The sequence below is a fragment of the Passer montanus genome, unplaced genomic scaffold, assembly GCF_014805655.1.
Source record: "Passer montanus isolate IOZ18808 unplaced genomic scaffold, ASM1480565v1 scaffold152, whole genome shotgun sequence".
Taxonomy (NCBI): Eukaryota; Metazoa; Chordata; class Aves; order Passeriformes; family Passeridae; genus Passer; species Passer montanus.
The window spans coordinates 789684-861772 of record NW_024362274.1 but is presented as its reverse complement, the minus strand read 5'-3'; the positions used below and the strand labels follow the sequence as shown (position 1 = coordinate 861772).

At 38.7% G+C, this 72089-nt stretch overlaps 1 long non-coding RNA gene across 1 annotated transcript; it reads left to right on the top strand.

The window, feature by feature from the left end:
- Positions 1 to 26036: 26036 nt before the first annotated feature.
- On the top strand, positions 26037 to 59101 carry LOC120498846. The gene is made up of 3 exons (XR_005626766.1): positions 26037 to 26436; positions 51893 to 51981; positions 58649 to 59101. It is a non-coding gene; the product is annotated as an uncharacterized LOC120498846 (long non-coding RNA).
- Positions 59102 to 72089: the final 12988 nt, after the last annotated feature.

Sequence of the window (72089 nt, the reverse complement as noted above, 5' to 3'; positions counted from 1 at the left end):
GCCCAGCACTCATTTTCAAGGAGCTTAATGACATTCCCCCTGCCTGTTCCTCTTTTTGGCTTGGGTGGTGGAAGGATAGACAGCAGCACAAGGCAGCTTCACTGGTCACATACTCACTGCTCAAGCTCCTGCATTCAGAAACAACTTTATTGATAATAATGAGTAATATAATGAGTATTATATAGTATATAATATAATATATATATATATATAAATATTATATATAGTATAATACTCATACCAATAATGAGTATTATAAAACCCATGGGGTTCCTAGGGGAATATACCTGTACCCAGCAGGAGATTCTCCACTTCTCTCCATTCTCAGGTGGTTGTTCTCACACTGAGCTGCTGTTGCTGCTGAGCCTTTGCTGGAAGAAGAGGCACAAAAGTTATTTAGTTCCCCTCAAAATAGGATCATATGACAAAGCCTGGATGGAAGTAGGTCTATAAACAATATGTAATTCTAAGCAGCCAGTTAGAAAAAGTAATTAAGGAGGACATCTAAATCACAATAAAGTGCACAGAATTTTAAATAGCCTAAATGTATTCCTGCCCTCCAGCTAAGTAATCTGCAATCAACTTGTTGATTGTTTTAACTACACATTAAAACCTACCTCTTCTACAAAATAAGCTTTGACACAAACACAGAGATCAAGTCCATTCTCCCTAAACCGTTTGGTTTAAAATTTTTGATGGGAGCAGTCTGCAAATAGCCAAGCTGCAGCTTGACTTTCCATCCCAATAGACATATTGTGAGGCACAGAGTCTTCAGGATCTGCAGGGATGAAGGGTAATAAATTCCTACTGTGTAAGAGCTGTCTCTGAAATAATTTCTGTCCTCCAGGCTCTGCCTCTCATCCTCTACCTGGCCATGAGGGTAATAAATTCCTACTGTGTAAGAGCTGTCTCTGAAATAATTTCTAAGTCCTCCAGGCTCTGCCTCCCATCCTCTACCTGGCTATACAGATTACATGCAAAAAACCTGTGGGCTAAGTAATGAAGGCTGTCAGTGGTGTATGGAATTTTTTGGTGTCCATGGGAACTGCCTGTTCAGCTGTTCTGTTCTCAGAAGGGATGAGTTTTACCTCAAGAACTGCCACAGTGATGTGCCCAGGGCAGCTGGACTATCAGCAGGGTTATGTTCAAATGATAAATTTCCCTCTCATTTAACAAAACCACACTGTCCCATGGCCTCATAGAATCACAGAATAATTGAGGTTAGAAAAGCCCTTCTAAGGTCATCAAGTCCAGCCATTAACCCAGCACTGCCAAGATCACCACTAACACAAGTGGAACATCCACGTGGTTTTTAATTCCCTCCAGGGATAGGGACTCCACCACACACCCAGGCTTCCTGTTCCAATACTTTACGGACCTCTCTGTGAAAAATTTCTGCATAAAATCCAATCTAAAAGTCCCCTGGCACAACTTGAGGCTGTTCCCTCTCCTCCTGTCCCTGTTCCCTGGGAGCAGAGCCCGACCCCCCCGGCTGTCCCCTCCTGGCAGGAGCTGTGCAGAGCCACAAGGTCCCTCCTGAGCGCCCTTTTCTCCAGGCTCAGCCCCTTCCCAGCTCCCTCAGCTGCTCCCTCAGATGCTCCAGACCACTCAGGAGGAGTTAACTAATGTGTTGGATTGAGCTACTGTGATTAACAAAGCTCACTTTTGTGAGCATCCATTGCTCTGAAGAGGTCCAAGAAGACAAATTGTTGGCAATTCCTCTCCTTCATACACTTGTCCTTGCTTTGCTTTTATTTACACTTTTGACTGAGCTGTTGTCCTGGCAGCCTTAATTTGGCATTAATTGACTCTATGCCTCATACCCATGTATTGGCACCATTTTAACCTAGTGATGTTTTCCCTCCTTTGGCCACTTAAGGGTTAAGCTGGGATGTTTTGGTTGGGTAGTAATTGCCTCAAAGCCTTTCCCAAACTTTGCAGACATGGAACTGATATTTTTACTGTCAGCACTGAGTCTCTGCTGGTCATAATCCACAGGAATGCACCTGGATGCAATTGTGCTTGGATAACTAAACCCGAGTGATGTGTTTCATTTAGTGGGGACTCCGCTGGCTTCATTGTAAAGATTAGAGAGTGATTCAGCATTCATGGGGAAATGTGGCAAAAAATGGTTAGCTGAACTGTGCTAGAAGTGGAGCCATATTGGGAGCAATTGAAGGAGGAAATGGTCTGGATTTATTGTCTGCATTAAAGATATTGTGGGTCCCATGGATACCAGGAGTGTCATGGAGACGCAGCTAATAGGATTTTTATTGGATTATTGTCCGGCTGCTGCACCTGCTTCTGAAGGGGACAGTGCAGTGGGTTTTCTGGCACAGGACTTGAGCAAGGGATCAGAAAGGAGCTGTGGGAACTGGAAGCTCCAATATAAATTTTTAAGGGAACTTTTACAGTTGCCTCAAAGCTATTTCCAGGAAGTCAGCAGCCAGTGAGCACCATACCCCTTCTCTCTCTTTACAGAATGTTCAAGTATAGAAAATATGTTGCTGGAGTAAAGACACCAAGGACCTAGTTTACACACTTCTACTGTTTGCTGTCCAGATGCAGGTTATTTTTTATTAGAATTTACTCAAGGGAAGATTACTTCTAAAGTTTCAATATTTTTTAAATAGCAATTTTGATTACTGTTAGTTTTTGTGGTTTTCTTTTGTTTTGATTTTGGTTTGGGTTTTTGTTTGTGTTTGGGAGTTTTTGTGGGGTTTTTTTTGTTTGTTTGTTTGCTTTTTTGGTTTTGTTTTTGATTTTGATTTTTTTGGGGTTTTTTTTTTTGTTTGTTTGTTTGCTTTTTTGGTTTTGTTTTTGATTTTGATTTTTTTGGGGTTTTTTTTTTTGTTTGTTTGTTTGCTTTTTTGGTTTTGTTTTTGATTTTGATTTTTTTGGGGTTTTTTTTTTTGTTTGTTTGTTTTTTTCACAGTAACATAGAATTGTGGCATCATTAAGGTTTAAAAAGATGTCTAAGGTCTTTGAGTCCAACCACTAGCCTAATCACATCTCCAAATGCCACACCTACTAGTTTTTTCAACACTGCCAGGGATGTTGACTCCACCCCTCTCCTGGGCAACCTCTTCTACTGCTTGACCACCACATCAGTGAAGAATTTTTTCTTGACATCCAATCTAAATCTTCCCTGGCACAACTTGAGGCCATTTCCTCTCATTTTACTGGTCTCCCATTTTCCCTATCTCCTGTGCATTAGGTTGCAGTAAATTCCTCCTCTGTAGCCCAAATCAAAGCTTCTTCACTTTCATCTAAATTTTGCTAAAGGTTCCAGGTGCAGACCCTCTCTGGTCATTTCCTTGAAGATCTCACACAGGGTTTGCCTCTCTGTTTCATGCTCAACAAAGCATTTCCCAACTCACTTTTAGTTCTTTTGTTATACAACAAAGAAATGTATTGAGGGGAAAAAAAAGAATTGTCATTAACAGTTCATTTTAATTTTTACTCCTATTTCCTGCTGAAGCTGGGCATTAGAGAAACTTGGAAGCCATTGAAATTCAGGTCTCAAGATAAACCCTTCTTGCATTGATTTAAGAGAGTCTTATGAGATTTTAAGTAGGTTTGGATGAGTTATTTGTAACAAGTGATTCCATGAATTGCATCTCATTTCTTTGTTCATTAATTACCTAGAAAGGATGTGAAATTATTCCATCCAGGATCTATTCCAAAACTTTCTGGAGTTAACGGGTGGAAATAAATGCATTCTGCATTAAGATACATAGATATTTTATTTAATTTCTATGATCCTCCAGAGAAGCAGTGCTTTAATATGTGCCTCTAATACACAGTGTAGTTCCTATCAACATATAAAAATGTTGTAATTTTTTTGGTCTCTATTTTCTTGACAAAGACAGCATTTCCCAGAAAAGTCCTACTAGTGTGGTGTGAATATTTTACGTTTTTTCTTCAAAGGTATTGTTTTAGAATGCATTTTTACCAGTTAATGTAGGTAGAAAACTGAGTTCATCAATATACAAAGTCATCTACTTAAACCTCATGATTAAAACCTGATGTCTCATGTTCAAATAAAGTTTTCATCAAGGATTACAGTCAGTGGCTTCTAACAACCAACAAAAACACAGCAGGACACAGTCTCATGGTGCACCAGGGGACATTTAGGTTGGACATTGGGAAAAGTTCTTCACAGGAGAGGTGATTAGATAATGGAAGGGGCTGTCCAGGGAGGTGGAATCACCATCCCTGGAGGTGTTCAAGGAAAGCCTGGATGTGGCAGTCAGTGCTTGGGTCCAGTAGACAAAGTGGTGTTTGGTCACAGGCTGGACTCAGTGATCTCAGAAGCATTTTCCAACCTAATTGTTTCCATGATTTTCCACATGCATTTTTTTCCCTCCTTCTCCTTTCAGTTTTTTCCCTCAGTGATGTTATTTATTTGCCTCTATACTAGTCTCTTATTCCAGCAATTTGGATAACCCTGAGGATGTTTATATCTACTTCTAGTGGTGTTTTATCACGTGTTTATTCACCTGAAATTCCTAATCTTTTAAACTGAATCAGTTACTTTCTCAGCTTTATTTATTTATTTATTAGTCTTTTGGGAAATCACACTCTACTCACTTTCAGTAACCATTTTTCCAGTTCACATAATTTTTGTCTCTTATTTTCTTTTACTTCATGCATTATTAGACCAGCAGTCAACATCATATGGTGTTTTGTCCCTCAATCATGACTAATTTCTGGTTCTGATAATAAATTTAAAGGAAAGTAGTTTGATTAAAAATATATTTTATGTTGAAAGAGGTATGATTTCAATTACAGGTTTTATTATATCTTATCTTTGTGATCAGTTCCTTATCTCTAGGAAGTATACCAGTAACAATAATGCTCTGTTGGAGATGTAATTTAAAAATTTAAATTGATAGTGAAAAGATATAAGAGTAATTTATTAGATAATGCAAATAATTTGAAAATTCTGCTTTCATTTTAACTTTATTTTCTCATAAGTATGTTCCTGGTAATATAGGATAAATCATAGGAAATCTATATTGGCATGCTGCTAGAATTTTCTGTGATTTGGTCTTGGTCATTGTCATTTCCTCTGAGAAACTTGACAATTTCTATGTTATTGAGCAACACTAAAAAGAGAGCTGCTGGTTCTCTCTAGATTTGAGGGTAAATGAGTTTAACAATACATGTGTAGACCCTTCATGACATCCTCCATCCTTGCCAGAGTGAGGTCCTGAGTGTATTTTATTTTACTCTACAGGTGAATCCCATGATATCCCAGTCTTAAGCTGTGCCAAGGGAAATTTATGCTGGAAGTTAGGAAAAAGGTTTTTTTACTGAGAGGGATAAAGAAATGGAATGATCTGCCCAGGGAGGTGGTGGAGTCACCATCCCTGGATGTGTTTTAAAAAAGATTGATGTAGCACCCAGTGCCATGGTTAAATTCTCTTCCGACCCAGTGATTCTGTGTGATATTTATTTTATTGTTATTTATATTGCAATGTCTTCACAGAAGCACAAAAGCCATGTCTTCTACAAGGCAACTGCCAACAGTTCTGTTCCTTTCTTATGGCTAATAACAAAAACAAACAAACAAACAAGCTTCTAGAGCTATCCCACCTACTTTATTACTTGGCTTGGCTTAATCCAAGCAGATAATCCCACTTCAAGATGTATTTCAGGAGTATATTTTTGTATTGAAATAACTGTGTTGGGTAAAATTTAACAGAAATACTTCAGATGGCAAATTGCCTGCTTTGAAATATTGTCAAGGAATATAAACTATCACTTCAGTCACACGCTTGCTTTGATGAGACTTTTATTTACATACAATATAGGTGTGCACTTACATTCTGATGAAGAGAGATTTTTGTAATTAATAAAAGTGATGTAGAATGCATGTCACCAAAAGGCAGGTTGAATAATTGCTCTCTGCAGCTGCTTTATGACTGTAAAGGTGGTCTGAAATTAGTCAGGGGTCTAACTCTGAGACTTTTAAAGCCTGATAAGTCATAACCTTAACATTTCTCTGCTTCAGGTCTTCTACCTGGAAAGTGCAGAGAATCTGAAATCTGTACTCGTTATCTCACTAACATGCTTGAAATATTTAGGGGACAAGCTTGAAAATGTGATGGTAGAAGGCAGTTAAGAGCTAATTAGCCAGGCAAGAAACCTGTTTTCAGTTTATCAGGGGAACAGAGGCTGATTGGGTGAAGTGAAGAGGGCAAGGTACTGAACAATCCTGCAAGTAAACTGTCTGTTTGGACTATGAGATTATTAGGATATGGATTGTACCTTTAAACATGCCCTCTAACTAATGCAGAGGAGAGCAAACACAGAAGTTTTCTTAATTTATATTGAAAATTCTAAAACATATCTGTAATCACTCAATTAGACAGTTCTGGGGCAACTGTCAGAATTATTTTACCCCCAAGGATGTGATTTCTGAGGTTGGCATTGGTGTGGAGGTATCTGAATTTTATTCCAATGATTAGTGTATGAACATATGCACTCTCTGCCTCCAGCCACTCTCAAGGTGGGTAGTACCAGAAAAAACTGAAAAGCTGAGGAGAGAGATATGTGCCACAATCATGGAAACTCGGCTCAAATTATTTGAAGAGAGGGTTGCTGTTACTCTGTGTTCGGACCGAGTTCTGATTGTGTGTGAAGTTACTGCCTGTAAAACCTGCCAGTTTAATATCTCTAGAGAATAATTATTTTTATTTATTGGCCATTCTGTAACTTACTGCAAAAAAAAAATCAAGAAAATCCTGCCAAAGTGCCACCTCTGGTCAGGGCAGAGGTTCATAAACTGAAACAGAGTATTGGAGACACATGTTGTGAACGATGCACCTCCCTATATTGGAAGAAACAAAGCTAAAAAGAAAAGCTTACTTTAGGTTAAAACTTTTCCTCCCAGCTTTCTATTTTCTTAGCTGGTTTTAAAGTTTTGACCATTTCATTTCTGTAATTCCAAATACAAATAGTAAGGCTACTACTAGAAAGCATTGACTCATAATTCTCACTAATATTGCTCCTAGGAGAATAGTAGGGTCATTAACAAAACACAGTCATCACATCTATGGTCCTCGATGGCATCAGCCCAAGCTTTGTAAGAGAGTGTTCCTCCCACAGGGGTTGTGAGCTCATTCAGATTTCTGCCAGTTTCCAGGATCAAACCCACGAGTTCAAAGGACTCGCCTTGACAATTGGCCGCTGGTTCCAGTGCTTCACTTCCTAGGTAAGAAAGGCCAAAAATCTCACTGCTGTCAGACATGATGCAGGATATGCTTCCAGACTCAATACTAATAACAGAAAGAAAATCAAGGGAAAAAGCCATCCTATATGAAAAAGAGATTTATAAAGCAGTTTATTACACCCCAGCAGGATGCCTGGGTGAGTTTTGATGTTTTTCCTCCATGACAGCAGAGGAAACCAAGATGTCAAACTCTGGATTAGACAAATAGATACTGAATCCAAAGTTTGGTGAGATGAATCCTGGTCTCTGATGAATATGTCACATAGCTACTGGGGTGGGACTAGAAGTTTGTTCCAAGCATGTCCTGACCTTCTGTGTTTCTTTGTTTTGAAAAACACTGGGTTTAGGTGTCGAGCTGTTATTTGAAAGAGCAAGACAAAGGTTCTTGATGATCATAACAAGTGTGTTGTATCGTATCTATACAGAACTCTATCTAAATGTGAAAAAATATAAAAAAAATGTGGTCTGCACAATCACTGACCCCCCCAGGAACAGTAAGCTTTGTGATGAGATTAGGTTTGCTGAAAGATTCAAAAATGTTCATGAACATTTTGATAAATATAGGGAAAGTATTCACAGAGCTTGGCTCAAATTTTTAGGTAGACTATGCTGCCTCTTTGGTCATGGAGTCAGATAATGTGTCATGGAGTCATGGATACAGCTAATGTGGGGTGACTTACAAATATGCTTTGCAAAGCATCCATATTTTTTCATATTTTTTTTAAATAGAAGTAAGTCACAACTATTCTTTTAGTTGCTTTAATTTTGGTATCTTTTGCTTGCTTCACCCTTGAATTTTAGACAGTGTGCCTGACTTAGTATGAGAGACATATAGAATGACTTTTTAAGAAGGAAAAACATAAACTCTCTTAGATTTGAGTAAACTTCTGAACTTTCAATCACATAATTTACCTTAAATTATTCAGCAGTTTCTCTGGCATGTATTTTATCCTTTGCACATGATTAAAAGAATTCATGTAACTGTGTACACTACTGTGTATACTAAGATGCTATAATGGATCCAGTGTGTAGTCTTAAAAATAAGAATCACTCAGTGATAGTTTATTCAATTGCTATTAAAAATTAAAATTAATGAATTATTTTTCAGTCATCTTGTTCTGGTCCAAAGGGTCTAAAAAGCACTAGTTTGCATAATGTATAAGGAAAAAAGAATTGGCTGATTTCTGAGGAAATATGTCTGATGATAAAACTCTTGCTTATCTGAAATTGACACTCAGATTCTCTGAATTTGAAAAAGGTCAGTTGTATTTTTTTAAGTAATCACATAAAATATTGGTCTTCAAAATAAGAACAATCTTGTTAAACTGCAGAGCACTATCTGTCATGTAACTTATTTTACTGGAGACATTGCTGCTTCTTGAGTTATTTTTTTGACAAATAGTATGAGGACTATTTAACTTCCTAAACATCCATGACATAATTTTTAGTTCAAATCACTTGAATTTTATCACTGGGTTTATTAATGGAATAGTTTAAGAAAAGCTCTATAGTAAAGTCTTTCTTTTGAGCAGTAAATTAAATGGTTCAAATGAGCAAAGAACTTACCTGGTTTTTGTTTTATATTTTTGTGTGTGTGTGTTTGTTTGTTTATTTGTTTGTTTTTATATCAAGTCAGCATCAAGTCAGTATGTCCATGGAGTGAATTTCAAGTTTTAACAGGTTTGGTTGAATCATCCTTCCTCCTCACCTCACCATTATTTTTTATTTAGTTCTGCTTCTAGGTTGCAGGAAAGAGTATAAACACATGTATAGACAAAGACTCTAAAGGCTTTTCAGACTGCATATTCTCTAAGAAAACAGGATTGTCATCCCTATTTTGAAAAATCAAAAAGCTCAGCTAGATGAGGCTTTTGCTCCATTAAATGCCTTTTGCCAGACATACTACTTTATTCTACCTTGAGCTTGCTTGTAGAAGGAACTACCCCCAGGGTTGTTTCCTTTCCCCATATACTGATTTTTGGTCAGATACTCCTCTCTTTACACATTAAATTGTGAGCAGTGGATTCAAGTTTAGCTCTTCGGCGATGTCTTTATGAGCACACATATTGCAAAATCTGCTTTGACAGCCCCACTAAGGCTTTTCCCAGATTAAGGAATCATAAGCAGCTTTGGACCACTTGACCCTGCTGGTTCATCATTTATGATGTTCAGAAACACGTACATGGCCAATTTGAGTTTATCTAAACATTTAAGAAGAAGCTCATAGATTATTAAAGAACATACTAAGTGACACTGACAGTAACCTTCTAACCAATATGTTGCAGCTAAATCAACACGAGATGCTGGGAAAAGTCATTGTGAAAAAAACAAAAAACAACAAAACTGCAAAACCAGAGAGAATCAAGTTTGAAGCAGCTCTTTCTCAAAAATAATTTTTCACAATCTTGAAAGGAAAAGGTGAACCACTATAAAATTATCCTTAAAGACTTCACCACAGAGTTTTGCTCTGGATGCAATTTTCGAATGTCTGAAAGGAAAGGAAAAAAATAGTCTTATATAAAAAAGAATGGTGTCACATTTTTTTGGCATCAATCACACACAATGATTTATCATTTTAGTAAATGATGCCATATAATCTTTGTGTCACATTAAACAACATAGCAATAAATTCTCTGTGTGGTACTTACAAGGGTATCCAGGTTGAATTGAGCTGTCTTCTAGTCTTTTCCCTAAATTGTCACATTTACTGCCTGCTGTAGAAAGAGGAAGCCACCAATTGATTTCTAATTCTGCAAACCCCAGGGTGTAAATGTGATTAGTGGTAATTGGAGAAGTTCAGCAACTGTTAATTTCTCCTCTCTTTGTTGTTTTTCCTATTTAAAATATTAACGAAATGTGTATGTAGACCAAAACTGACTCTGATGCAGCTGAACAAATGATACATATTTAATCAGAGCTGTGGGACCCCAATGCAGTTGTCTGAAACAAATGTGACATGTGCTTCCTCTCAAAAGAAAGAAGAAAAGAAAAAAAAGTCAGGCAGCTAATAAACAGCACCAGTATTTTGCTGTAGCGTTCATTGTCTACATGATGTCGAGTTTAATGGCATTATGCTATGTAAAAAAGACAGAAGTACACTGCTAAATTTGTCTTTCCCAGTTGGCTGTCCCTGAGGAGATTATAATGCAAGCGGTCTCTTTGTTTGTTGCATGCATAAGTGTGCACAAATTCCCAAGTTTTCAGCTGTAAAGTCAGGTGGCCAGAAGAGATGTTAACCCCTGCATGGCTGAGTGTCTCCTTGGAAAGAAGGAGTTTCACTGGTGCATCTAGGACTGGTAGAAAAAAAAAATATATATATTTTGCTCTCTGACTGCATAATATCTCACTTGTTTTTTTCCTAGTCAAGATTCTCTCTCATCTGTAGCGACCAAGCTAATACTTTTAAGCAAGAAAATGGCTTTTATTTTTCAGCACTTGAAAGGAATCTATATTTACCTTTATTTCCTAGCATTAAATAGTTTTCTCCAGTAACTGAGATCAGGAAGGTCATGATCACAGCAGTGTGTAGTCCTATTTAAAATGGTTTGAATATCTCAGGAAGCCAGCTGGAAGTTACTTAGCTTGGCATCTGCACTTCACTCTGAAAGGCTAAAGCTAACCTAGTTATAATTATTTTAAGCAAGAATCTTAGAATCATAAAATCATGGACTAGACCAAATGGGATAGAATCATGGTTGGACTTGGTCTTATTTCAACCTTAAAAATTCCATGATTCCATGATCCACTCCAAGCATTCCCCCAGCACTGCCAAGGCCACCACTAACCAATGTACCAAGGTGACACTTCCTCACAGATTTTAAATGCCTCCAGGGATGGGGACTCCACCACTGCCTTGGACAGCTGTGCCAGAACTTAACAACCCTTTCAGTGAAGAAATTTTTCCTAATATCCAGTTAAACACTTAAGATATTTGATTGTTGAAATGCAGAAGTATTGATCTCACAGAGAAACTTCCATTTTGGGCATATATTTTCCTCTTGGATTGACTTAGTTATTTATAATTTATTGTAAATTTAAGCCTGTAAATCTGACCTCATAAGTTTTATGTTTGCCTGGTGTCTATTTCTGCTCTGTTCTGTTGAGAGCAAATGAAGTTTTTGAGATAAAGCACAGATGCCACCCTGAGCTCAGGGAGGGTGGCCTCAACAGTATGACGATTCAATTGACAAAGGAAGAGGCACAGAAATTAGACATGCATTTCATTGTGAGATGCAATAGATATCTCTAGACTCCAACTCTGTAACCTCTTGTTAATTTATAAATTGAATTTGTATTTTAATTTATGTTTCTTTCAAACCTTGACTTTTTTTGCAAACAAATGTCAAAAGATTGTCTGTTTTTGCTCACTCGATTGCAAGCAAGGTCAAAAGCATCCCAAATATCATCAGGAGAAGGAATGTTCTGCCTTTCAGTATTTTTAATTGTATTTGGCCTTGTTTGTCTGTTTCTTTTTTTAAATAAATAAAACCAATAAAACCTTGGCTTTAAAATAGACACCAATAGATAAAATATTTTAATGTATTTTGTAATATATACATATACTATTAATATTATTTACTAAACATAAAATGATAAATTGGTTTGGGTTGAAAGGGACACTAAGGATCAACTTGTTCCAAAATCTTCCATGGACAGGAGCACCTCCCTCCAGACCAGGTTGCTGAGGGCCCCATGCGACCTGGTTTTGAGCACTTCCATACAGTAATAGTAGTCATATAATAATACTGTATTTATTATATAGTATCATTATGTGTAGAGTGTGTGTTTATGTAAATTTGAAATTTAATTTAATAAATATGTTATTTCTTTACACACACATAAAATCAGGCATAGACACTCTTTACAGAACAAATGGTGACCTTGGGAACTAAATAATTGCTGGTGGAACTTCTTTTTCTTCTCTAGAAAAATGTAATTCTTGCTGTTGCTTACTTAATGAATAATACTTCTAAGACACCTTTTTAAGTGTATTACAGCATTTTTTTCCTTCTGTTTTCCCTTGATTATATCTCAGATACACAGAGGCACCATCACTCTGAAAGTCAGAAAGTTGAAACATGACCCTTTGTTTCCTTACCTGTGATGAAGCAAGACAGAGTTGTCTGAGAGTTTTGTTTCTTCTTATTTCTGCTGTTAATTTTTTTTTTGAATGGGGAGTTTTTCTCTAATAACATGCTGCTCAAGCTGTAGTCTGCATGTCAGGATCATGTACATGGGCTTCAGGAGAGCATTTCAGACACTGGTGGGCTCTTTCTCCTCTGGTGTGCACAATTCCTTATGCCCCAAATGCTCACACCACCCCCATTTCACAAACACACGTTTCTCTCTGCTGACAACTAGGATGTCTATGTCTAATATGTTTTAACAAATTGAATCATGTCTATGTCTAATACGTTTTAACAAAATGAATCAAAGCTCCTGATCTGCATTTGTTAGAGGAGTAAATATGCTCCTAATCCCCCTCTGGACAACTGTTCCCTACAACTCCCAGGCAGGATGGTGCAGCCAGGTGGGAGTCAGGCTCTTTTCCCAAGTAACAAAAGACAGGACAAGACAAAACAGCCTCAAGTTCCACCACAAAAGGTTTGACATTACGGTAACTTTCTTTATGGAAAAGGTTGTTAATTCCTGGAACAAGCTGTTCAGGGCAGTGGAGGAATCACTGTCCACTGGAAGTGTTGAAAAAGCTGGTAGATGTGACATTTGGGGACATGGTTTAGTGACGGGTTGTAGGTGCTGGGTTAGTGGTTGGGCTTGGTGATGTTAGAGGGCTTTTCCATACTTAATGATTCCATGACTCCATGATTGTGCAGCTACTGTAGATTTACTTCCAGAATTACCTTCCAGAAAAATTGTTACCACTGGCTCCAAAAGCAGAACCATTTATAGCTCCAAAGGCTTAGAACAGTTACTGCAGGACCTCCAAACATGCAGTAAAAGAGATAAGCACCTTCAAATTAAATTATAGGACTCCAAATATCTTTCTAATTTCCCTACACCCATGAGAGAAGCTTATGAAAAGGAGAGGTTGGACTCTGGTTTAGCTCAGATGCCTAAGTAGCCTGTAGGCTTTTTTTTGCACCTGGGTTGAACCCTCTTAGGTTGCACGGATATTTGGAAGAAGACTTGGCAGTATGGTCAATGAAGTAATTATTTATCACATGAAAGACACTGCAAGCTCCACGGACTGCATTTCTGGGATGATTGACTAAGATGTGAACACTTACACTGTAGACAACTGAGGTGAGAGAGGTGTTTGGCAAAATGATGCCAAATTAACTTTTTTGCTAGGTAGAACACTTTTTCATGAATTTTATTTAAATTACACTCTTTTAAATAAAATTTAAAATAACAGTAAAAAAAGGAAAACAAAAATTTCTGCTTCCATTGTTTTGTTTTTTTTTTAGTAGAATGAACCAAGAAAGGGAACTTACAGTAAAAGGGAAATATTTTTTTCCACAGAAAGACTTGGAAGAAACAACAGTCAAACCTCGTCTTTGATCAGGAGGAAAATATAGCTCTTCACTGGATACTGTAGTGATGAAATAAATGAACTCTAATGAAGTGAAATTATAATAAATCCCACTCTTTGTAAAATAGCACCCAGATGGAAAATATATAGACATGCCGAATGAAATGCTGGCCTTGTTACACTCCCAAGAAAAACCCATTGATAAATAGTTTCCAGAGTCAGAGGTTTGGTTCTTTTTTCTGCTGTGTTCTTTTATGTATCCCTCTCTCCTCATCTCCATCTCTGACATTTCACTCCTCCACTCAGTCCTCTGCCTTGTACTGTTGTGCCTCCCTCTCAGGGAGACCCCTGCCAAAACCTTTTTGTTGTGGTAACCTTTAGTTTGTTCAGACATTTCTGTCATAAACTAATTTTCCTTCTCTCTAATGAAAAGACATTTTTCTGGTGTTTTTGTTTTGTTGTTTTTTTTGTTTTGTTTTGGTTTGGTTTTTTGTTGGTTTTTTTTATTATTATTTTTTTTTTTTTTAGAAAGAATAAAGAGTGCAAGAAAATTAAGGAAGATGCTGAGAGGCATTCACACCTGAGTGAGTCATTGATACATCTGTACCTCGGAACAAAAGAAGTAAAGGACCAGTTTATGGCCCAGGGGTTATGAGAGTGGCTGACATCCACTGCTGCTTGGAGATCTCAAACTTGCAAAACTGTCGTGGAGTTAGTTGATTGCCTTGCTCCAAGGCTGAGTCAAAAAATACTTACTGATTTGGTGGCTTTAGTTTTTACACTTTCTTTTTGATTTATTTAATGGTAAAGGTGGACCCTGTGGCTTTTATTCAAATCAGACGTTGAGGATGAAGAATCACAGAATGGGTAAGTTTGGAAGAAATATTTTCCGGTTCAACCTCCCTGCTCAAGCAGGGTCATTCTAGAGTGAAGAATGTAATGGATTTTTAAAATACAGATCAAACGGATGAACATCACTTGATTTCAGGACTCTCCACTGGTCACCATAGTAATTCTGAAAACACCTCCTTCCCCACATATGACCGACATACTGTTATTTCTGCCTTTAGGCAGCTGTTCAGGAACTGTGGATGTAGGTGTTATGTAACCATGTATGCAAATAGTTTTAGAAGATAATTGAGCTTGTGCAAGTATTTGGCTCATTTTTTTTGTTTGACTGCTCACAAAAATGTTGGGCTTCAAAGATGGTAGGAGGAAAAAAGTATTCAGCCACAAAGTCTTGGTGGAAAATAAATGCTGTGCCTTTTATACAAGATTAATGAGATTGGAGGAAACTTTTATTTTAGAGCACTCCCGACCTTGTTACAACTAGTCTATGTCTTTATGTCTCAATTTGCCTATTTTCTCTCTTCTTACTGTCTGCTCCACCCACATTTTCTCCCTAGAACAACCGTAAAATTGCATTTACAGCTGATTTGTAATGCTCAGAAATGCAATTTAGATTTCTTAAGTGAAGCTGTCTCCTTCTAAAAAGAGAGGTCTTTCACTGTTTATTTTTTTTTTACCTTGCATACATCTAACCCTGCTCCTCCAGAACAGCAAGTATGATAAACGTGTCAAAAACATTCACATCAAAACCATGCAATACGAGTTGTTATTTTGACTTCTGTTGACACCTCCTGTTCTCTTTCACCCAGATGTTTCCATCAAGTAGCTCAATTATTTTTTTTCTTTTTTTTTCCCCCTCTGACAGGAGAAACAGGCAAATCTGTTTCTAGTGAAACTGAAAGTCTTTCCTTCCTCTGTTACTCTATGTGCTTTTACACGGATGAACATTTCTATTTCTGCACTGGAACTACCTTTAAGGTGTGGGAAGGATTTCTGTCCCAATGTAGCATTGATTCACAGTGAACCAGTTACTGACTTCATGCAAACTCTTATGTGCATTTGCAGATATTTATCTTGAACAGATTGCTCCTTGCAAATAAAGATCAATCATCACAAGATAAAAAATCAGTGTTTTGTGGGCCAACAGGTGCATTTTTATGGTTTCTAAGTCAGAGAGTTAAAGGTGTCTAGACACTTAACTGCTATTGAAGTAATTGGCTTTTAAATACCTGAAAAAGGGTATTTCTAGTGATTTTTTGACTTAAACGTTCAGAACAACAACAGTTACCCAAGGCTCTGTGCCTTGTGAAGGATCCAGAAAGGATTCCATGATTTGGGAACTCATGTTTCTGCTAAAAGGTACTGAAGAGAGATATCCCATCCCTGGAAGTGTTCAAGGCCAGGTTGGATGGAGTTTGAAGCAACCTGGTCCAGTGGAATGTGTCTCTGTCCATGGCAGGGGGGTGGATGTAGATGGTCTTTGAGGTCCCTTCCAACCCCAAACATTCTACAATGGTTCAATGTAAGTTGCTGTGGTCACTAGGAATGAGATGCCTAAAATAGCCACAATGAATGCCCAGAGAAGGAGTCAGAACTGCATTCCAGGACAGGTAACTAGCCAGGCATCTAGCTGTGGAGCTGAAAATAAAGTTTATTTTTATTCAGCTTTTTCTAACATGAGCCTTTCCGAAGGTCACAGTGCCCCACTGTACACATGGACTGCCCTCAGGTCTGGTAAATTAAGCACAGACAAGGAAGCTCCATTAGAAATTGAACTTGTTTCAGTTTTCGCCTGTATCTGACCTGAAACAAATCCTGGAATAGTTTGGTCTTTCTCTCAGGGAAGTGTCCTATTTATGAAGATAATCCAAGTCTGGGATGTATCCACCTCTGTTCTCCACATTCATGTTGTTTGTGAAAGAATGTATCCTAAAATCTGTCTTGTAAACATTTTCTTAGTCTTAAAACCAGGGGGATCTTTGCAACAACCTTTTAAACCCGAATATTTCACCCAGTGTTTCCTGTGTTAAAACCAATGCCCTAAATCAGAGTAATCACACTTGGAAGGAAAGACAGACTCGATTTAAGGACTGGCATGAGTGGTAAATCCACCACATCCATTGGCAAAGCTGTTCCTGTGATTAATTGCCCTCACTGTTAAAAAAATTACATCTCATTTCCTGTTTGATTTTTCCAGTACTACTTCAATTGTTTCAGTCAGAAATTTCTTAGCTTCTAGGGTTTGTCCACAACAGGAAACAGAAGTGCCAAAATACCATGAAAAAAAAATAAAATATTGTCTTGTTTTTCCTCCCTCAGATGGAAGAAGGAATTAAACCAGTGAAAAAGAAACTAGAGATTTGCTTGGTCTGAACACTTCTTCATCACTAATCAGTCTCTGCGGAGGCTTTATTTAAGCTAAACTCTAGTTATCAACTCTGTCTCTGCAGTTTTTCTCCCAAGTTTCTGAATCAAAGATATCCACTAGATAAAGGATCTCATCCCATCTGAATCACTGAGACTGGAACTAAACTACATTAACAACTCTATAAATTCTAGTGTGCTTTTCCACTGCTGCTGAAAAATTTGGCAAGTCTCAGAAGGCTGGGATTAATCAGAATTCCAACACTCCTTGGATTGGGTGTTTCTGATGTACCTTGCAGTTTTACAGTGTTTAGCTGTGAATTCACTGACTTTCTCCCCATGGGATTGCAGGGAAGCTAGCTCTGCTCTGGGCATATTATTCTGTGGTTTCTGACTTTCTGCCTGTGTGTTTCTGTACCGCAGCTGGCAGGAAAATATGCAGTGAGGGCACTTAGTGCACCCAGGCAGAGTGAAGCATGTGTTTACATCTCTTCCTGAGCCAGGGTCAGAGCAGAGGTACTGGACCAAATTGTTTGTTTTATACTGACTCCTTCACATCAGGATCTGACTTCAGCTTCTCCTCCAAGAAATGTTTTTATGTCAGCTTCAATTTGAGGGTAAAAATCTGGTCACATGCAACATCGGGCACAATATTTGAATTGTTAGTAAGATGAAAATTCTTGAGGTTTCTTATGACTTTCTTTCCTCATTCTTTTCCTTTTAATGTGCTGCTTTAATAGCAGGATGAATGTATGTTATGCATTTCAGTTTACACATGGTTCTGCCATTAAGCACCTGGATTTGAAGCAGTTTCTTCCCTGAGGATTTCAACAAAGGCTTTGCCCCAGTTTCAGGATCCAGGTTGCTACGGTTTAGCCATGTGCCACAGCAATATTAGCTCAGAGAACACTGTAGCTATTTGCACAGCAAATGCAGCTCTCCTGACGATCATAATGAAAGAAATCAGCTTGCATTTCTTTAATGACAAAGCCTCCCTGTGTATTAATTTGGTTCTACATGACTATACATCTTGTCAGAGCAGCCCGACAAATGTGAAAACATAGACTAAGAAAATTGTCAGTAAAGTAATTTATGACCTTTTGTTCTGTGTTGTGTGGCTTTATTTCTGTTTAGGAGCATGGGAAGACTCCCTAGAAAGGAATACATTTATAAAATAACTTCTTGGCAATGCCAGTTCTAAAATAAACTCAGATTTCCAGGGCCTTTTACAAAATATAATCTAGTATTCATATTAATACATAGACTTTGATTCCTGGGCCAAATACCTGCTTTCATTTTTGATTTAAATTCATTTAAATGGGATGTGTACTGGGAGGGTATGTGTTCCTCTTAGTAATTTGAAAAGACTTTTAAAATTAATCTATAAATGTTGTGATAGCCTAGTACAGCAAAGAAAGCCATAGTAAACTGCACACTGAAATTATGAGGTCAAATAGGAACAAAAAATGGAATTTGTACTGGAATTTGACATTTAGTTTGGAATTGAGATGATTCTAAATTATTGAACCAGTGTAATTTGCCAAAAATTAGTTCATGTCCTTTCACTTAACGCTCTAAAATCAAACTGGCTCTCTTATGTAATACATGACATACTGACAAGTTACCAATTTGTTACCAAAGTGAGAAGAAATTATTTGGACTAATCCAGGAATCTCTGGGTTATTATAGAATATTATATGTTCTAGAATATTATGTGTATTAGAATATTATAGAGTATAATATAGAATAGAATATTATAGAGACGAATGTTGTAGAGTAGATTTGAATGTTATGGGAAACTATATAGTTGGGGAAGTATAGGTTGATCTTGATGATTATAATAACCTTTTTGGCCTAAAATCCTAACAAATTCAATGTTACTGTTTTAATTTGCTTTACATATGATGTGCTGGAATATATCCTTTGAACAGTCTTCTACATATAGGAAAATGTGTCGCAAGTGAGCTGGCAACTCTGTTGCTGAAGAAAAAGCTTTTAAAATCTCATTCTTTTGAATAGAGATGATTCATCAGGGCTCATTTGCAAATCTTGGGGATTTGCAAAGTAGTGTCTTTGAGTAAGATAAAGCAAACAAAAATCCAGAGTGCTAGTGCTTGTCAGCTTGCTGCTTATAAATGTTTCTATTCTAAGGATTGGGTTTTGAAGATGAAAAAAAGGAAAAAACCAGAAAACCAAAACCCAAAATTTCTCATTGGCACTGCAATAAGGAGTGTGACTTCAAGTATGATCTCTGTTGTCAGGTTGAAAACTGTGGAGTGAAAGGTGGGGCTATCCCAGGAGCAGGTGGGTTACACAGGCACCTTTTCCACCACTGTATTTCTCAGACAGCAGGTTCATGTTATGTGGCTTGATGTCTCCAGCCAACAGATTTTCTATTTAACTCATTTCACCTGCTCTCAGGCTGACAATGATTCTAAGCCCAAAATACCCATCCAACCTAAAATATCCAACCAGCATAAAATGTCCATTAGTCCCACAAGTCTTCATTTTTAATTCCTGTTTGCCTAAATTTATGCATGAACTGAAGTGCTTCAAAGGAATGTGGCTAAATTATCCATGGTTCCTTGCCTGTGGTTTCTTGCATCAGTAACTTGTGGTATTTCAGACACATCTTGATGTTTAGAAGTGACCTCACCTTGAAGGGAAAGATAAAATCTCAATTGCTGACATTGATTTGGCTTTAAAAACATTAATAAAGCAAATATCACAAGTGTATATCCAGAGACAAATATTCAAATGAGAATAGACTCTCTTCCATTCCCTCTCTATAGCCTTCTGGCCCTGGAAAACCTGATGACTGCCCTGCAGCTCAGGCTCCGTCAGCAATTCCATCACTACATTCTGACTGTAAGAGCTCACTTGTGGGAAATTTTCAAGCCATGCTTATTTGGTTTTCCTCTTCCTGTTTGACTTGTATCTTTAAATAATATGGTTACTTCACAACAGCTTGTTTTTTGACTGGGGCACAGGGCATATTTTTCTAGCAGATAAAAAAACTTCCCACAATTTGCTTTGTGTTATTTCCCCTTTCGAAGGCAAAGCTGATAAATTCAGGGTAATATGTAATAGATGCCTTCCTGTTTTTACTTATTGCTCTGTCAGGCTTGTCAGCCAGAAATTTATTAGCTAGTTTTGTGGCTGTAACATTTAAACAAGAAAGACTAAGCAGTACACTTAGGCTAAGGAGCAAGTGTGAGTAACAGTGCTTATGCTACATACTGCTGCACTGATCAGCCTTGGTGAGGGTTTTTCCACATCAGTAAGACCTTACTTATATACCTATCTTAATTTTTAATGTTTATTCATCATTTCTACTCTGTGCTAATCTCACTTTCTGGGCAATTGGAAAGAGGATGATAGGAATATGCTTTGGTTTTAATTTCATCCACACAAAAGTGAGTTGACCTGTCTGAGCAATTGTTGATGTTTTTTAAACAGATCTTAATTTTTAATGTTTATTCATCATTTCTACTCTGTGCTAATCTCACTTTCTGGGCAATTGGAAAGAGGATGATAGGAATATGCTTTGGTTTTAATTTCATCCACACAAAAGTGAGTTGACCTGTCTGAGCAATTGTTGGAGTCAGGAAATCTCTGTGAGTTGATTTACTGTATTAATTAATTAATTAATTAATTAATTAAGTATGGATCGGGTAGATTATTCCCTGCATCCTGCTGCCTTCTCATTGCAGGAAAATCCTATGTGATTAAATAACCACAACTGAAGTGCCAAAATTCAAGAAGGTGCATGCCTCACTTCATGAGCTGGCCATGGAAAGAAGGAAAAATCCATGAACTGAGATTTTGTCTCCCACGTTATCCTAGCAGTACTCCTAATATTCATACATCTTTCCTCTACCTTTTCCTGCTTGTTCTACTGTTCAGTGTCTGATGGATATTCACTTTTTTCTGACCAAGACTGACTCCACCTGTGGAATCAGCGCCATGGGCCCTCTGCTGTTCAATAAAAACTTCATTTACCCAAAGTGAGCAGCTCAGATCTGGTGAAGAGATTAGTATTTGACTGTTTGGTTTGTTTGTTTGTTTATTTATTTATGTAATTGTCTGGAACCCAAGACCTTTTTTACAGAGGGAGGATATGAACAAATATTTCCTGGGCTGGAAGCTGATGAGATGATGGGTGGGAGACCCGGAAAGAGAACAGCTTTTTTAGCACACAGGGTACACACCACACTAAAGGGTGACAGGAGAGTTAAAGGACACTTCAAACTTCTTCACAGAGGTGAACCATCTTCTGAGTACTATATGGCGCATTGACTTCTAAAATTCTGGAGAGGTGTTAGAGAGATGACTGAACATGGAAGAAAATCTGTCTTGCTGAGCTGAGTCGTTGGAAATCTTGCAAGTGTGAGAAGCATTTGAGCTGAATTTTTCCCTTTTACCCAAACATGGGGGAAAATGCTAGTGTGCCCTTGAACTTCACAGCAGCAATTACAGTGCTTCCTTTTCTGGAATTTGTGAGTCACTTCAGGCTGCAGTAGGTAGGAGGAAGCACTGGTCCTGTAGAGCAGCTGTGCAGAAGGCATTGGTCTGCCTCAGATTCTTCCCTGCTGGAACAGTATCAGTGGAGACAGAACCCTGGCCAGGACAATAGTCCTGCCAGCTGTCCCTACATAGTGATGTTTGGGGCACTTTCTGTATTTAGAAAACCCTGTTTTCTGTGCTACTCAAATAACACCCACTTTGGGCTCCAGAGCTTGCACGCTGCATGTGAATCAACTTTATTCTACAGATTTTGCAGGCCAGGATTGTGCCCCACTGGTGCAAGTTGTCAAACATACCCCTTCTTCTTTCCTGTTGACGAGCAGAGCAGTCACACCCTCTGTAAACTGCACAGCACACAAGAATTGCAGGGCACTTTTGAGACAAGAGGGGATACAGAGGAAGCAAATCTTAATGGTCACACTGAGTTAAGTCAAAGGTCTCTTATTATTCGTCCCCTTACTTTAACACTTGGTGGTAGCAAATGATAAGTAAAAGTATAAAAAGCAGTGGGCCCCCAGAGACTTTCTACAATGATCTTTCCTTATGTCATCCAAGATCTAATTTTGGACTACAAAAATCAGTCTTAGGCTCCAACAACCACAGTAGCAGCTGGGCAAAATTTATTGCTGGAACACTATTCTGAATCTACAATACATGGGATTCCCAGAATCCAAATATCTGTCTGCCCATGGCATCACACCATTTTGGAAACAAAGGCCTTTTGCTTCCATTGCTCCTCTGTGTGAGTGAGTACATCCAGACTGGAGATCGTTTTGTTGCTGCTGATCAGCAGCTGCTGTTGTTATCGGTTCAGTCAATTTAGGCACTCCATTTCTTCCACTTTGTTTCCTGCAGGTCCCACCAGTATTAATGCTGAGTGGAACATGCAAAGTGGGGCAAACATTTGTACTCTTTCTAGCAACTTCCTAAAAATCCAGGCTATAATTTGTTTCACCTTTTTCCATAGTCAATGGCTACTATGCTCCCTGTGACATTATTGTACTTGCCAGGATGTCTCAGATTTTCTAAGCTAAAGAATCCCAGTTATGAAAAACAAGCCATTTATGAACCACTTTATGATCCAAACATATATTTGTAGGAAAAATGTGATCATCCCTTTATTCTGGAAAGAGTATGAGGAAATGGAATCACAGTTTTGCACTGTTACAGGAGGAACCTCTGCAGTGCCACTGCAATAAACTTCAAAGTATGTCAGAATTTGCTTTCCATCCCTACACTCAGACACAAAGTCTATACGTTCTGTCATTGCACACATAAAATGAAAACACTTTCCAGTCCAAAGCAGAGAAGGGCTTTGCTCCTTGTTCAGCAATTAAAAGATTCAGTTATGGAAAAGTCGTGTGTTCTTCAATTTGAGAAGGACCTAGTTCCTTCTGGTGCCTGATGTTATTAAATCCACATTAAAAGGACAGAGCTTAGAGAAACAGTGAAGTCATGCATCTGAATGGAACAGCACCATAATCCATTTCTATCACATGTTGTGTTTTCCAAATTACAGCTCTTCATAGTTGTAGATTGAAGGTTGTATTTTTCTATTTAGCTAACAGAAAATAACTTCTACCGATTTTCCACCAGCAGTTCATAAATCACCATAAACGGAGAGGCTATCTAGAGGTTTTTGAATACCTACTTTTTCAATTTAGTGTCCAAGAGAAAAACAGCAAAACAAAACACTCAGTTTTGGTCTAAATTAAATGTTTCACATGACCCAAACTGTATAATTTCCTTTCTTTTCCCCATCTCTTTAGTGAGAATATGACATTTTGAAGTATGAAAACATTTTGTTTTGAAACTATTAAAGGCTTTATGCAGAAATGTACCATCTTCCACACTGAACTCTGCATTCCAAAAACATAGAGCAATTTATCAGGATGGTATCAGGGTCTTTCTGAAGGGGCATGGTGTATGCATTTCAGACAATGGTCATAAAATAAGCAGGCAAGGTTCTGACTTGATAGTCAGAACCTTGTCCTTTCTCATCAAAGGACAGGGAAACATTGGAAGCGCCCCAAAGAGTTTGTGAAATCTTGGTCCTTGGAAATTTTCAACATCAAACTGGAATAAGACCCAAGGAACTGAATTAAATTAAATGTTGACCCTACCTTGAGGTCTTTATGAGCTCTAGAGAGGTTCTATAACTCTATGAGTTCTATAGACTAGAGGTCCCATGAAATTCTTTATAACCTAAAACATCCTATGATTCTGTGCATTGCACAGAAACAAGTAATTTTGACTAATTCAAATCTGTCTAGTTGAGGAAATAAACCTTTTTTTTAAGCCAAGAACATCCCATTTAAAGCTGGTCAGCTACTTCAGCTTGAAGTATAACAAAGAACATTGCAATGAATTTGACTGTTGGTGACAATAGAGCAGAAGATTTAATGTCAGAATTGTTAGGATTGAATTTGCTACTCAAATTTCCCTTTTGTTACAGAATTGTCATTTTAAGGAGTCTTCAGCAATATTTAGATGAGAACTGGTCTTATATGCACAAGGCTCATACTTCTCTTCCAGGAAAGGGATGTTATTTTTAGGTGTTTGAACTGGAATATGCTGAAGCTTTAACAATGAATAGTCTTTTATTGTGTATGGTTAAAGATTGGAGTCACTCTTTTGTTCTCAAGAGCAATTATTCCTGTACTTCTTGCAATTGTATTTGTAATTATTATGAAGAGCATTTTCTGAACTATTGTTCTTCCTTCACAGATTGCTACTAAAATAAATTAGTGCATATTTTTGTGTTTTACTGCACAGAGATGGAGTTCAGCCTGGAGAAGAGATGACTCTAAGACCTCATCGTGGTCTTCCAGTACTCAGATGTTTGGAAGAAAAGCTTCACTTGAAGAGGAGTGAGGCCCTGGCACATAAAAACTGTGGCTGCCCCCGTCCTGGCAGTGTCCAAGGCAAGGCTGGATGGAGCAACTTGGGATAGTGGAAGGTGTCCATGCCCATGGCAGATATTTTGAATGAGTCGTACCTTCCAGCCCAAGCCATTCCATGACTCCATAATTCCATGGTTCTAAATGGACTTCTGGCATGATCACTGTTTACATGGGCAACTTGGGTTACCAAGTCAGGAAATGAAGTTACATAATGAACATTCCCCAGTCAAAGCATGCAACAATGGAGGCCCCAGGTTTACCCTCATCTGAATCTTGAGTGGACCAGCAGTGGTGGTGTTACATGAGGCAAATTACATCCTGATGGTTTCTTCCCCCTTCAACTCTAACACAAGGATTTGGAAATGATAAGATTTTAAACACTTTGATTCCACCAAAGAAAACATCAAAATTTTAGTTTTATAGAATTAGTTTCATGCTGTGAGAGACTGAAATGGTTAATGGCTTAAACATTCTGAGGATCATCAGAGGAATTTTGTTCATTGCAGCAAACTGTGCACAGAAGCAGCTGCTCATCTGCAACCATGGAAAACCCACTCCTGTGGTCAGTGCTGATTTGAATTCAGCCATGATAAGATGATGTCCCCTTCTTTGAACTTTTAAGCCCTACAGAGTGAGCATGAACCCTTTCCCACCTCTTGTGGTATCCTCTGTGTGCTCTTTACACTGAGCTCTTGTGCTTCATTGTGTGCTTAGACCATGATGATTACTTGGGAAGGTACTGAGACCATCCTGAATATTTTGGTGCAAGTAAAAAACCCAGTGAAAACATAAGGAAGTCAAGGTCGGAGTCTCTAGGCCAAGGAGCTAGGGAAAACATGTAATCAGAGAGATGTTACAGGAGTACTGAATTACTTTGCATTATTCTGATGCTTTTTCATTACTTCCTGCAGTGCAATATGTCTGGATGAGTCATCACAGCAGCAAGGACTAAATTTAGGATATCTTTGAAGTAATGACTCCTCACTGCCTACGCTAACTGGCCTCTGTTTTCTACCTAAAAAAATTACTGATTCAAACTGTGAAAGGACAGGGACTTTAACTTTTTGCCTAATACAGGGTCATCCAGATGAATTTGTGGCATTTAGGAAATAACCATTGACTTGTGTCCTTTGGCAACTGCTCTCAGAATCCATACAGTATTCTGGTGCTCTTCCATGCTCTGAAACAAATGCAGTAACAGTCATGCTTCCTAATGCATTCATATATTAAAACTAATTATTATGGGCAATAATTGCAGTGATAGGGTCAGTTACAGTTCTCATCACTGCATTTTCACTAGCTAGCATGCATTCATTAATGTTCAGCGCCATTGGCACAGCACATATGAGAAATTGGAGATCTCAGGGGGATGACTTGCACACAAGTCCTGCACAGAGCCAAAAATTAAAATAATTTTATTTTTCACTTTCCATCTACATCCTCTTGTGTGATGAGGGAGGCCAAAGTTATATTTTAATGATGGGGAGTTATACCTGGCAGCCAAGTATCTGTGGAGCTGGAAAGACCAGAAAAATCTGTGAAGGAAAGCTGGCATTTGGCAAATTATGTCAGCCACTAAGAATCTTACAAGGCATATGATCAGAGTTCCCTGACTGTGAGCCAGTGATTCCTGAAAAAGACCAGCTGTCGGCCATGAAAAGGAGAGTGGCTCCTGGAATGGTGGCTGAGAGCTAAAAACTGCAGCAGTCTTGCAGCAGACCTTGGAGCCTTGTATTTCTCCAGCACCTGCAGAACAGCATCAAAGAGAAAGGCAGAAAAACGAGGAAAGAAAAAAAAAAAACCTGAAAGAATATTAAACAGGATTGTTAGGACTTGCCTGGGGCTTGGGGAACGCGAAATATCTTCCAGAATGGATCACTGTGATAATGAAACTTTAGAACCCGATTAAAGTTCACAGCAGTGGGGAGAAGCAGCTCCATCAGCTCACAGCTGTGGCTGAGCATGGGAGGAAGGAGAGCTCTGCCTTAAAATCCACCCAGGGAGAACACAATTTCGGAACATCTGGCACACTGGAGGAATTTAAAGGGTCAGCTAGAGTGGTAAGTAGGGGAATGCACCTGGCAAGTGGAATTAGGTCAAAGCACCATAGAGCATGTACCCAGATGCACTGCAGGTCCAGCTCCCTCCAGAGCACCTATAGAAGGAAAAAGAATTTTCATTGGTATTACTGGGAGGAGAGAGAGAAATCTAAAACCAGGTGACTTTTCTTTTGGTAACAAATATTTCACAGGAAATATTAAACAAGAACTCCACAGAGTCAAATTCTGGTGATTTTAGTGCAAAATACATCTTAAGGAAAGTAGGAAGAATGAAACTTAGAAAGTGATTATAAACTACATTTCCTGAGGAAAATAAGAGCATATGTCCCTTTGTAAAGTGAGGGTAGGAGGATAAAAAAAGGCCAGACAGGAAGGGCACTCAGTATTTTCTTCCTCTTTTTAAAATTTTTTTTTTGGTTTTGGTTTTCTTTTTGTTTTTGTTTGTTTTGGTTTGGGTTTTTGTTGGTTTTTTTGTTTGTTTGTTTAGGTTTTCTTGTTTGTTTATTTGGGGTTTTTTTTGTGTTGCATGTTGGAACTCTTGCAAGACTCCTGTCCTTTCTCAAAAGGACACAACGAAAAACTGCAAGTAACTTGAATTGTTCATGGGGGTTTCTAAGACGTATTTAGAAGAATTTTCAGGAAACTGCACTCAGAGAAATAAATGACATTCTGTCCTTACTGAACCCAGAGGCTTCGTGTCGACTCTTTGGTCCCCACATAAGAGCAGTTCCAAACAAAAGACAGGCAGAGGGGAGTGACTGTGAGTATCCCTTCCCACAAAAGAGGCCCCAACAAGCATTTGTGTTTATGTATAAGGTGAGTTCAGTCTGTTTGGAATGATTGTGGACTCATTAGGGTTTCATTAAGTCCATAGCCTGGCTAACAGAGGACATCCTCATTCCTGAAGGTCCACGTTCCTCTTTGATAAATGAATAAAGTTAAATCCTAAAGTGAGATTCAGTGAAATCTCAGGATGGTTTTCAACACCCTATTTCTTTGTGAATAGCCAAAGTTGAGATCCCCCAAAAAGCAGCTGTCACTCACAGAATTTAGTTCATTTGTAGCAAAGCTCAGTTGGTCCAGACAGGAGATTTTTAGAAATTTGGAATGCGTTTTATTCTCCTGTTCTACAAAACCAGTCTAATGATAGATAATGGCAAGGCAAACTGCTGGGAAAAGCAATTTTACCTTAGAAAAAAAATCTTCCCCCAGGCTGCTGTAGGAACCTGGGCCTTAGGGCCTCTGTTTTCCTCCCTCCACCCTACCTAGGAACTTTATACAGTTGAAAAGAAATCTAAACAATTGCAGGGAGATTTGGCTGGGAATGTTGAGAGCTGGCAAGGCCCTGCTCTTTCCCTAGCTGCAGTCATTTATGATCATTAAAGCCAGTCTCTCTAGGAAAAAAAAAAAAAAGACAAAATGTGGAAGTGCATGAATCATACATTCCAAGCAGTAAAAACATAAAATTATAGAAGTTAGACTGTATGATTTTCCTGTCCCTCCCCCACTTCTCCTCCATTCCCTGACTTAAAATAGAAGAAAGCTGCAGAGAAGTGAGACCAAGGATTAAGTCAGTCAGGAAAGGAATCAGCAGAGCTGCTCTGAGATCTGTAGCACAGCAGTAAGCAGCAAAAGAAATAACTATACCAGCATGTAGGAAAAAAGAAATAAAGGCAGATTAATGGAGTCACAATGGATTTAAGAAATTTTATTTAGGATCCATTTTATTTTTCTGATCCTGAAATAATCTTAGGATATCATAAATATATTGCAAGAAAGAATTCCTCATTTTCCAGACTAAACATGCAAAACAGAAGGAAGTTTACAGGAAAAACTCAAATAGCAAAGACATTTGTGGTTGTTCACTGTTTAGGTGACAGAACAGCCTGAAGCCCTACACGGGATGAAAATTCAATTTTGGGAATACAGTGTCCTATTCATATGATAGATCACTGAATTCACCAGTGCAGTCTGCATCCACAAGTACTCTAACTTTCCAGAGCTACAGATCACCAAGAAAGTGCACAAACTAATCCATTTGTCACATTTTCCTTTCTGTATCTGTGTTATTCCAATTTGTGCATCAGTCAGTTGGGTTAAAATTGAGTTAGATTCAATAGTAACCACAATTACAGGAATGGCTCTTAGCTCTGTTTTAACAATTTGTCATCGTGTTTTCTGGAGGACGTTTTCACTACAGCTGATGGCATTTAGGTCTGAAAGACTTTGTGAAATGAAACAAAACCAAGCACAGCCAACGCAAAAAAAAAAAAAAAAAAAAAAAAAAAAAAAAAAAAAAAAAGGACAAGCAGTGTTTTGCTCATTTTACTTTCCACATTTCTTTCCCTATTTGGAAAAATCCGTTCACCAATCTGACTGAAACCTTATCTCCAGTTGGCACAAACCATCACGGGTTCAGTGACATGAATTGAGTTTACACCTGCTGTGGATCCAACTCCATGACCAGAAACCTGTGAAACCTTACACTAAGTAGGAAAAGGGGCAAAGTAGTGCAGCCCCTGTCCCAGGGAGTGCACATGTGCTCCTACAGAGTAAAGAAACATGAGTTTTCCCTCAGAGGAAAGTGGAGGAGGTTTGAGAAAGCAATGCTGATGAAGTAAGCCAAGAAACTGCCAAGGCTGGGAAGAAAATGTGAAAAAGGAGTCGACATATTAATGATGGTTTTTTGTGTTTTCTTGTCACTTTCAGAACTCAGCACAAATCCCTCTGCTGTGTAATGGAGAAGTTTCACTCAATTAGAAGGCTGATGATGTTCCTATCAGCTTTTCATTAAATAAAAATTACTTTGGAAACTGATTTTGACTAAACCCCTATGTTAGAAGAGACAATTAAAGAGCCTGATGGAGGGGGGGGATATTTTAGAGTCACAACAGCCTTATAAGGGAGAGAACATTTGAGTCCATTGGCTTTTTACAAGTCCCAGTACAGCTCTGCTGTGTGATCTTGAGATAGCTTTACATCTATACTTCAAATCATCTGTTTGGTGGTACTTTTGTGAGCAGTTTGGTTCAAAAAACTGTTGTTTTTTTTTTTTTTCTCAAAGGCAGAGCAGAGTCTTGTAGGAGATATTTGGGTAACCTGTAAACAAAGGATGTCCACACCCAAAACAACAGTCAGCATTTGAAATGTTATGACAAACCCAAGGTTGATTTTCTTGTTCTGGGCACAAGAAAATATAAGTGTTTAGTGACTCATCCCAAAATATGATGATAGCCTACTGGGACAACTGCCTGCAACGTTTCTACTTTGGGACTCACAGAAGAAAATAATAACCAGCCACAATGTTCACTGACAGCTGAAATATCAGGAAGCTGATAAAAACTGGTGGTCAGTATTCCATGGTGGAACTTTAAATAGATCCCCTGTGGGGACCTCAGAGCCTCTTGGAAGATGAGGACACATGAGCAAGGAAGAATTTTTGAGGACATCTGGAAACACAAGTTGCAGCAGGCAAAGGCACTTTTACTCCATGGCAGGATGCATATTTTGACACCCCCTGCAACATTCATTTTCCTGTCAAGTCCCATCTCTCTCTTCATTGATGTACTGGAGATGCTGATACATTGATATACTGGCCCAGCAGTGAGGACCATGAGATAATTTAAAGACGGACATCATTAAATTGTGTTGACCAGAGGACAGAATCATAGAAAAATTGAGTGGTTTGGGTTTAAAGGGAGATTAAAGATCATCTAGTCCCAGCTCTGCATGGTCAGAACAGCTTTTGTGCAACAGCTAGGAGAGTTTGATGAGATGGGGAATGGGGAAAGGCACTAAGATGTCAAAGAAAATGGACAAATAACCGCAAATCTAATGATAGTAATAATAATACCAAAAAAAAAAAAAAATTTCAATCAGCATTTCTTCCCCATGGATCCTGCTTTTAGTTTTCTGCTCAAGCTACCAGCTTAGATTACTTGCTGACAAATAATTGGTAATTGCTGACGAGTAACTGCTGACAGGAGGATGAGGTAAAGGTCCCAACACAGTTTTCTTGAGCAGAGAGCACTAATGTGGCACAACTTGGACTCACCCACCAGCAGGGATGTAATTCACAAACCCGTGAGGCACTTTTGGTCTTTCAGCATGGTTTTGCTTTACAACTGCTCAGCACCGGTGAGAAAAATAAAATATTAGCCAGAATTGGAAAGGGTAATGTCAGACAAATTATCAAACCATCAGTAATTCTTTGTTTTAGAAAACAACCCTTTGATGCCTCTTTAATCAGTGGCTAGTTAGTTCTGTATGTCTTCTTCTGACAAACAATTTCCTGTGCCAATATTATAGAGTGCTCTGATATGCACATTAAATCTAAATTAGTGTATTAAATGTGTTAAACTGCATGCAACTGTCAGCTAATCTGACATTTATCTCATGCACCTGATATACTGCCACCCACGTCTTCAGCAGAATCTCAATTTTGTTGTACTTGAAGTACAAGAAACAATGTGTATTTGATACAAAGTGTTATCAGAATTCTCAGGTTCTGCACACACACGCCTGGAGTTGGATATACAATACCACAGGTGCTGTGGTTGTGTTCAGTGGGACCAGCTGAGAGGGAAGGGCACAGCTGTGGATAAATCCACCTCTGGAGGCCTGACTCTACAGCAGGTAGCCTAAAGTTGTTCTGTCCAATGCAGCAAAGAAATTTAGTTGCAGACAACTTGCCAAATGATATGGCTTAATTAATGGAAATCTGAGCCATGATGGAAGTTATTAAAAGTAGCTCTAAAAGAAACTGACAACCACAAGATAAATAAGAGGTAATTTCTGTAACTGGATTAGTTTGATTTGAGCTGTGACAAAATTGAGTTTTAGAGAACCGTGTCGAAGCATTAGGCAGATAGTGCTGGACACTGAGATACAGTTTGGGAGGACCTTTAGCTGATGAAGGATGTGGCCTAAGGGAAAGAACAGATTACTTCTAATGCCATTATCCTGTAGGGTTAAACATGCATTTTTTTCTCCCCATTAAAGGACAATTATATTATCACTTGCTGTAAGTCACCTTGAAATAAACTTTTGAAATATGCTAGAAAAAATTTTGGCTGAGAATTACCACAGCTTTTATAGACTAGAGATCATGTAAATACCAGCTGGGTATAGATCACTCTGTAAACTTCAGGATAGCATCTCTTCAGGACTTCTCTATCCACTCTGTATCAGGTAGAAATTCAGAAGCACTACACTAATAAAGAAGTCATAGAAGGGTTTCAGTTGAAAAGGACCTCAAAGACCATCTTGTTCTAGCCCCTCTGCCGTGGTCAAGGACAGATTCCACTAGATAAGGTTTCTTTGGACACCATAAAACCTACCTACATATCTCGGCACCAGGAAAATTACTAGAAGACCTAGGAGTAAGAATGTCTGTTTACACGCACCACTTATGTAGCATTGTTTCATTGTTTTACCACCATGCACAGCTTTGAGAGCATTGCAGAAGTAAAACATTTTCCCAGACTGATATAGAGAATTCAGCTGTTAATACTTTCAGTTAAGACCCATAATTTACTGTAGCCTGAAAAGGGGATCTGATTTTCCAGGCATTTTTCTTACAGTAGCAAAGGGACATGAATCACAACTGCTGAATAAGTGGTGGGAAGACATGTTCACTGGGATGGTGCCAGGGGATAGTTTCAGCCTGTCTCTGCTGAAAACCATGGCATAGACTCTCCATGCACAAAATCTGGGTACTCCCTTCCCTAGATTAAAAAAAAAAAATTAAAAAAAAAAAAATTGGAAGAATAGAGAAGCACTGGAAACGCTTTTAAAACGTGAAATAGCTCTTCTCATTTTCACTCTCTCTGTGCTTGGTAATACCTCTCTCCTTGGCTTTTACAACAGAATTGCCTTCCAGTCTGAGAGATGGTAGCAAGGGTAGAACTGCCAGTCCTGTGGCACACTACATGACTTACAGACAGTCCAGCTTACAGTCACCCAGCTCTTCCCACAACCCTCACCTGTGCTCAGCTCCTCTGAGGGTGTTGGAAGGTGCAGGGGCCCTGTCACAGCTCCAAAATCTATTCTGGGTTTTGGGCTTTGGAAATACCCAGTGAAGGAAGGGAGCAATAACAGGGCTTCTTGTGATGTGCCACCTCTCAGTTTCACAGTTTCAGAGTATTCCTTTGTAACTTACTTTTTTTGGTCACCCAGTTAATTGTGCCATGAGGGAGGTGAGGTGAAGAGTTCCCTCAAAACTCTGTGAAGTGGATCCCATCAGCACCCAAACACAGGGGAGTTTTACTCATCCATGACACCACCAGGCTTTTATTTGCAAAGAAAAGGTTTGCCTGGCCCAGTCTGGACCCTGTAACTCCTAAATTTCAATATGACAAAAGAGCTTCAACTCAATTTCTCCACTCAGTGATCTCAAAACTTCTAAAGCATTTTCCAAATGACAGCAACTGCACAACATGCCATTAATCACTGCTGACAAGTTCTCCTGAGCAGCCCCTGATTGATCCTGATGTTGTCAAACTTTCTTTTTCTTTTGACATCTTTCTGATTGGCATCTCTGTTTAGTGCTTTTGTGACCTTTCTGCTGTATTGATCCACACAAATCACAGGGAAGTGAGCAGTTTCATGGAGGGGGAAAGTTGATAAGAAGAGGTCAAATGGTTACTGGGACCTCCACACACCTCCATTTTAATGATTGATTAGTGGGAGGGCAGAACAAGTGCCAAGGACATCAAAATTAGGAAATGATAAGGTCTCTATAAGGAGGTTCTTATAGTCTCTTTTTATGGCTCCTATTGAAGCTTCTTATCTCGTAGGATTGATTAGTATTGTGAACAGACTCCTGTTGCACTCAGAGATCACTTATAACAACAAGTTATTGATAAATTTGGCTGTGGTTTTGGTGGTGCCAGTTCTGTGGAAGCAGATCTTGGCACCAGCAGCTAACCTTCATCCTCTTTCCAGGCTGGCTGGAAAGCAGGTGAGGGCCCCACTGTAAGAAAAAATGATTGCTGCAGAGTTTTGGGATCAGTACTGTGTGTAGCTGCACATCTCCTGGGTGTCTCACAACACACCACAGCACAACTGATAGGTGGGGAATTGTCTCCAGCACTAAACTTCCTCAGATCCAGGCGAGCACAAACACACAGTAAATCACCAAAATCTTCAGACAGATTGATTATGTCCAGCACAAACACACAGGTTGGAATGTGGGAGTGCAGAACAGGGGGATCCAGGGAGAGGGCTGGATGCAGCTGAATGCACAAAATCCCCAAACAAAAGCAAATACTCCACAAACTGTCACAGCACAGATAATCTTGCTTTATTCTATTTCCCCTTTTCCCCTCATGCATCACTCCTAAAAAACTTGCTGTTCAGGGGGATATGTTAAACAGGGAGAACAGGCTAGCTGAGATAATAATTTGCAGACTGAGTATCCGAAGACTCAATTTTTAATCATTCTTTCACTTCAAGGCACTGTGAATTTAATATGGGGAACATGTATGTGAATGTGCATTTGAGTGTGTCTCTTTCCTGAAAAGCAAAGTATTTTATATTTTATGAGAAATGGCCATGGCCATTTCTAACATAATTAGTTGATCATAGAAACTAACATAGTTTCTATGATAAACCTGTTGCTGATCTCAAATACTTTGAATTCTGTTGTAGAGACATCAACATTGGTTTATAATTAGAATAAATATAGTTTTAGTGCAAGGACATACAGCACTTAGAAGGAATTAGAGTCTTTCAAGTTGGGAAGGATATGTTTTCTTTAATCCATCTTAACCTTGTTTAGTGTCTAACACTGATCAATACCTTTCAGAGTGTGGTAATGGTTCATATTTAAATATCAAGCAACTTAGCTGTCCTCTATTTTCTATTGAGACAGCTGGTTATTAAATTCTCATTTTTTTTTATCCCTTTGCACAATTTCAATAAACCAAAATATTATCTCATGGGAACCCTGAAAATTCTGAGGAAACAAAAATAAAGACTACTGAAAAGGAACATTTTGTTCATGTAATGTCTTCCACCCCGACACTTCTTCCTGTCAGATGTAAATATTTATTTCAAATTTTGTCACCAAAGTCCAATCAAAACATAATAAAGTATACCTCAATAGGAATGTAAATGAAGTCATCACAGATTTGCAAAAATTGTTGCATTTACTCAGAAAATGTTTTCAGCAGGGAGTATGTTGATACTTTTTTTGAGCATGTCTTGAAGTTTGGTTCTTGGGGAGCATATTTATGTCACTAATTCTCTTAGAATGGTAACACTACAGCCTGAAAATCTAACAATGATGGCAGGAAAGCTCATCCTTCCTTTTTTTTCCCCACGATATCTTAACCTGGTTTTGCTTTTACTTGTTTCCTTGCACAGATACAAGACCTGCAATTGCCACCCTCACATTGTGGGGTGCACCCACCACTTCACCTAAGGTGTGAGGACACAGACTCAGAGTCTATTGGGCTGTCCTGGTTTGTGGTTTTTTCAGTGTGCCCAGTGGAGTTTAACAATATGAGATGACATTTGCAACACAACCCAATGTCCCGGGGCAGAACAAGCTGCTGAGCCAGAGCAGTGCAGTGGTTTGCTGAAGATTTATGGCCTGAGTTTTAAAGAGTAGTAAAGAGCAATGTAATAATATGTGGCACTCGGAAGCCTGGAAGCAAAACTACCCTGATGTCTGCACTACCAATCCTAATTATGTTCTGCTGTTAAGTAAGGAAGTTAATAATCTGTATCATAGCTAAAAGAGTTGTGGGGGTTTCTTTCCTATTTTCATCCATTTAATCTTCTGATTTGCCACTTCTTTTGGTAACAAACATATTCCTCTTACTTTAGAGTTCGGGTAGCACCTTGCTGCCCAAGCAGAAATTAAGGAATTTTGGTGCATCACCAGAAGTGACAGACATCTCCAGTGACCTGCGAGATCACAACACATCTGAATACCCCAGGTGCAATGCTCCTTTGGGTTGTTTCTGGCTCTGGTTTTGAAAAAGAGATCGACTCATTCAAGTTTATGGACTTCACTGACATTTTGTGCAATGACAGCTCTTAAATATTCTTCTGCTTAATTGCTCTGTGGAGTCTGTTTTGTTACTGATCATTTAAATGCACCACGCAAGTCTCCTGTAATAGTAGATTCTGCTTTTCTTCCGAAATTATGTGGTAACACCTATATTTTACAGCTGTTTATGCATGAAAAATGCACATGAACTTCAGTGTTTATATAAAATTACCAACTGCTTTTTTTCTTTTTACCTGAAAGTTTTTGGTTTTTTTAATGCAGCAACTCAAATCAGTACTAAACATAGTACTGTGTGAGAAGCAGAACAAACAAAATTGCCTTTTTTCAAATTCTCTTGACCTGTGCAGGACACTCAAAATTTCAGCTATTACAACATATATTTTTATTCCTTTTGATGAAAATTAATTTAGATTCAAACCAAAGAGACTAATTTCAAGTAATACAGTATTATCTGTGTTGAAATAAGCAAGGCTTTGGGATATACTGGGCTGTGAGAACATATTGAGGTGAGACCACACTAATTCAGAGAGATTCCATTTTAAGATTTTGAGTTTTAAGAATGATTACAGTCAGACAACCTAGAAAAAAATAAGAGTAATCACTAAACCTGAGGAGGGCTCTGGAAAGCTCTGAATCATCTTTGTGCCTACAAACTTGCTCATTTTTTCTGGAATATAATAATTTGTGATACTAAAATCTTGTGAAGATGGGCCATATTTCAGCAGGCTCTGCACTCCTGGGCTCCAGGATTCTAGGCTTGACCCAGGGCAGGCTCAGGGAGGGTTAAAAAATGGTTTTAGCCCAGGCAGTGAAGCAGTCACTGCAGTGGCACTGGAACTGGGCTAAGGAAAATTTGGAGGTTTCCTCCCTTGGGTTTTTTTGCTTACACAACATTAGTGTAAAATGCTGAAACCCAACAGGGATTGCATCATACCAGAGCTGTTCCCTGTGTGCTGAGGGTGAGGAGAACATTGTCTGAGGAGGTCCCAGAATGACTTTTAAATCCCAATTATTACATAGAAAAGCCTTGAGAATTTTGGAAATTCTGTCTTCCAGCTCTAATCACGGAATCAGAGAATCCTTAAGGCTGGGAAAGATCCCCAAGACCACCGAGAGCAACCTTTGACCAACCACCACCACATCAACCAGACCAGGCACTGAGTGCTGCATCCAGGTGTTTCTTGAGCACCTCCAGGGATGGTGACCCCACCACTGCCCTGGGCAGCCCATTCCAATCCTTAGCAACCATTTCTCTCAACATATTCCTCCTAATATTCTGTTTGAACCTCCCCTGGCCCAGCCTGAGGCCGTTCCCTCTCCTCCTGTCCCTGTTCCCTGGAGCACAGCCCGACCCCCCGGCTGTCCCCTCCTGGCAGGAGCTGTGCAGAGCCACAAGGTCCCCCCTGAGCCTCCTTTGCTCCAGGCTCAGCCCCTTCCCAGCTCCCTCAGCCTCTCCCCATCAGACTTCTTCTCTAAACCCTTCCCTACCCCCTGGGCTTTTAAATGAGCTTTTCTGGCCTGTTATGAGTAGGTCAAAGAATAAGAAATTTCAAATTATTTCAAGTAAGGAAGATGCAGGGGAGACAGGGATCAGAATCTTTTAAGCTGTAATTGGTGAAGTGTTGGTCTCTGTTAGTTAAGGGATCTGTAAATCTTCATCACTACTTGTCTCAGTGGGGTGTGAAGGGGAGAGGAGCTGCCAAGGCTGTGCACCCTCTGCTGCCTCCAAAATTCTGAACTCTCTGGGGCTGAGGCTAATAGGATTCAGGGTCTGCAGAACACTACCTTAAGCACTATCAATATTCTAAAAAAAATTGAGATTCAGAGCCCTCAGAGGTTCTTTGATTTGGGTTCCCCTACATTCAGAATATCTCTGCTCTAAAGCCAGGCAAATGATGTTAGGCTCCTCTGCATGTTTTCAATGTATTGTAAAAATTCAGAGGGTTCAGAAATCATCTCTTCTCTTACATTCTGTCTACATAAATCAGTCCCCTGTGCTATGTTTGGAGAAAAGAATCAGTCTTCAGACTAGCTCATTTTCCCCAAGCACAATTACAGAGTTTTGTTCATCTTCAAAACATCTGAATTTGATTTTCCCTCATTAGATGGGAAAGTTTCTTGAAATTATTTAAACTCAGTACAACAATATGACTCTTCCACTCCTCTCTGCCATCAAAACAGGAATGAAGATGTTAGTTTGGGGAGCAATCAGGCAATCTAAATTATTCAGATCTGAAAGTTTTAGGTTAGAACAGTTTTTCAAATTCATTTGTATTTGGATTACAACGGTCTCAACCCATGTCTGTCTAATGAAGCTCCTGCTGAAAATCTCAGCTGGAAATTCAGGGAATCAAGTCTATCCATCATCTCAAAGTCATGATTATTTCATAAGCAAGACTCGGTGTTCAGTCAAGTCTTTAACTCATCATTTGAGTTACCATAGTTTAACCGTACAGGCATCTTTTAGGAGAACTCATGCTGAACATTACTTGATGAAGATAAATCCCATTAGCAGAACAAACAGTACAGAAGTCTGTGTCCTGACACCACAATAAGATATCCTTAAATATTCATAAAGGATACAGGTGCAGATCTCTCATCACATACTGGAGCACATCCAAAGCCTCTAGGAAGAATATTAATAGCTCCTTCTCTTGCGTTTCTGTTGGAGGAATAGCTCAATTAGTCTCAGTCTGCTGTCTTTCCCTTATCTATTATACATTTGAGCAGTTACACTTTGCTTCTGGAAGTGCACATGGAAATATATGCATTAACAAGGTGAGGGTGCACAGGAGAGCACGTGGGCAGCCTCCACCAAGCTTCTTGATCTAAGGAAGGCTCCTGCCCACCTGTCTGTGCATGTGCTCTCTTTGCTCTTCTGCCCTTTCCCCACGTTGCTTTGCACACCAAGAACTGTCAAAGAAGTTTGTGTGGTGTATGCTATAGGTAGGGAAAGGAAAACTCTGTAGAAAGAAAGATTAAAAGGGTTAAAAAGAATTGGGAGACCTGAAATGGAGAGACAGGATGTTGGTGAAGAACCCAAGCAGTGTTTGAGACTGCAGCTCCAGGGAAAAAGCAGAGGTGGGAAGGCAGAAATGGTTAAATCTAACCAGAGGCATAGAAAGAGGTCACTTCTTTTTGAACTGTGCCCTGAAAAAATGTATTCATTATAGCATATCTGTAGGTGTGTAAAAAAATAAGTAATCTTCCAGTCTTTTGCCTTTTAATTTCTATTTCTACTGAGTCATGAAGGAGACTTGGATGATTAATGATGTGGAATCATAATTTGTGATATATGCACATTCCCAAAAACCTTCTAGAGTTCAGTGAACAGGTCAATTAATAACACCTATCACCCCTCAAAAGTGGGTTAATCATCTATGGGGAATAATACCCTACATCTTTCAAACTGTAACAACATAACTGAATGCTCTTACAAGGTTCACTTTCTGTCATGCCATCCACCATAAATGTATCCCATGTGATGTATAACATGATTTGACTTTTGAAAATCTTATAGACTACCATTATCTCCTAGGATACATATTAAAAAAGAGACTAAAACACATGTAAAAATATCTAAAGAATGTCATTTAAGCTGGCCAGATATATTCAGTTAATAAATGATGGCTTAAGTTAAAAAATAATCATTATAGCTGTCAGTAAAGGTTTATTGAGTTCTGCATTAAAATAGTGTAGAATTTCCTAGGCAGAAAAATTACATCTTCCTTTCATCTTGGGGAAAAAAAAAAAAAGAAAATAAAGAAAAGAAAAGAACCAACAACACTTCACAACTTTGTGGTTTGCAGAAATAACACTACAAAACTTTTTCTCCAAAAAAATTAGACTATTCAACAGAACAAATTACCACCATCTGTTATCAGTATAGAGCATATAACACAAGAAAGGAATTCTGTTTCTAGGCAGAAGGAAGGGTACCATGTACAGCAAGAAAAAAAATCACTATACTCACTGGGGCTGAATATTCTTAATATTCTAAATATTCTGTTTGAGGTAGCTCTGGTATGAGGCTAGGAGTGTGCCTTGAGTCATCTCTCATTCCTCTTCAGAAAATACATTGCTAGGAAGTAGAGCCGCCTGAAATGATACTGAGAATGCTTGATTAGGGATTGAGCCTTATTTGTGCTCTATTCTAGCAATTTCTCAGTCAGAACACTGGAATGAATATGTGAATTTACGATTTTTGACTCATGTGGCTTAGACTTAAGTTTGTGGTTCTCTTCAGAACAATGTTGAAGAAGCAATATCACTGCCAAATCCTTTACCAAGGCTCCTGAGCTAGGGAGAGACCCAGTTATTGATCTCTTAATTATTTATCTGGAGCTCTTCTAGGTAGAAAATTTTATAATCTCAGCAAAGGTACTTCCCATTCTAAGGTATTTTGTGGATTGAAAAATCTGACAATCTCCCCGTAGCACTGAAGTCTTTAAGATGATTCATTACTCCATGACTGTTACAGGTAAAATGCTTTCTTTTTTTTTTTTTTTTGAAAATAAGCCAGAAAATCTTGTTTTCCCTCAAAGCAGAATGCCTTATCCTTTAGGCTTCTTCTGGGCGAAGAATTTCTATTTTGTTGGGTGAAAACCCACTTCTGCTCAGAGCTGTTAGCAGATGCCAAAGACATCTATCTCCAAGAGCAAGGATGAATATGGGCAGGAGGGAGAGTGAGTCTGGGATTTCGTCCTTCTCACTTTGAGAGCCTCTAACTCATGAGCTGTTCTGTTCCCTTCTCCCCTACCTGCTTTGAAAAAGGAGACAGGTATCTTGTTCAAATATTTGAAGGAGAGATCAAAGACATCTCCCTGCAGAAGAACACTGTGAACTGCAGCTTCCCTGTGAGCAGAAGTGTCTCCTTCAAATATAGAGGAAAACATCTGAGAGTGGCTGAGGTTTGTAACCTGCTCAATGTGTAGAAACAACATCAGGAAATTCTTGGCTACTCTTTGTTCATCTTGCTGGCTGACATGAAATCTCCTTCTAAAGTGTCTTACCTCTCTTTCTTCCCTGTGCATTGAACACTGGGACCTTATTCTATGATATAAATCTTGGTCTGCAGAAAATCACATTAGACACTGTAATATTCAGGGGCAGGAGGAGGACAAGAGGCAATCAAAGGGAAATTTGACTTTCATTGTTGCCTTCTAATGTTTTCTTATCTCCCAGTGTTGTGATGAAGAGAAACCTGTGCTGTACTATACTAACAGCAACCATGCAGATACCCAAAATTATTAAAGAGGTTTTATTTTAAAAACACAGATGAAATACATTAATGGAATCCTAGAATTGTTTGGGTGGGAAGGATGACCTCCAAGACAATCTACTTCAAATCCCCTTTCACAAGGCCAGGCTGGTCCAAGTCCTGCCCAGCTTGGACTTGAACATTTCTAGTGATAGGATTGTGGGTGGAGATGAGAAAAGAATCACAGCTTCTGTGTTGTTAATGATTACAGGAAAGCTTAGTCCTCTTGGACCTGTGCAATATCTACCAAACCCATGAAAGCGTCTCAGGCAGAAATTTTAAGTTATGTAAAGTGGTCCTGCATAAAGCAGGCAAATGAGTTGAGTTTCAGGGCATCTCGACTGACAGTAATGTCATCCATTTCCTAGTTCACAGGTGGCCTAAACATTTTAGATATTATATTTGACATTTAATGTGGACATAAATGCAAATTCAGCTGACTTGGCCCAGAAACAGAGAAAGTATATGGGCCAACAGGAGCTAAACTCCATTCACAAGTGATGTAAAGCATTGGAAAGGAAGGTTCCTTCCTTGCCAGCACCATTTACCTGTAACAAAAATGAGTGGTTCTTGAATTAATAACATATAATTTTGAGTGATCTTATCCGACTAGACATAGGAAGTTTTTTATGCACTGGTTGCTCTGAGATATGGTAGATGATCCATCCCTCGAAACATTCAAGGCTGGTTTGGATGGGGCTCTGAGAAAACTGATCCAGCTGAGGGTGTCCATTTTTATGGTGGGAGTTTGGTGTAGATGGCCTTTAAAAGTCTCTTCCAATCCAAATAATTCTATGATTTTAATATTTTATCTTAAGATCATAATAAGTAAGCTAGTTAAAACATTAATATAACAACAATAAGGCATGGTGGATGACATCATTAAAATCAAGGAAGATTGTTTTGTAGCAACTCAAAATGCAACACTTAAATGGAAGAATTAATTTATTGTGTTAGCTTACTTGTGTAGATAATTACTTATTGTGGAAGAAATAATACCTGATTAAAAAACAATCTTATAATGGAACAGACTTTGGTGTGCATCTTCATGGGGATTATTACTCAAGAAAATATTTATGCTTTGAGTTCCCAAAATGGAACAAAGTAATTCACATATTTGAGGAATATTCACTCTCGCATGAGTGACAGATAAGGGTCTAAAACCTTTTGGATAAAATATGAGAGTTTAAAAAAAAATAAAAAGTCTATCATCTTTAATGCTAGAGAGTGCAGTGTTTTCCATAATAACTGGACCACTACTTAGTGGGAGTGGAAACATTTTTTGCTGGTATGGAAATGAAAAATAAGCCATGTTGAGAAGCAGGGCATCTTCAGATTGCAGAATCACACTTTCACTGAGCATTTTGGTGTGATCTTCAGTGTAACAATGGAGTGAATTGCACACCTGCACTACCTGGAAGCATTTTAAGTTCGGGTCAACATTAAGTGCAGAACAAACACCCACCCTGCAAGGGATCCTAAGAGGTAAACAGACTGGATCAAGTAGGCTGAATCCAAGCTGCTGAACAGCTTGCTTTGACATGCAGGGTCCTTCACTGTGAAAAGAAGATTCCTATTGAAATTGTTGACAGTTTTCAAGTATCTCTAGTGCCTCTCTGCTCAGGGAGGGTACTTAACCTTTGCATTTCTGTGACATCTCAAGAAGAAAGGCTCTGAAACTGGAAGGAGAGATCAGAACAGACAATAAGCCACTTATGTCAGTAAAAGTGGCTGAGTAGAAGAGAGGGAAAAAATCGTGCTCTTTGGGGGAAAACAAAACAAAACAAAAAGAACTTGAGCATATGGCTCCAAATCTGTGCGCATGCACATATTCTTATCTCTGCACTAGCACATGGTTTTATTAGCACCCAAGGATGCTGCTGGTACACAGCACCTTTGCAGCTCTGGATCTAGCTTGTAATGTTATGATATGGCTCAGGCCAGAGCCCATGAATCATCTCTATGAGCTTACAAAACATGCCTTGTTTTTGTTGTTTTTTTCTTCAAAGATATTTGGAAGAGTCCATTTGTTTCTTATAATGTTCCATTTGTACCTTACAATTTTATATTTGTACCTTGTCTTTACTATTTGGTCCAGAGTGGAAAACTAAACCTTTGTGATCTCAATTTTTTAACCTATTAATCTATCTATTAATCTTTATGTTTATATGTGTACTTTCAATCTTCCTCAAAGGAATAAACCCCCAGTGTTCTTTGGAAGTGCACTTTTTCCTCTGTGATATAAAATTCTGATATTTTTCTATTGGCAGTTTTCGTGGGTGAAAAAAATAAGTCTTGCACTGTGAATACAGGTGAAAAAAATGAGTGTATATACACACATACACACACACATTCATGCATGTCTGGGCAATACCCAGAATCAGCTTTTGAACTCACAGGCAGTTTCTAGCTGCACCTGGCACAGGCAGGTTGTAGGTTTTGCTAAGTCCTCGACAAAACAGAAGTGGCACTTCTTGAACCTTCCAGCATATAACGAGACAAGAGGCAGATCCACCAGTCTGTAGTCTGTCTGTGTGGTGGATGGTCTCCTTCACACAGACTGGAAAACTGGGGACTGCATGTTTGGGAAGAAGAGGTGGTGCCAAAAATTACAGTAAAACAGAAATATAGAGATATAGAGTTAAAAAAAAAAAGTTAAAAAAGTTAAAAAAGTTAAAAAGGTAAAATAGAAAAAACAACAAACAAAACCAAAAATAAAACCAAAAACAAAAACAGGTAAAAGAAGTATTCCTGAAAGAAAAAAAAGAAGGAAATATGAGCTTCAGAAGGAAAGTGAAGATCCTGGTGGAAACACAGATCCAAGAAGCAAGCAAGTGAGCATGTGAGGTAATTGATTAATGTCAAACTCATATCTCTCTGATTGTTCTCTGGGATCTGAGGTGCAGATTTTTTATAGGTTGTCACTCATTCCATCTCATCCATGGCAGGAGGGAAACCATGATCCTTGCTGTGGGTCCCTGGTGATTGGATGAACAGGCACTACTAAATCAGTGCATAAAAACTGTGAAGGTCATGAAAATTACACCACTGGGGAATTAATGGGTAGGTGGCAAGAATTAAATTATCAAGAAATATACGATCTGATAGATTAGCAGTGGTGGAGGTCAGGAAATATGTGATATGGATGAGCTGGGGAAAGCTTTGGAGAACAGGTTTGATGAGGAGCAACTGAGGGAGCTGGACAGAGGTTGAGCCTGGAGCAAAGGAGGCTCAGGAGGGACCTTGTGGCTCTGCACAGCTCCTGCCAGGAGGGGACAGCCGGGGGGTCGGGCTCTGCTCCAGGGAACAGGGACAGGAGGAGAGGGAACGGCCTCAAGTTGTGTCAGGTGAGGTGTGGATTGGATATTAGGGAAAATTCCTTCATGTACAAGGTTGTCCAGCCCTGGCACTGCTGCCAGGGCAATGCTGAAGTCCCCGACCCTGGAGGGATTTAAAATCCATGTGGATGTGGCACTTGGGGACATGGGTTAGAGATGGGCTGGGCAGTGGTAGGTTAATGGTAGGACTTGATGTCTTGGAGGGATTTTCCAACCTAAATGATTCTCTGACAAAAGGCAGATTCATGACTTCAGTTTTTTGCTATTTTTCCATAACCTGGTTTTGTAAATACCCAGTGAAGGCCCAGAAGTATGGCAGTGGCTCTGATTAGTTCCCCCCCACACTCCCCAGAATGATGCACATCACAAACTTACACAGCAGTTAAACACAACCTGAGTTTCAGCTGATCTAAAGCCCTGGTAGATTTACTAACCACAAACTGATTCTTTCTGCAGTCAGTGATTGTGTAGGACAAACCAGCCTTTGGAGGATGTGCAGCTTGCAGTGAGATGTTGGTTGAAAGGCAACTCACACATGTCCTCTGATAAATCTGAGAAAGTTTGTAGAAGCAAAGCAGTGGGAGTCTGCACATCTAACAAGTTGGCAGCCAAATGCAGGGTTGAAAATTAGGTCAGCTACATGACCAGCCCAGCCTCTTGACAGTCAGAGGAAAAAAAAAATCATTCTTACATTTGGGTTTTTTATGTGACATCCACCCCACAATTCTGATGGTTACACAGAATTATTTATCTTTTCCTTTACTCCTCTGCTCCTCACTGTTCATGTGACACCATATTGATTAGATTTCCAGGGCATACCTCTCCAGCCATATTTATATGGCTGCTTCAAATGATTTACAATAACTAATCTTGCAACACAAATATAATTTTGGAAATATAATACCAGTCAATAGCACTAAATTTTCTGCTAATGGCCAGGGCTCCCTGTGCCATGGGAATAAGTTGCCTCTAACAACTTATCACCTGAAGGCTGTGTCTTCAAGTTAATGTAAGCTGGCATGGAACCAAATTTCAGTGTTCAGTGGAGCTCTCCAGAGTTATCTCAGCTGAAAGTCTACATGCCCTAATTACCCAGATAGTAAAGCTGGATTAAGCACCCTGCAAAATGACAAACTGGTCTGAAGCTTGTCATGGTGCAGGAAACCAAGGTTCCTGCTTTCCTTCTTGCCAGGGAATTCCTCCTGACTGTGGCAACATTTTGGATCAACAAATATTATTTTATTTCACATAGGCCTTCCAACAGGAGAGGAGGAGAAGACTTTGTTTTAATCCAGTGTAAACATACATATTCCAAAAAGCTTTGAAATTTTTTAAGGAGGCTAATATCTCTATTAGTATTACACTGTTCTAATTCTTGCATTACCTAGACACAGAACAGGCACTAATGATTATAGATTTGCAAAAGGCTTCTCAGGAGAAAAAATATTGTAGATTCAGGATTATCCAAGTTAATGGAGGGATTTCATACCAGAACCTGGAATAGCATACATATCCAGTACTTTTACTAAGAATTTATTCTCCCTTTGGGGACATTGGCATAAAAAGGAGTAATTTCATAAGTTGATAAGGTTTTATCTATGAAATCCACATGATGACAAGAAGTATATGATTTCTCCCTGAATAGCAGCTAATTTGTAAACATCAAGGAAAATAATTTTTTTTCTGTATAAAACTGTGATTTCAAGCTTGCAAAATTGGCAAGAGTAAATGAAGTCTAAATAAACTAACTCCACAGTCTGTCAGAAGAACAAGGGATCAAAGCTTTGTTTTGTAGGTTGGTGATTATACTAATAGAAAAAAAAAGCTCCAAACAACCCTCCAGTGCTAATAGAATGGAGTGTCTTTATCTCCAGATCTATTTGTGGATCTATTTATGAACTCTCAGTAAATTCTTTAGGAGTTGTAGAGAAGGCATCTTTGTTTTCCATGTTGAGGATAGCGTCTGCATTTTGTAGGGTGTTTTGGTTTTTACCTAAGAGGTTTTTTGCACAAAAGACAAACCCCTCAGACAGCAGTCTGAAGTGTTTGCAGAGTTTCAGTGGTTCAAGAGGCTTTGATTCCACAAAGTAGCATGCCAATGCTCCGTACAAATCTGACAAAGTCCCAAGTTTCTGCAGAAAAAGTGCATCAACAATAAGTCCATGGAAAGCACTAATGTTCAGGGAAACATCTTTCAAAAACTTCCTATTTTTATTATAAGCTTTCCCATCCTGAACTGGTTAAACTAGCTGATTTTTAATACTGTTAATTATGAAGTCTGGCTTAAAGTTCCAAATTATTTTTTTGCTGTCACTGGTCTAAAGGACTGGATGCATTTAGTAACTAATAATTACACGAGGAAGTCTAAAATGCTACCTGAGTGTCTTAAACATATTTAAACACTATTGCACTCCCTGAAAAGATTTGAAATTAGGAAGTTTCAGATTCTCATGAGAATGTGAAAAATTAAGAAACTTTTGAGATTTGAAATGTGTTCAGAATAGTTAAATCAACCATGCAACTATTCAGGGTGTGAAATCCCTAATCTCTAATTTAAGATCAGATTTTAGATCGGACACCCCCAAAGGAAAAATAAAATCTTCTCTTTTTAAATTAAATTTTAAAAAATCTATTTTAACACATGCATGGTATAGCCAGAAAAAAATATAATTTTTCAGAGGGAAACATGTAGGCAAAATGAATCCAAAATATTCAAAGATAAACTTCCTGAAATGCTAGTAAAATTCAAGAAAAGTGAAATATCAAACATAATGTGGCAGCAAATGTTTTAAAGTAGAGAATATTTTTTAGACATAGCTTCACTTCTTTGTAAAACAAATTCAGTCCAGGAAAAGACCAAAGAGAGTGTGCACACACATAGACACACACGTGCATGTTGAGAAATAAAGATTTAAGGAGCAATGCCTGAAGAAGCTGAGAAGATCAGTTGAGCTCCCAGAAGATGTTGCACCAGGTCTGCTCTTCAAAACAGCTACACCCAGTGACCAGAACACTCCCACTAGTGGATTTTCTATGACTTTCAGGAATTTGCACACAATCATAATGATGTGACCAGGCTTACTTGATTTTGTATAGTTTATTTGCAGATGAAAGAACTGATGATATTGAACAATCATTAAAAAAAAAAAAGAAGCAACATATACAAAATATGTATCTGCTATGATGAACATTCCAGTGGAACCAAACTATAATCAAGTAGATAAGATACACAGAGAGAAGTGTAACTGAGAAGGAAAAAAGGCAGAATAAGTTTCTGACATTTTGATATCATCTTTAATATAATTTCAGTGAAAAACTCCCACATATTTTTGGTATATAAAAAAGATTGGATTGGGTATTTCACATGAAAAGTTTCTGAGATTTTTTTGATATATTTCTCCATTTTTCTGAATCCATAAATTTTACCCTCCCACATGTAGTAGTTATGTGTATTTTAGTCACCATGGCTTTGGGATATTAGTTTGGGGTATTAGGGGGAAAAAATGAATGTGACTAAAACCTCAAATATATTAATAAATTTTATTAAGTTAAATAAATCTTTTTTCACTACAAGTGAAAATTTAGTTTTTAATTAAATTAAATTACACTTCTAATTAAGCTGCAAGAAAATGATTGAGAATTATTTTAGGGAATATTTGGAAAGAATTGAGTGTGAGGTGGGCTGGACTAATTATTTTTAAGAAAATTCAAATTAAGAAAAGAGAAAGAATTGTCAAAATTTCTTTGATCATTTTTTTTAAGAAAAAGATCTATTGTGTGCTATTTATACAATTTTACTAATAGACATCTCATATTATATATAGAAAGGGACTTTTCGTCTTTCCTCCTTTCCAGTCTGTTAAACTATAAGGGGAAATTCATAATATTCTTAAAATGTTTTCAAATAAGGCATGGAAAGTAAAGTAGCCGGACGTTTTCCAGTCCAAATGCTGTTGGCAAAAATCTGCAAAGTAATTTTATAATTTCCATTTGGAAGATGCTTCCATAGAGATAATTTAGTCAGTGCAGCACCCCCATTTCCTCCTCTCATAGAAAAAAAAAAAAAAAAGAAAGAAAAAAGAATGAAAGAAGAAAACAAGAAAAAAAGAACAAAAAGATGGGTTCATCCAGACCCTACTGAAATCTTTATAATCTTTTTACTAATCACAACATATTTGGCATCAGCTATCTAAAGTTTCCACACAAATTCCTAGACCTATGAGTACACTTTCCATTTAAAAATAAATTAAACATTATTAGGATAGTTCAGTTCAGGAAGGGAGGAAAAGAGTTTTAATTATTTAATGCAAAAGGAGAGAGAACTGCTGAAATTGGCTTTTGTCAAACACAGGGCACAGCCTATAAAAGAACAAAAAGATGGGTTCATCCAGACCCTACTGAAATCTTTATAATCTTTTTACTAATCACAACATATTTGGCATCAGCTATCTAAAGTTTCCACACAAATTCCTAGACCTATGAGTACACTTTCCATTTAAAAATAAATTAAACATTATTAGGATAGTTCAGTTCAGGAAGGGAGGAAAAGAGTTTTATTGTTTAATGCAGAAGGAGAGAGAACTGCTGAAATTGACTTTTGTCAAACACAGGGCAGAGCCAACTTGCATCCCACAACATTAAGGACTTGCAGATGCAAGATATTTCCTAATTTTGGCAGAGCACTTTTCATCAAGATATATCAAAAGGACTTTAAAAATGGTATAACATCATCCATTCCACTGATACAGATAGAGGCATGGGGAAGTGAAGTGACTCACAATGCACAGAAGTCCTGGAAGAAAATCAACATTTCCTTTTCATCCAGCCAGTGTCCAACCATGTAGGCTGTACTGCTTCCCCCAGAAAATGTGTGCCATTTCTTTGGAAATCGGAAGGAAAAAATGATGGGGAGCAAATATAAGGAGAGATTAAAATAAATAAACAGGGCAGACACTGTAGCTGTTTGCAAGGCAGCTGCTGAAAGGTCAAATGTAAAGAACTCATTCCATGAGACAGACTGGAAAAACCCAACACTGCAGCAAAGTCCAAGCTTCCCTATGGACAGCAAATCTTTTCTGGGGATTGTGAGTGTCCACTACATATGTTCAGTCTGTATAAGAGTATTACACTAAAAGTTACACTTTAGAGGGTCTTGGTCAGAAGGGTTAATGTCCACTGTTAGCCTCAGTGGAGGAGAGTAGAGGCACATCTAAGAATTCAAAAGTTTAATTAACATCTCTCATTTAAGAGTCTCCCCATCAGCCAGATACTGGCTGTAGCTGGAAGTCAGCTTGGATATGTTTTTTGTGCCTTTATTCGTCTTCCCTAAATAGGAGATGTGTAGATACTGACCTTATCTTCAGAAACATAGCCTCAACTTCTCTGAACCTGAGGAGCTCAACCAAAAGGGTATTACCTGGCTCTTCATAGCCTCAACTTTAAGCTGCATGTGGAACTGTGCATAGAAGTAATCTAATTATGCATGCAAATACCTCAGCTCCATCTGATTGCCTGTGTAATTCCTGCAGTAAAGAAGAACATATTATAACCAAGCATTTTGATACACACGACTCTAAAAAATCTGAAGCTCATCAAGAAACAATTTCTTCTCTGAGGACAATAAAACCATGGAACAGCAGAAGCAGCAGCTGTATGATCATCCAGAGGGGGCCAGAGCCACCTGCTCTGAAAGGCCAGAGACCTTGCAATTAAGGCAAAGTCTGCTCAGAAGGGCAGAAAAGTTTCTTCTTGAGTCTCTGTAGCTAAAAGTTGGTACACACCAAGGAGCACAAGAGCTTTGACCCTTCCAGAACTCTGAATATTTTATCTAAGTATGTGCCAGACCCTTTGTAATCCTCTGAAAGTCTTGGCTTTAATAACAGACTGGGGAATTATTGCCACCAATTTCAAAGCATGATATGGAAATACACTTTCTTTAAAATGTTTTAGATTCTAAGTCCACCTATGGTAGATATTGCCTTAATGTCATACTAAAGAGGAAATTCAAGTGGATAGGCAGCCAAAGACCCAAATTGTCTCTATTTACATTTTTGAAAAATGTTTAGGAAATATACAGCCTTGATCCTAATTCAGGTTTCTATATTTTAATTATAACTTCATCCCCCTGATTCATGCCCAAAGGATGTCTATTCAACTTAGAAAAGAAGTGCACAGAGATATACAGGTTGCTGAGATCCATTTTCAACTCAGTTTCCTTTAGACTGTTTCAATTAAACATTGCAAATATTAAATTATTTTAATAATTTCTCAGATGGATTTCTACTGAAGTTCAGTGACAAGGGCTGCTCTGTATTCTTCATCTTTATAAATGGGCAAATAATAATAAAATAACAAACAATAAAATGCTTATTTGTCACAGTTGTTTTGTTGTTTATCACATCTGTTTTTTTCACCCAGCACAGAGTAGGTATCAATAATTCAGGAATGAGTGAAAACACTTCTGTAAAAGTTTATGCAGCTCATACCATTAGCAATAGATCACATTTTAAGCATCGTTAAGAGTCTCTTCCTATTTCATGATCTGGTTGTTATCTTCATTTCAATAAAAAAGATTTATTTTTTCAAAAGCCACACAGCTTAGGCAGCTCAAATGACACAACTCATGAAAGAGAGCATAATTCAAGTGCAAATACCTTGCCAGGATTTAAAAGAGATCTTGTGTATAAACCAAAAGGCAAAATGAATGCTTTCAAAGAAATTACAGCAATATTAGGAGATTAATTCCTATTTTGTGGAATTGGACACTTGATGATGTGCAAGGCTCAGGTTTCATTCCCTGGACACCTGGAGAAATGTTCAAACCTGGTATTTGACCATTGTAGCTAAGGCACACAGATTTACTGAAGGAGAGGTTCAATATAGGGATTTTAAGCTAACGGGATCTGCACTGTGCAGCCTGATCCTTATCACACAGGGCATTTATATCATGGCCAAGAGTCACCTACAGAGCTCATGGTGGATTTAGTTCTTCAATACAGTGACTGCACACAGGGAAAGAGAAGCAGTCTCCCCTTGGTGCCAATACTGGGCCAGGAGGAACTCACAGATGCCAGTTTCAGGCTGGCAGGTGACTCTGTCCCTCTGCTCTGGGTCCAGAGCTCATTTTTCAAGAGTGAACATTTATGTGTCTTGAAAGGACCTGAGTGGAGATAGGACTTTTCTTTGTTCAAGGCCAGGTTGGACAGGGCTTGGAGCAAGCTGGTCTAGTGGAAGGTGTCCCAACCCAGTGTTCTTCAAGGCCTTTTCCAGCTCGTACCATCCTGTGATTCTGCGATTTTAAAACAGGACTCCTAGACAGACTGCTCTCACGGATATTGATGTCAAAGATCAGCACGGCAGGAGCAGATCACAGTTTTGCATCTGTGGACTGCAGAGACAGTCTATCAGCCCTTTACCTCAAGAGAATGAACTAAAAGGCTTGTGGTGCTGTCTAAGGGGGCAGGGAGCAGTCAGTGGCACCTTGTTGAAGCTGCAAGGAAGGACATGAAGGGTCACAAGGATTTTGTGAGGGCTGGAGCACCTCTGCTGTGGAGAAAGACTGAGAGCTGGCATGGTTCAGCCTGGAGGAGGAAATGCTCTGAGGAGACCTTGTTGTGGCCTCCCTCCTCTAAAGGGGGCTTATAAGAAGGAGGGAGAAGGACTTTTTACATGGGCAGAACAAGAGACAGCACTTCTAAACTGACAGAGGGCAGGTTTAGATCAGGTCTAGCGAGGGGCATCCTTGCCCATGGAAGGAGAGTGGGAGCAAAATGATCCTTTGGGTCCCTTCCAACCCAAACCATGCTATAATTCTATTGTTTTATGATTCTGTGACTCCAGGGTTCTGTGATCCCATGGTTCTGTGGTTATTCTGATTCTCTGATACCAGAAAGTGATGATGTAGAGGGAGAGGAGGAACTCAGACACAGGTGAGTGAATGCACAAATTTGCTGTATTTCCCATTTTACACATGCACCTGATTTTCTAATTTGCTCTTGGAAAGGAGAATGTATGGGAAAAAAAACAAAAAAACCAAAAAAAACAAAAAAAAAAACAAAAAAAAAAACCCCACCCCTGAAAAGGAGCCCACTGTTTAGAGGGAGATAGATTTGTGCCTGAAACTGAAAGCAGAATGGGTGAATCCATTAGAGACTGCATCTTGCCAGAGGATCAAACAATGCTATTGGTACCTGTCTGTTAGGAAATGTTGGGGATTATCATCTATGCTAACATGCAGAGACCTTACATAATGCTAATTGTTGGAGAGCTGTGGGAAACAAAGTATATTTAGAGCAAGTTTGTGATGACATTATTTCAAATTCATGAGCTTCAGAAGTATTAACTTTTTTTGTTTAGCTGTTCTTTTTCAGGTTTGCTGAAGCTTTTACAGAATTGCTGATAGTACTCCTGATCTCAGTTGAAATCTAAAAAAAATAAAAATTGCTAGCACTAATACTCTGCAGAGGCCCTATTTCTCCTGCAGGTGATAGTTCATATGCAATATCTTGATAGCTGCAAAAGTGATACATTGCCTTGGGGAACAGAATGGTCTATATTGATAGCAGAGATTTGGACATAAGAAATTTGAACATACATTTTGTTTTTATTTTTGTAGTGTATACGTGAAGAAATGATGATCAAATTCCACAGTGCCCATGGCACTTTACAGCTGCCCCATAAAATAACATGTATCACTCCAAATATCTCAGAGATCATATTTTTAAAAAAATATATTTTTAAAAGAGATGTCAAAACAAATATTATCTGCTTGCAAAATGAAAAACTGAGGCATAGTGAGGGTTAGTCCTTCATCAACAAGCTGAAAGAAGCCAAGACTGTTTGGCAGAGATGGGAACAGGGTCATTTTCTCAAGTCTAAACCTAATACATTCAAGACCATCCTCCTTTGTTTTCCCTATGCCTTCATTTCTAAGCTTATTATTAAAAATAAATGCGTGGCTTTGGGTCTGTTTTCCATATTATTTGACATAAGCAGTACTTCTGTAAATTTTGTCTAAGACCACCTACAGTGAGGAGGTTTGTGTTTGCCATTCCTTTCAATCAAGTTGTTGGTGTGCTTCAGGAGAATGCAAAACTGCTCAGACATTAATTGGTGCACTTGTCTTTAAAGGAATTTCTGCCTTTTGTTTTATCTTTGTTTTGTTTCTAATGTTTTGAGTGTTTTCTGTCTGGCTTGCTGCCTTCTGGATTGTTCTTTGCTTCCCGTGGAAACTTCATGTAGTTTGTTTAGGTTCCTTTCTTTTGTAACAAAAGAGTGTCTGAGTAGCCCAGCGAGGCTTTTCCAGGCCTCAGTGTTATGTCCCATGTGAAATTAAACTCCAGCTCACCAAAATAATTAAACATTAACTGGTCACTGCTTCATTTCTAAGTAGGAATGAGCCCAGGAACACACATTTTTTTAGACCATGGCTTCCTGACAGCCATTAGGAGACTTTGCATATGAGGAAAAGGTGACATTGCAATCCCTCGTGTCTAAATATGCATTATGAACCAAATCTACCATTTCCCCTGTGCACATAGGACTGATAAGAAGCAGTTTAGATATATCAAAGGGGAATAAGCTGAAAAGCCCATAATCTGTGGCTGAGAGTGCCCAGTGCTTTATACAGATCAAAAAAGAAATATTCAAGTCCTTGTGTCAAAGACAAACAGGAAATAAGTGCAAATTCATTTTGGTCTATGTTATAAAAAATAGTTCTTAAAAAACCAGTAATCTTTTGCTTCATCATAGATATATAAATATGAAGAAAGTGGCAAATTTAATTTTAACTATTCTCACAAGAGTGGTAGAGATTTCCCTGGCACGCAGGGGCCAAGATATCTGACTCTTACTGCAACAGAGTTGTTGAAGACAAGAGATGTGTGGATGCCTCATGAAGAAAATGCCTTTAATTTTTGGAAAGAATGTTCTATATCTCTGACTTTAAAAGAATTAATATTAGAGCAGAGTTTTTACATGTACATTTTAGACAAAATTATTTTCTGTGGCTTAAAGCAGATAAGATAATAGCCTGTCTCTAAGGCACCCATACAATTTTAATCTGCAAGAGGAAGATAAACAGACTTAAATATGCAATACTTTCCCTAACTTGACACTCAGGACTTGACTTAAATTTCAAGCCACAAGTTCCTGTTCTGGCTCATGGTTGAGGAACAGCCTGTGCTTCATATCCATAACTATGGCATAAATTCCATTTCAGTGTGATGCCATTTTATTAGGACATGAAAGCTGTGGTGACTGTTTCAGTCATGTAGAAATACCAAAGATTATTGTAGGTAGTCAAAGAAAAATATTAGCTAGCATTTGCAAATTGTGGTACATTCCTGGGTGGTTAGAGTGAGATTTCAGAAGTTTTTTTTAAGAGAATACAAAAAAGGGATAAAAATGGCTGGCCATCTTTCTCCTGGATTTTTGATTTGAAGAAAGTATTTTATTCTTCTGTGAAGTACTGGTGTGCAGAATTGCCACATACAAGCACTTTCAAACATTCAAACATTCAGGAGAGCTTCCTGTGGAAGCAAAAGTCACTCCAGACATAGTCTTACATGCAGCTACTTTCTTTCCCTGTGGAAAATAAAATGTAGTGGCTTGGCGTACTTCAAAGGGTGTGAAAAATTTTTCTTGAAGACATTTTATGAAAAGTTTCCTTTATCAAATAAAACAGTTTTCATGACAGCAGAGCCACCTGCAATCCCTGCACTAACCCACTTCTGGGATTACAACACTTAAAAAGAAAATAGGCTGAGGAAAGATTGGCTTATAGATCATCTCTGTGTGATTTGAGTCTCATGACAAAATAGTTCCTTTGCAGCTGTAACGGATTTTGCCTTTTCAGTGTTTTGCCTCAAAACTCTTGCCTGCATACAAAACTTTGCAAAATAGAGTATGTGCTTCTCCAGGACTTTCAGATAACTGAGAAACCCCTGTCTCATCTCAGAAAGTATGTGCAGACATTTCAAACATCATTTCCCTAAGTGTTTGCCATGGCAGAATTTCTCCAGCTGCAGAGTGAGGAACCACAATGCCATGTTACAATGCCTCCACTTTGAGGAGGTCAGTCAAATCAGAGGAAGAAAGAGAAAAGGAAAAAGAGAAAGAGGAAAAAAAGAAAAAAAAATTAAAAAAAAGAAAAAGAAAAAGAAAAAGAAAAAGAAAAAGAAAAAGAAAAAGAAAAAGAAAAAGAAAAAGAAAAAAGAGAAAAATAGCAAAGAAAAAGAAAAAAAGAAAAATAAAAAAGAAAACACCTTACATGGTTGCTTTAATTGAAACTGAGATTTACCACTGTTTCCAAAACACCCTCTCCTCAGGAAAAGTAACATTTCCCAGACTCTTGAATACCATGACAAGCAGAAGTGTGTAGCTAACCCCGGCCACCACAGCCAAGAGAAACAAATGTCTCAGACTACTTTTCATCAAGGTCTACAAACAAGCCGTGTTCATCTATATCCGAAAGGTTTACCCTGTGGACAAAACATTTCCCTGAGCTCATTTGCTTCTCTGGATTATTCTTAGAAACTGTAGATGAATCCTTATTCTTTCTCTTTTCTCTTCACCCCCAAGCCAGCTCCCAGAGATTCCAGAGTTTCTGCTCCATGCCCAGAACCAATGCCCTCTTTCTGCTGAGATGCAGTTTTTATACTGAGAGAAACTCAGATCACTTTTTTCCTGACAGCTTTCTGTCAAACATAGTTATTTTATCAAATAAGAATAAAAATATTTCACCCTGTCTCCATGGAAAAAGAGTTTTCCATGAGGAAAGTGTTAATCTAGAGAAAGAACTTTTACAATTCACTGTAATTTACTTTTTCACTTCAAATTTTTTTTACTTGCTTGTTTTTTGGTTTCCTTTGACATAATTTCTTGGTAGATGAACAGCAGCTCCAGTGCTGCTCATAGTGTTACTTTGTGGCATACTGATTGCAGTAGTGTGCAAAACCATGTACACACCATGGCATGGTGTGTACTAATACAAGCAGGAAAGACTTGTACTAACATGCTTTATGTTGGCTGAAAAATCTAATTTTTCAAAATCAAAAAAAATCCTGTCTGTGTAGGAATTTAGCAGTGACACTCTGAAAAAGAAAAAAGAATAAGAATACATAATTAGGAAATGGCTGGTTTTTATGTTCAAGGAAAATGAAAGTGCAGCTGACTGATGAGGAAGAGCAGCAGAGGACTTGGTAGATCCTGGCTGAGGATCTTTGGTGGACCCCTGAACTCTCCATTATACAATGATTCCTGCCACAGCTCAAGGGAAGGATTTGGAGTTGATTGATTAAACACGCTTTTCATATTTTAATGCTTTGCAATTTTGATATTCCCATAATAAAATGAAATGAGTGTTCTTGAAGCAGGTGCTGGCCACTGGAGGCTCCCTGGATTGAGACTCCTCTTTAAGTCACCTGGGACCCAGGGAGTTTTGTGACTTCCAGGGAAATGGCTGGTTTTTATGTTCAAGGAAAATGAAAGTGCAGCTGACTGATGAGGAAGAGCAGCAGAGGACTTGGTAGATCCTGGCTGAGGATCTTTGGTGGACCCCTGAACTCTCCATTATACAGTGATTCCTGCCACAGCTCAAGGGAAGGATTTGGAGTTGATTGATTAAACACGCTTTTCATATTTTAATGCTTTGCAATTTTGATATTCCCATAATAAAATGAAATGAGTGTTCTTGAAGCAGGTGCTGGCCACTGGAGGCTCCCTGGATTGAGACTCCTCTTTAAGTCACCTGGGACCCAGGATGTTTTTTGACTTCCTCTGTGTTGTGAGGAGCAGGAGATCCAGAGTTTGCCCACTGTAACCAAGGATTTGAGAATCTTGGTTGTAAAGTGGTTGGAAGTATGTCTGGGTCTGTTGGGGGAGCTGGAGTGAAAATACTGCTGTTCTCATCTACAATGTGCACAGACAGAACACTGACTTTAACGTGCTTCTGGATCCTATTGTTTGGTGGTATAGGGGAACTGAAGGTCTAGCACCTGAATTTCCTTTAAAAAAACCCTCTGAGTGATTCCCCTGTGGTCAGCAGGGCTTGTAATGCCTGATAGGACAAGGAGCTGATCAGCTGTAGAAGATGCAAGCCAGCTGCGAGAGGAATATTTGAATTGTTGTTTTATTTAAATGTCACCTAAATTCTTTGCAGGCTGACCACTTATTTTCTTGGCTCATCCTGCAGAAACTCAAAAATTTTGAGTCCAAACCAGAAGCAACTCAAAGTATTAAGTGAAGGTTAAAATTCTGCAATAGCCTTTCACAACAATAAAAACAATATTCCCTCTTCTCAACCAGTATGCAGTTATGGGTTTTCAGGGTCTTTCAGAACTCCTAATTTTTGGAAAAGTAGGAAAATAATAATGTCTCTTTGTGACCTTTTCTTTCTGCTGTTTCCTTTAATACCAGATACTTCTTAATAATTCAGGATTTAGAGCCTCCCAGGTTGGTCAGGCCTGGAAGAACCATGTGGGGATGAGCATTCTGAATGGAATCTCAAGGAGCTGATATTGTGGTGTCATCACAAACTGCCAAATAGCTATTTGTCTGTATTTCTCTACAGATTATGCAGCCTCTTTGCACAAAGCAAGTCTGCTGATCTCTTCACCCCTTGAGGGTAGGTGGAAAGGCAGTGCTGAAAAACGCCATTGCCAAAAGGATACCCTTTGGAAAACTCAATTAATCTACTCAGAAGTGATTTATCTTTTAAATTAGGGACTGTCAAATGAGTGGTTGACTCTCTGCCATCTCAGCTGTCTGTGCCAGCTGTAAGTGACAAGATGGTGTGTTCTGTGAGTAAGTGGAGGGTGCAGTGGGTCTTTCAAGAGAAGTTTATGTGGGCTGAGTGTATCCTGAGAGGTTCTCATTGGGGTTATAGTTTCACCCAGTATTATAGACAGTGGTCCCTCTGTGCTGTCTGTTCCTGCAGATGTACTGAGGTCCCTACCTCATTCCTCTCTGTTTTGTATTTTAAGGAACTTGAGGGAACAAATCCCCAGACTGCCTAAAATAAGCAAATGTGTCTTGTGGATAACAAAAATGCTGAATCAATTACTGAATCTGTCTGGGAATCTTAAAATGGCTCTTTTAAAATATAATGTCTGTTGATATAATGATCTGTTCAGGAAGAAGAGAAAGGAAATCTTTACTTGTAGTTATCCCAGTGAGAAAATGCCTTCCCACACTCTGCTCCCATCCCAGCCTCCCTCGCATTCCCTCTTTCCCTTGGATAGTGACACATGGTAGGAACTAACAACTTGAGCCGCTGTAAACTGTGGCAGTAACTTCCACCCACACACCTCATTAGGCCTTTAACACATTTTCCTTTGCCTTTCCCCAGAACTACGAAGTGGCACAACTGTGAAGTTGCCCTTTCACATCATAATTGGAAGCAGTCAGTTGTTTTTATGCTCTGTAGCTCACTAATTATATGGTCTGTCACTGGACACTGGTCAGTCTGGTCGTTTCAGATTTTGGCTCTGTCCAGTAGTTGTTTATTATGAAGGAGCCCTCAACAGCCCATATTCCTCCTTTGTTCACAGAATCACTTTATTTCTACAGCCTTTTTTTTTTCTTTAACTTTTTTAGGCGTGAATGGAGACACTATGACTTCTCCAGTGGAAACATTGATACTTCATCTTGTCATGAGCTCAGAAGACCTGGTTCTATATTTTGCCTCAGGTTTATGCCACTGAAACTCTGCCACTGCCCATTTGGCATTATCCTGAATTTGCCTGTGTGTCCAAGCTAACCCAACATGCGGCTGTTTACATGGCAGTTTTGGGGAATATGTTCATTAGATTTAGTGAGAGTTAACAATTTACTTCCAGTGAATTGTGCCAACAGTTGGGTGTGGAGTTCCTCTTTAAGTGTCCTGCATTTTCCTAATTGCTTATCAACTGAAGTAATTTTAGCTTGCGGTTTTATTTCACAGAGGTGATTCACTTTGCACATTTTTCTCAAAGAATGGTCTCATGGGTTAAACAAAGACTTTGTAGTCAAATTTCCTTCTTTTTTATGCCATCTTAATTTTCTCCAGGAAGCAGGGCACATCATTAGCCCAGTTCTCAGAAAAATATGACACTTATTTTACTGATGAGATGATGTACAGCTGGTAGCAATTTTGTATGATGAATACAAATAAAATTAGATACATAAAAAAAAGAACAGAAAGAGTCAAAGAAGTTAAGGAGTTTGACACTTTAGGAGTTAAACCAGGATAACTGAAGATGACTGTGACAAGTATTTAATAAATATTGAACTCTGAAATATGTGAGTTAAACAATGAGAAAAAGTTGAAAGGTTTAAAATCTGTGAAACTCCCACAAAGGCAAGTAGTGTGGTTATGTTAATATTTGTTTTTGGGGTTGGGACTATAGCTGTTGTGATTGTTAGGTACAGGTAGTGCATAAGTAGCAGTAATAAGAGTAGTAAAAACATATACACACAAGTCTATTTTTGAGCAATAATGTAGATTTTTAAAAAAAAAACAACTGGGCACTTTTTTGTATTTTCCAGAAGAAGTGAAAGCACAGAAAGATCAAGGCATAAGGGCTAATATACCAGCATGGCAATAGTGTAGATTTAAAAAAAAAAACAAAAAACTGGGCACTTTTTTGTATTTTCCAAAAGAAGTGAAAGCACAGAAAGAGCAAGGCATAAGGGCTAATATACCAGCATAGAGTGTAGGAGAGTACAGTTCCTGTATGTAGCTGCCTAGCATCCTACCTCGATAAAATGTTGAGCTAGATTAATTCAGTGAACTTCTGTTCCTGCAGATGGAAAAAACAGCTTAAGGGTGGCTTAGAATCAGTTATTACAGTGATGAAACCTAAGCCTTCCTTGTAAATCTATACCTATTTTTTTTTACGTTACAGCTCCCTGCACCTAGTGTAGAGTAAATATTGTTGAAGTTTCTCCAATATGTTTTGAAGGCAAAGATACAAGTGTTGACTGAAATAAACTTTGTTCCCTGAGTTCAAAAATGCTCAAATGATTTCAACTCTACTCAGAAAAAGCAGAATATGTGTTCTGGTAAACAAATAAAGACAGATTCACAGGAATCCCATTGCATTGTCCAGTTCTTCTAACCTGGCCATGCCACTAGCATGGGGATTCTGATGGCTGCTCAAGTCAAATATGATGATGGTGGATTTTTTTCATGCTCTTTGATTCAAGGAATTCTTTGTTTCAGAGCTGAGCACCCAACAGTTCCACTTTACCTGGCAAGCTTAAGAGATCCACACACTCTTCTGTTTTCCTTTCTGTCACTTCCTTTAGGCTCTGGTTTAGAAACTTTCTTGAAATAAAAGGGAAGTGTAAGATTTTCTTAAATCTCCTTTTCATTATATAGATGAAAACGCAAAAATCTTGGCTTGTTTTCAGCTAGGTGGAGCAATGGATACTTGCATGATCATGAGAGCTGGGAATTTGGGGTTGGGCTATTGTGCTGCTCAAGTATAATTGAACTAGGTGGAGATTCTTCAACTGTAAACAACTGTGAAAACTCTAAAAATCCCCTTCTACTTCCAATACTTTTACTTCACACCAATTGAACTTTTATGTTTGAAAATTGTGGCAAGAACCCCACAAAGGGGTTCAGGAAGGAACAAAGGATGTGGGAGGGTGGGTACTTGAGGTGTCACAGATCATACCCATGCACATGACCAGAATGTTAAGCTGCAGTTTCAGCTTCTGTGTTAATTGGGGCTGGCAAAGCACAGCCCCAGTGCAATTAACTTTTCTGCAGTGGAAGAAGAAATATTTAAACCTTGTAAGTACCATGCCATGCAACTCCTAAAGGTATTGAGTTATTGCAAGAAAATTGTGTAGCTAACAGTGCCGAGTGAGATGCAGAGGTCTGGAAGTGACAACAGGGAAATCAAGTACTGATACACTGAGCTGTACAGGTCACTGCAAACTGCAGTTTACAGAGCATGAGTGTCTACTGGCTTCAGTGAGATTTAGTAGTCTTCTTGAACTCTTCAATGGATTTTGAAGAAAAACCTAAATGAAGGAAAGGGAGGAATTTGTATATATATATATCTAGAATGATTCTGAACCCTTTCTAGTGCAAAAGGAGGGTATCTTTGATATAATTGAAAGGTAACAAAACTTGAAGAAATACTAAGATTATTTTGTTATTCACTAACTTATAAAGTTAACAATTGCAACAAGCTTTCCAGGAAAATGTCTTTTAGATATCCAGATAGACAAATAAAGATAAACAGACAGTAAATTGAGCCTATGAAAGGAATGACAGGGAGAATAAAGTCACTAACAGACTATTGTAGTTACTTGTAGCTGTCTTATGTGGACTTTCTTAATTATCTGATCCTAGACAGTGTTAGAGAATACTTAATGTAGAGGAAAACATCACAGCTTAGGTATAGATGCAATTATTTAAAAAGGTTGAATTGAAACAGACTCTGTAAACAAAAGTGGAAAGCTGAAGAACTGGGATTACAATGCCTCCAACAATGCAGAAGATGTTTCACTTTCCCCTCTGGAAGCAGAGGTGTGTCTGTGGTTCTGGTATGACCCTAAAGTTCTAGGATGACCTGCTGTGAGGGACTGCACACATGAAAACTGATTATGGCAACTGCATATACATATTAACACTAATCAGGTAGGCTGAATCTTCCTCATATGTCTGCTTAACAACATTGTTAGAAAAAAATTAGGATTGTGGGGGATTAACTTTGAAGTTGTACTCTTTATTGTTTTTATTATGGATATTACCATAGAGTTTTTCAGTTTTGTTGATTATAGAATAGAATAGAATAGAATAGAATAGAATAGAATAGAATAGAATAGAATAGAATAATCCCTTTCTGAGTTGAAAGGGACCTAAAAGGATCCATTGAAGTCCAGATGGGACAACAACAAGAATCCATGTCCCTGAGACCATTGTCCAAACACACTTTGAAATCTGTCAGGCTTGGTGCTGTGACCCTTTCCCTGGGGATCACATTTTAGTGTCCAACCACTCTGGGTGAAAACTTTTTCCTAATATTCAACCCAAACATCCCTTGACACAATTTCATCTTCATATGTCTAACCCAAAAAGGTATGAAAAGGAACTTAGTAATGACAGAAAATTAACTTCTCTGCAAGATCTTCCCTGTGTAAGATGTCCAGACAGCCTGGACCCTTGATGGGGACACCTGGCTGACTCCAGATGCCACAAGGCAGGTAATTTTTGAAGTGAGAATTTTCTACTGTTAAGCCCAAATTCTGGGAACAGTATGGTGCAAGTTATGCCTGCAACACTTCACATATATGTATATTTTTAGCCCTGACATAGTGCTAAATAAAGGTTCATAAGCATATAATTATTTATGTTAAATAAAGGTTCATAAGCATATATAGGATAAAGGTTCATAAGCATATATTTACTTCACTGATTGGAATTCTGTAATAGCTTGCAAAATATTATATGTCCTCTATATTTAAGAGGAGCCCTTCTTGCTCTCTACAATTACCAGAAGGGAGGTTGTATGGAGGTGGATATCAGTCTCTCTGAGGTTATAAGTGGCAGAATGAGATAAAATAGTGACAGAATGAGATAAAATAGTCTCAAGTTGCACCAGAGGAGGTTTGGATTAGAAATTAAAGAAATTTCTTTCACAGAAAGTGTTGTGCAGCATTGGCACAGGATGCCCAGGGAAGTTTCAGATTCACCATCTGTGTAAGTGTTCAAAAAATCTGTTGGTACTGCACTCAGGATAGAGTCTCATAGTGAGCATGGTGATGGTGGATTGGTGGTTGGACGTGGTGTTTTTAGATGTTCTTTTCAACCTTAATTGTTCTATGAATCTACAAGGTTATATGTTTATGTGTGTGTATATATATATATATATATATATATATATATATATATGGTTTAATTGATAGTAATTTTGTAGTAGTTTGTAATAAAGGAATTCTGAGACATCTGGCCTCTGTGTCTTGTATATCTGCTGCAGAATCTTCACACACCCATGGTGGGTAACCCTCAAAGATCATGACCACCATGACTGCTCCAGGTGTTACAGTTTCAGCTGTAGATCTCAGAGCAATTTGTTGATGAGATAATTATTACAATTCACATGTTTCAGGCAGGGAAAAACTAACATGAAAATGGTAATGAAATGGTCTGTCCTGGTTGACTCTGTCACAGAGATGATAGCAGAGATCAGACCTTGGGAGTCTTAGGAAGAGCCATGATGATCACCAACTCTCTAATTCAAAACCAAACAACTTCTCAAGAGAATTCAGGTGGCACTGAATTGTGTACAATGAGCAAAGAAATTAGTTTCCAGTAATCACTGACTAACTTTTAGCTTTCAAAATTAACCTTTGAAAAGTTAACATCCCTTTTGTGTCCTTTTAAAAATGCTTAGAACAAAACAAACTGTTTTCTGCAGCTTTGGAGACGTAGAATTGTATAATCTTTAAGGTGGAAAGATCATTAAAATCATGAAGTCCATCTGATATCCTGGAAACACCATGTTGGCCACTAGACCCTATCCCCAGGAGCAACGCTGACTTGGTTTTTGAACATTTAAAGGGATGATGATTCCACCACTTCCCTGGGCAACAGATTCCAATCCTTGTTCCAGTGGAGTCTTCTTGCCAACTTCTTCTAGAACCTGGCTTTCAAATTCCTGTTATCTGTTGACTTGACAGCTTCCTTTGAGCAGCAAACATTTCCTGTCCAATGGAGGGTCCCAGAGATGGTTAATTCAGCCCTGTTTCTTTCCTTTGATAGCTCCCAGTGTGACATCTGGGCTGCTTCACCAACAATAACTATTGCAGACACCCAAGGTGTGACTGATGCCTGAAACTCACACACAGGAAGAGAAAGAGATCACAGGGAATGAGGTCTCATGCCTAAATGACCCATTATTGTTAAAATTTAAATAAAGTTGTGGTGATGAATAGCAGTTATGAATCCAAACTGATGTTCATACTTTAAATTTCTACAGAAAGTTTTGAGCCAGACAGGAAAAAGTTCTAAATACATCAGGCAGTTGAGGCTATTAATGTCCTTGAACTGAAATAGAGGAAACATTACAAACCAGGTAGTCAAATTGAAATCCAGTCTCCTGCTTCTTCATTCATTCTCCTTTCTGCTTTTTTCAGTCATGCAGGTTTGATTTCATTACACCAGGAGGGAAGGCCATTGAACCAGTAAAATTTTACTTCAGTTCCAGCTCGTCAGTGACTGAAACTGTTTTGGTTTATTTCCAATTCTGACAGTTTCAATGTCAGGAACTACTAACCTTGAACTAGTTAAAAATTATTCTTCTCGAAAACTATATTAAAAAAGGAAAAGTCCATGTGACAAAGGCATCCCTAGAGAGCACAAACCCCACCAGGAGGGGACTTCAGGCTGCTTTTTTCTGATCCTCTGTCACAACCCAGCCAAATTTCCCAGTAGTGGCAACCATAGCTTGTTTAATTTAAGGAATTTAAGAGAAAGTGAGATGTACCACTCAGACCCTCTTGTACCACATCAAGACTAAAGACAGCAGGAGATGGAGTGTAAGGACTGAAGGGGGTCACAGGCTTGCAGCTACGTGCACCACTGAAAATATATTTAGCATAGCAGCATAAGGACATGGGTATTTCTATATTAATGAGATACATGGGACTGGCTGAGAGGGAAGGAATAACAAAACCAAGGCCTTCTACATTGTAGAATCACAGATCTTTTCAAGACCATGCCTGGTGGTAGCAGCAGGTGGATTAAATTTTGTTTTGAACCCATTCAGTTCTCTTTTAGGATTAACAAATAATTAAGCTCTAATGTGGGGGAAAATAAAGATTTTTTTTTTAAATTGTGCTTAATTGTACCTTATTTCTCGTTGTGGATGAAGCCTTCCTTGAGTTTCAGATACCACACTGAGAATGATCTTCCTGCACCAGATTATATGGTGAAATAATTGAGAAAAATTAGACATGCAAAATAAGACACTGAGCACCCAGCCCATTGAGGGGGATTTCTGACAGCTGACTGAGGCCTTATCCTCACACTGGTGCTTGATGCAATCTCACTAAGGAGGAAAGGCCTTTCTCACCATGGCTGTGCCTCATGACAACACATTATCCAGCTGTTCCACACCAAGTGTTTTAACCACGTGGCATCTCTGTCTCTCCTCCTGCTCAGTGCCTTTCCACATCCTTCCACTTTTCATTTCCAACTTCCACAGCATTGTTTACTGCACTGCAAAAGCCAAATAGGATTAAACCTGATAAAGAGAAGCAGATGCATTACATCTGGCAGAAAACAAAAGATCAGCGTTTGGCACAAGGGTTTATTGTTTGTGACAAGGCTTTGGAATGTAATTAATTTTGCAAAGCCGTGCCAGTGAATGCCATTCAAACTCACCAGATGTGCCAGGGAGGGAGATGCCAACTCTTTTTCCAAGAGGACGGCTTGATGCCTGCTGACTCTCATTTGTGCAGCTCCATGGGTGTCAAATAAAATAATGTCTCTTTGGATGGAAACAAAGAACAGGCTATTCTCTGCAGAGCTACTGCATATGCAATGACAAAAGGGGCTTTTTGCTTGGTGATGGTGTAGTTTTTCTGGGTGAATGTGTTTTCTATTTTTATTTATTTATTTATTTATTCATGTGGAGTCTGTGTCAACAGTTAAATTCTGCACAAAAGTAGCACTGCTCTGAAGTCACAAACAGTCAAGGACATGGGCACACACACAGGCTAAAGTGGTCATATATCCACACAAATAATTGCTCATGCAGAATGGGGGACACAAGATAAAATGCAGTTTCCTCAGAATATAGTTTTGTATCCAGTTTTTGCTCACTGGGAAAATTTCTCCAGGTGCACATGTTGCTTCTGGCAAGGGGGAAACTGTGATATATATATATATATGTTTTTGTTGTTGTTGTTTATTTATTTATTTATTTATTCTTCCCCCACTGAACTTCACTGCAGCAGAGATGGAATAATACAGGACACAATACTCAATAATGGGCAGCTGTCAGTGTTTACTGGGATTTAAAGTTTCTGTAAAGCTGACAGCAGAGGTGACAGGCTTTTAATGAGTAGGTAGTTTATTTCTGCCAAATGGCGGCTGCTGCTAACACAAAACCCATTTTCTGCACTTGGCCCCAGGTGTCTGTGGCAGAAGGCTGGAGGAACCAGGTCAAGATGAAAGTGGACAGGAGAAAGAGACACACACACACACAAAAAAAAGAAAAACCAAAAAACCCTAAGAGCTCAAGAAAACCGGTCCTCCATGTTTTCTATTTTTATTTATTTATTTATTTATTCATGTGGAGTCTGTGTCAACAGTTAAATTCTGCACAAAAGTAGCACTGCTCTGAAGTCACAAACAGTCAAGGACATGGGCACACACACAGGCTAAAGTGGTCATATATCCACACAAATAATTGCTCATGCAGAATGGGGGACACAAGATAAAATGCAGTTTCCTCAGAATATAGTTTTGTATCCAGTTTTTGCTCACTGGGAAAATTTCTCCAGGTGCACATGTTGCTTCTGGCAAGGGGGAAACTGTGATATATATATTTTGTTGTTGTTGTTGTTGTTTATTTATTTATTTATTTATTCTTCCCCCACTGAACTTCACTGCAGCAGAGATGGAATAATACAGGACACAATACTCAATAATGGGCAGCTGTCAGTGTTTACTGGGATTTAAAGTTTCTGTAAAGCTGACAGCAGAGGTGACAGGCTTTTAATGAGTAGGTAGTTTATTTCTGCCAAATGGCGGCTGCTGCTAACACAAAACCCATTTTCTGCACTTGGCCCCAGGTGTCTGTGGCAGAAGGCTGGAGGAACCAGGTCAAGATGAAAGTGGACAGGAGAAAGAGACACACACACACACAAAAAAAAGAAAAACCAAAAAACCCTAAGAGCTCAAGAAAACCGGTCAAAAAAAAAACAAAAAAGAAAAAACCCTAAGAGCTCAAGAAACCCAGTCCTCCATAACTGAAAGTGGTTATTTCCAAGTAAACTCCATTTTAGCACATTAACATAATTTTATAGCACAGCTGATGCTTCTGGCCTGCCAATCTTCTGCCTCCTGCACACAGCTCTTGCTTTATGCTCCTGCATAGTGATGGTGAGCTTCTGCCAAAGGGATGTTTGACATAAGTGGAGACAGAGATGCAGCAGGGATGGCAAAAAAGCTCTTCCCTTGCTTCTCTCTCCAGCCCCTACACATCTCCTGGTGCATACCACAACTGGCTTTGATGAACATCATCAGGTGGAACTATGTATGGAGCTATAGATACCTTCCTGCCATTTGGGTTTCCACATCCATGAGATAACAAAAGTGCCATTTCCCACTGGTCTGATATAGGTTTAGGACAGAGAAATATCTTCAGGACAGCTGATATTGAGGGTGAGAAGAGACAAAACAGTCACAGGGCTGGAAAAAACTGCAGGCTATGGTGACCTGTGCAGGGCTGAATGAATTAATCCATGGCATGATAACTTTTGTATTACAGCCTTAACCCAAACTCATCTTGCAGTAGCAGATACATGTCTCCACCTCATTACTCTCCACTAGGTTCAAACCTCATGGGTTGTTGTTAGAACATTAAGTAGGTAAACACAGGTTAGGGTTTAGACCACATTAATATTACATAGGGAATACTAGAGAATTAGAAGAAAAATAATTATTAGGGAATTCTTCCTGCTCTAGAGAACATACTGTTCAGAATTCAGAAGTGAGAAGGCACAGGAAGCTGAGGTATCTTCCATCACCAACTGCATGTAAAATGAGCTGGGGATTTTTGAACCTTCTGGAGATGACAGGGGAGACCATCTCTTCAATTCCTTTTTGTTTGCACATGATGGCATTTTGGTAATTAAAGTTGTTGTCTTTCCTTGAGCACTTTTTAATTCAGCAGAAGTGATTGTACCAGTGTGATTTTGTTCCTGGTCTCCCACTGGCCCAGTACAGGTTCTTTCCAGTTCCCGCAAACCCTGCTTCAGCCTCCAGCCAAAACTTGGCAGCTCTGTATTTTACAAGATGTGTTTTCCCCAGACTAATTTTCAGAGAGGCTTTATCAATTTTAATTAAAATGCTGCCATCTCTCTTGGTGCTTGCTGGTTGGACTACATGCAAACCACAAAACATAATTCACCTTTTGCAAGAAGGAAGTGTGAAGTGAAATCTGTTGCCTTGTTATTATGGTGATAATAAAGCGAAGGATAACTAATAATTTCTTTGATGCTTTGTTTTACAATATATTTCTTTGATCTAGTTTTTGTTTGTTTGTTTGTTTGTTTGCAGGTACTTTGTTTGTTTGTTTGTTGTTTTTTTTTTTTTTTTTTTTTAATTTGGAACCTTAAATATTACTATGGGTTGATTTTGATGAAGGAAAGATTCCATAGAAGCAGACCTACCTGAGAGAAGAAAGCATTATGCAAAGAGTGGTGTCTGCCCCTGCCACTTGCAATTGGCACGAACCTTCAGACATGGTACTGTTACCTGGTTGGGACCTTAGATTTTTGACTGAAGAGTAAAACTGGAGAAAATGAAGAGGAGAGCTATAAGAATGTCCTCAGATGAAAACCATGAGCTCCCATAAAAGATTGATCATGGAATAATGGAATAGTTTTAATTGCAAGAGACCTTAAGATTATGCAACAACGATGCAGATGAGGATGCTGGTACAGAAGGCAAATTGTGGGAAAGAATTGTAAAACCCTTAAAATGAAGGGGAAAAAAGAATAAAGTAAGAATTAGCTATTTCCCATGTTTAATGAAGATAAGAGAGTCAGATTCATCTTAAATTGTAGGAAAGGGGATATAGCTTGGAGATGAGGAAAGTTAGGGAGTCCAGAGAGTCCACGGGCCTTCCTTATTCAGGTCTGTTGCAAACTGATTAGAAAAATATCTACCAAACTAGTATGAAAATAATGGGACCAAACTGTAGACTTTTTCCAACCCATGGCTTTCCCCTGGATCCACCCAAATTCCAAACCTCATCATCAGAAGATGGTAGGAATCAAAATATGCACTTTTTTGTCATGGAGATATTTGTTACAATGACATAATCTTTGGGACAGAAAAAATACTCAGTTTAGCCCAGTATCCTGCATCTGACAGCAACCAGTAACAGATGTTTTGGGAGAGAATATAAGAAACTGAACAAGTGCTGAGTGGCTGCTTGACTGGCACATCTTCCCAGGTCTCAGCAGGCTGCTGCTTAGGGACTTTTAAAGAAAGGGGAAGCCCACAGAGTTTGGAATCAGTGCTGAAAATCATCTGGTATGTTCTACCCAAAATAATGCAATACTGACAATGAATATAAATAAATAAAAGTGGGGGGAAGAGGTTGTGTTCCCATGAGCTTATATAAAGCTATCTCTGATTATCCCCCTGATTTCTTCTTCAGGAGAGGTTTTAATTTTAACATCAAGATTTTAAATACATTCCCATTCCCTGGTACTCTTCAGAAGCCAGCTGGGAAACAGGAATTTTTTTTTACAGAGGAGTCAAAATATTGAGGAGAGCTGGGAAAATGGTACTCAATGTTTAGAAATTGAAAATTATGATTTTCAACTCTATTTCTTCCACAGAGTTCTGGATGTTGAGAAAGCATTCTGGAAGGTGTACCTCAGCCCCTCCAGCCTGTCAATTTAAAACCTTTAAAGTTGGGTTTGAAATGGGCTCAATCTCTTCATCCCAGGAAATCTTGTTGATGACAGAGGCAGCTATATTTGAAATGCTGGTCTAGAAACTCACTCATAGAGGCTTAAATCCATATTATTTTGTGTCTGTATCCTGGTTGTCCTCCAGCTGTCATATTAAGAGGGAGATAGTGTCTGCACCATATCTGTGAGCTCTACACTGGTGTTCTCATCTCCCTAAATTATCTCACATGGTATTGTAGCATCAGTTGTTCAGTGGACAGCTGGGCTGAGCCCAGGGTAAATATCTCTTCCATGTTTCTGTGTGATGATTTTATTGTCCCTGCAGTCATGGGGACGTCTTAGCACTGGGAAGCTCTCGTGGTTATTCTCTTTACGGTAATTTGCTGTAAGGATTCCCTCTTGAATTTGTTGTAAGGAATCCCCTCTTGGAAAGGTCACATACAAAAGGGACTAAGCTACTAAAAAACACTGAACTCATTCTGTTTAAGAAATTTAAACTCATGATTCTGATGGCACCACTTGATGGCCTCATGTTCCTGAACCTTAGGTAAAAACAGATCAGAATGGAAAACCCATAATTTAGACACTTTCCTTTTCTTTAACTGTTATGTGGTGCAGGGATTTAAAAATTCTCTCGGGGGTCTCAGTGCCTGAGCCCTCAGCTGCATCAAATATTGGTTGAAGTAAGAGGCACATTGGGGGATGTGAACCTGGGTGACAAAGTATATTTGTGGCAGAGCTGAGGATTCCAACAAAGTCTTTTTCTTTGTCCCTTTAAGCCATGTGCCATTCTGCATCTCTGCAGGTAACATTTTTCCCATTAAAGAGTCATTGAAACTACTGAAATAGGCAATTTTTGAAGGGGGGGGTGCCATTAGTCTCAAGAATAGAAAAGAAAAGGAAAACAAAACAACCAAGCCCTTGAAACAATCCTCGCCTTCCAGCTAATCTTTACAATGCCATTTTAACATTTTATAGTGTATAAACAACACCTTGATGTTATTGCTCTGCCAGAAGGCTTATTATGACAGAAGGCACTAATAGGCCACACATATGCCAAAGTCCAACTGCTACTTGGGGCTTGGTTTTTATAGAAAGACACATTTTCACATTCTTCTTTATTGACTCCCTCTGCACCCCTCCCTCTATGTGCTGTTAAAGGAATGCCAACATAAAATTGGCTAAAAATAAAGGCAGTTCAGGCATATTTTTCATGTTATTGTAGGATAAATAAAGGTGTCTAAAGGAAGTATGCTATTAACCATGAATCATGGAGGGAAGCATGGCTCTTACTTGGCTAGTGTTGGAAGTTATAAAACATTCTTTAAAAACAACAATTCTAACCTTATTTTAGGAAATTCCTTATATAGGAAATATGTATATATATATATGTGTGTGTATATATATATATATATATATATATATATATATATATATATTCATGATTTTATTTCCTGGTACTTCTAGAAAAAAATAAGTGCAATATAAAAGAAAATTGATGTTAGATCCTGGACCTACATTTCTGGGGGGAAAAAAACTTACTAACTTTTATAAACTGTTTTCTGAGTCTCCATCTGTCTCCTTTTGTCACTCCTGTCCTTTGTTTTCCTTCTTCTCATTAATAATATGACCTTGCTACTTGCTCAAGTAAGAGGGGACAATGCATGTACATGGCAGGGGTGAGAGAGAAACATAAAAACTCCAGTATGAAGGTACAGAAACTCCAACATGAAGGGCCATTCACTTTTGACACCCCTACACTCACCTTTAAAAAAGCCCCAAAAGAACACCCTGGTTGGTCTTGTCACAGTGAGCATTAATCAGAGCACAAGAGCAGGAATGGAGATGGCTTTGGGAAGATGGGGTAAGACTGGGGATTTTTGCTGAGATACATGGCTGTGTAGATGCTGTTGTCTCTCTTTCCAATTTTCCCAGATTCAGAGGCTGCACAGCTGCTTTCACAGGGCTGAGCTACACACAGGAAGACAAAATCTGTTGGTGACTGCACTTGGTGAGCAATCCAGGGGGAACTGGAGACACTTATGGAACAGGTTTACACGTCAGATTTAGGACACTAAATTTGGGTGATTAAAACTTATGTGCCATCTAGTTAGTGCGCTTGATCACTTAGAGTTCATAGAATCAAATAAAAACTTGGGTTGGAAGGGACCTTAACACCCTTCCATGGGCAGAGACACCTTCCACTGTCTCAGGCTGATACAAGCCCCATCCAGCCTGGTCTTAAAAACTCCCAGGAATGGGCCAGGCACAGCTTCACTGGGCAACCTGTGCCTCACCATCCTCAGAGGGAAGAATTTTTTTCTTTATATCCAGTTTAAACCTCTTTTCTCCCAGTGTGAAGCCATTTCTTCTTGTTCTGTCC